The sequence below is a fragment of the Microplitis demolitor genome, chromosome 1 (genome assembly GCF_026212275.2).
Source record: "Microplitis demolitor isolate Queensland-Clemson2020A chromosome 1, iyMicDemo2.1a, whole genome shotgun sequence".
In the NCBI taxonomy this organism is placed as follows: Eukaryota; Metazoa; Arthropoda; class Insecta; order Hymenoptera; family Braconidae; genus Microplitis; species Microplitis demolitor.
The window spans coordinates 21,653,153-21,712,548 of NC_068545.1; the positions used below are offsets into that span (position 1 = coordinate 21,653,153).

Genomic DNA, 59,396 nt, shown 5'->3' on the forward strand with positions numbered 1-59,396 from the left:
TTTTTTTATAATTGATTTGGTGAAAAAAAATCCGAAAATTACTAATTGTCTGTTAACTTTAGGATTATGATCGTAAGATATTAAATTTTTTTTTTAGTTTTTAATAAAAAAAAAAAGTAATTTAATTTATTTTTATACTAGATGTTGAAATTATCAAGTATTCAAGGACTTTGTAATTTTTTTATAGATTTCTAGTGAGATGTCGAAATAAAAAAAAATTTATTCAGTTTAAATTTGAATATTTTCGCGCTTTTGCTATATTTATTAACAGTTGGAGCTACGACTGAATAATTTTGATTGCACCCTTAAATTAAATTTATTTGACGTTGTAAATAATTTTTAAATGACAAAAAATATTTTATTTAATTTTTATAATTTTATTTAATGTTTTCTTAATTAATTACTTTTTGTTGCCTCATTAAACTCATTCAAATTTTGTACTTTTAACAGTTTTATCGAAGATTACATAATATTAATAATTGAATTTAAATAATCGACTATGTGTGATTGATGTAAAAATTATAGAAACTAATTAATTAATTAATTAATTGATAATAGCTTCCTTTGAAATAAATTCAAGTCATTAGGATTAATAACTGGTCAGAAAAATAAAAAAAAAAGAATTGATCAAAATTTAATACTTGAAGAGTCATTAACCAAAATAATTATTGTTTAATGAATTATTTAAAAGTTAATTACATTCAATTACACACGTCATTCTCAAATACTAGTATGTAGAGAATAAAAGTTTAATTATCACGATTTAAAATCATGTAATAATTAGTGTTTCACAGCTATTTAAACATTTTTAATGCCGAGATATGTAAATTTACTTAAATTAACTTTACTTAGATTCAATTATAATCTCATTTTATTATTCTTATATCGCGATTACAAATCATACGCATTTTAAGTATCATTTTTTTGTTTATGATTGTTGTTAAAACAAAAAAAAATTCTTCCAACTCATTATTCTAGTACACTCTCTCCTCACTAATTACATTTAAGTTAATTAATTAAAAAAAAAAATAAAGAGCGAAAATTAATTAATTGATTGATTCAAGAAAGAAAAAAATTAAATTAATTTTTGTGACTAGCACAAACTGGCTTTTCACTATTTATCTGGTAATAATTATTCTCTTTTTTTATTTTATTTTATTTTTTATTCACAGTCAAATCTAAACTATCACAGTTTACGATGATGAAAAAATATTCATTTTAAATAAATAATAAAAAAATAATAGAAATAAATTTTCATCAAAAAAAAAAAAAATTACTACAATAATTTTTTTGTTTCATCAATACCCAAATTATAATATAAATAATAATCTTTGTTTTTTAAAAAAAAAATAATAATGATAATTGGTCATCAAACTGCGAGAGTGTAGATGTACATACCGTGATTATTATTCTAGGCCAGCATTCATAAAAAAAAAAAAAAAAAATTAATAATAATTATAAATTATTTGTTTACAATACAATAAATTCATACATGATCATATTTTCAAATGCGTGAAATTATAATTAAATGACAATTTAATTATATTTATTCGTCATATATTTATTAGTTTTTAAGGGAATAAATTTATTAATTACTAATTATTATTTTCACGCATTGAAAGATAAGTGTGAATGTAGAAGACATCAGACAAATTTAAAATTATAAATAAATGGAGTAAATACTAAAAAAAATAATATTCATAAAAAATGCACTTATTAATTTTTAAATTTTCTAAATGTGCATTTTTTTTTTAATTTTATTTTATCAATTTACTCTATTTATTAATAATTTTAAGTTTGTCTGACGTCTGCTACATTCATACTCATATTTAAAAAAGAAAAAAAATTCATTCCAGCACTCAATATTTTAAAAGTATTCATTTACACTACTGGCACCGCTAGAGATTTTAATTTATTATTTTTGATATCAATTTGCGTTTCATCAATGTGCCATTTGGACGTTTATATATTTTTAAATTCATAAACATCTAAACGCATTTAAATATTTATAACTCAAGTCAATTCAATTAAAATATTAAATCTTATGATATATATTTTTTTTAATTTATCAATTTTAATTTTTTTTTTTCTTTTTTTTTTTTTTTTTATTTGTATGACCTAACTCTCTCAAACATTCGATTACAATTACACTATCTCTAATACTATTTTGTATATTTTTTTTTTACATTTTTCGTCAACATTTTTAATTTATTATTATATATTTATTGTCTCATACTTTATATGAAACATAAGATTTTCGTAAATGTTAAATTACTTTTTTCCCGATTCAATTTACCAATTTAACGATTTTTTGTTTTTTATCACATTTTTTTTTTATTTTTATTTTTTTTTTTTTATTAATCTTTTCTATAAAAATGTTTTGTCAATTTTTTTTTTCTTTTTTTCATTTATCAAAACACTTTTATAGAAAATTAATGTTATCGCAGTTCTTTATTTATAATATAAAGACCCAACTTGATAATAAGTCATATTTTTTTTTTTTTTTTTTTTTTTTTTTTTTTTTTTCATTATTAATTAATATTATGCTCGCATGAACGTAAATTGAATTATAAAGGCCATTAAATTTTTAAAGAAATTAACTCACAACTTTCAGCAACAATTATTTTGACGTAACATCAATAAATGTATTGTGGTATCAACATGCGGTAAATGCCGAATTAGAAGCTGTTTGTACTTTTTATAAATTATTTTTGTATTTTTATCCAGTTACTTTGAGTATTTAACGTCTCTTCATGTCATGGCGCCTATTAATTCTATAACCCGATCTATAAAATAAAATAAATTAGTTTTTATTTCATTAATAAATAATAATTTAAATATTACTTTTATATTATTGTATATTTGTATGCAATATAAGTATATTTCTTATTTTCTGCAAAGTAAATAAATTAAAAAATGATAACATACCTGACTCTACTTGGTGAAGGTATTGGAGCATTTTCAGCGATTGCCGGGAGATTTGAAATAAATTTATCTGTTGGACGCAAAAGTCTTACTGTTCTTGATGATAAACGCCAAACAAATCTTTGTCTGTATGGTATTTGTTCTTGTGCATTATATTTGCTTAATATCGCTCCAACTCTTTCATGTGTAGAAAAAAAACTTTCATCTGAAATCTGTAATTAAAAAATAAAATAATAATTATAACTGATATTAATTTTTGTAAATATAATATCTAGATGATAGATTTGTAAATATGTAGATTTCATAATATCTATATATATAAAGAGATATGTTTGTAAAAAGTGTATACTCATAATTGGAGGCATTGGGAAGACGCAAATAAGTTTCTTTGAACCAACAAAAACGAATGCTACAGCAATATTTCATTTAGTGAGTAGTAAAATAAGTAATTTCTTCGGTCTGGGCATATATATAGGCACGAAAATTAAAGCTTATTTAAGGAGCTTTCAGATGCATTTTTAAGAAATTCAAAAAGTTGTTAGATTCCAAAATTATTGAAGAAAGAATCAGTAAAAATATGAATTATCGACATTTTAAAAATTTGAAAACGATAAATGCAATAGATTTCTATGAAATATACTAAAAAAAAATAAATAAATTACCCGGCATATTTTTTGAAGTTCAGAGGCAAATTCAACAAGTCTTAAAATTTGATGCGCAGGTGTCTGAGTCATGTCAACAGACGATGAACTTGAACCAGCTACTGAAGACATTGATGTTTCGGTATTAGATTTCAAACGATTAACTGCAGAATCCAGATATGTGCAGAGAAGCACTAAAGCTACTTCAGAAGGTCTTAAGTTTGCACATTCTACATTGCAAGCTACCATTTCAAGCCTCAATACAAGTTCAGACTCCTAAAAAAAAAAAAATTTTTAATTATTAAATTAAATATTTTATTAAACTGAAAAAATTTTTTAACATAAGATAAATTAATTACCGTAACAATGCTGGCATAGAGTTCACCGAGCCCTAATTGTGACGCCGCTGCATGGAACATGACGTGAAAAAGACGTAAGAAAGTAAGAGCTGTGATAGGCGTAGTTCCAGGTGCCCATTCCAATTTATTGCTGATGACATCCGACATACGTTTAAGATCGCCGCGGGTAAATTTATATTGCGAAATCGAAACAAGATGATCCATATCGATTGTCTGTGACATTTGGACGGCAGCTATGTAAAATGATGATACCCTGATGCAGGGCATGTGCTTTGGTTGAGCTTTCATTTTAGTAAGAAAACGATCCATCAAATTCATCGCTATGAAGAATACATCTGATGGTAAATCGTACCAGACTTTAAGGCATCTTAAAACGTGTGCCGAGCCATTTCTTTCAGTTATTATAACCTCGTCATTCTAAAAAAAAAAATTTATTTGTTTATTAATATGTATAGATTATTTATTAATATGTATAAAATTATATTTATTTATGATTTACTTAAATACTAATCAATGTTATTATTTTTATCTTTATCTTCATTTATTCTGATCATCAAATAATATTAATTATATTTGTATCATATCGTAAATTGCAGAAATTCATATTAAATAATAAATAAATCCGAAGTGGAGTTTATTTTAGTATTAAAAATCTGAATCGGAGTGACTGCGGGATAAAATAAAATTCAGATCAATCCGAAATCACTCTACTGAAATATAAAACTCCCCATTTACTCTGTAGACGGAGTAATTTGTTCTAAAACTCCAGAACTCCAGACGGAGTAAATTTGAATTTAAATAAAATCCGTAATCACTCCGAATTTACTCCTGATTTATTACACTGTACTTTTTAAATAAATAACTTTTAAAAATACTTACTTTGGTGATGGCTGGAAGTTGTAAATTAGGCTGATACTTAACTTCAAGTACCAGAGCTTCTTGGAGTTGTTCAAGAAGTGAGTGGATGGTAACCGGTGCCGACGAGCCTGTAGTGTCCATTCCTGCGACGTGTGACCAGCAAAATTCAGCAATAAAGTCAGTATTTGTTACCAACTTGTTAATTATAAGCTTCTTTGCTGGATAACTAGTCACACCACGAAGAATGACCCAGTTGGCTAGCACGGTATCTAAAATAAACAACAAAATATTATTTATATTGATAAATAAATAAATAAATAAATAAGTTTTAATTATCAAAACCAAAAGATTAAAAGCTCAAGTATCATTTATTTTATCACTCGAAATTTATTATTATTTTTTTTAACAAATATTCATTGCTGCCATTTGACAGCAATCGAAAGCTATTTAAGTAATTAAGATAATAATATTTTATTTACAGAATAATTAGTTATTGGATTTATAAAATCATTGTATTCAGGTACTAGACTACTAATAATACATTATATTGTATTATACATATTTTATAGTATGACTAAAATACCCAAGGCTGAGGTTATACAGAAAGTGACGTAAACACGATAACATTTAAACAAGAAAGTACTCGAATCTTAAACCGCTGGAAACTTGTTCAGACTTGTCAAAATCCTACGTGATTACTCAATTATTTCTCGATGCTCAAACCAATTTAATCGATTAAATAGCGACTATATTGTTAATTTATCATTTATTTTAATCGACATAAATAATAAAATTAATTTATTTAAATAATTATTTATTTTTGTTTCAAATATCTTGCGAAATAAAAGTAAAATTTGTGATAGTAAAGTTAGCGGACATGTGACTATTTTAAAAACTTTTAAATAATTAATTAAAATGTTAATAAAATAAAAATAAAAAAATGCACGTGTAGACAATTCACAATTCAGTAGATGCATTAGTTTAAATATTTAATTTTTTTACATGTAATTTAGAAATTTTCATATGTCTGCTACATTTATACTCATGTAAAATTTGAATTTAAAATTAAAAATATGATTAGATACTTACGTAAAGTATATTTTTAATAAATTAATAAATATCAAATGATTCTCCAGTGAGGTAGGTGTCAAGATTGTAAAGTGATGCAATATTACTAATAGATTTAATAAAATTCTATTTCATCAGCTTAATAAATCACGTTATTCAAAAAAACTGCACGAGTATATGAATAAATAAATTTATAAAAATAATATATTTATTTAAAATATCTAGAGTTCAGTCTTAAAATCTTGAGCTTCGCGTTGCGGTTGACTTAGAAGATTCGAGAAACTTTAAATATAAGTTTACTTTTATAATACTTTTAATAAATAAATAAATATAAAATTTACTAATAAATATATATTTTAATAAATTAAACTAATTATTTAAGTGATTTACAGTAAAATAATGGATTAGTTTTGTACGTTTTCGTCAGAAAATTTTTGAAATTAATTTTAAAAATTTGAATAAATGTTTGATAATTCACTGTAATAAATTCACTGAGTTATTGATTTTACAAATAAATTATTTTACTGAAAAAACTGACAAACTTTTAACTTAAAAAATGCTCTGAATTTAAAAATGTTAAATTTTTAACGTTAGAATAAAATAACGTCCAATTCAGACGCGCACACTCAGTTACTCAGTCTCTATTAAAAAAGTTTACAAGTGCGTTAAATTCTTAAGCCGTATACCAGGTGACGAATTTATTTGAAAAGACTTCAAGATTATTTTCATGGGTCTTCAAATAAAACTATTGGTTTGTAAAAAGAATCAGCTTTTTCATCGGCTGTAATCCCACAAAGCGCAAGTCACTTCAACCAATGACAGCTCCAAGTTAGTTTTAAAAACGCGCGCTAATGATCTCTGGTTGGCCACCAGCAACAAAGACTTCTGCGCAGTGAGATTTAAATTTAAACATGTCCGCGCATAACAGCTGACGCAATAATACTTTTTTTTTTTATTTCATCAACAAGAAAAATAAATAAAACAAACAATTCATTATTTAAATTAAACGTCAAAATTATAAAGTTACATCAGCGTTAGCTCATAAAAATTTTATTTTCATAACATTTGAAATAAAAGTCGTAAAGAAAAAACTTGACTAAAAAAAAAAGCTATTGATTTTTTTTTAGTTTCATCTCAATGACAAACGTCAAAATATTAAACATTGACATCAGTACCCACTTTAATTATTCGTATATTTATTTGAAATCAATATGAATGACGTCATGGCATTTATGCAATAACGTCATCAATCATTAAATAAAATAATAAATATTTTAAAAAACAAATGGTATAATATGAAAAAAGAAATTAATTTTATTTGGGAGTGTAATCATTAAAAGTATGTCAATTACACAATCCAAGCCAATCCTAAATTTAAAATAAAATCCTATTTATATTAAAAACCCTAGTTAGTATATTATTTTATTTTATAAATATATATCAGTGACCTTGATATAAAGCTGGAGTATCTCCAGTTTGTAATCATATCACTTTCAAACTCATTCTTACGTTTATAAATAAATCCTACATCATTTATATTTTTTATTTACTTATTTTTGATGCTCAGCACGGATTTGAATCATTTTAAATATTCAAAACATTCAAAATAAACCACCAAAACAAATAGCATTTTAAATAAATCCATCCAGTGCTTTATTTTTTCCCTTTTATTTAAACTCACTCAAGATACCAGAGAGTTCTTTGTTCTCACGATCCAATGTATATATAATTATAATAATAATACAATAGATCTTCCCAAGGAAATTTAAAATTAAATTTTATTTTCTACTTTTTCTCATAAAAAATAAACAATTATTATTATTTATAACTTAAAAGAATTTTACTACTTAAAATTCCCAATAAAAAAATTATATTTGTCTTTCAAGAGCAATTAAATATATGTATATTTATATGTTTATATAAATGCAATATAAAATTAAAATAAATATAACCTAGAGAATATCCGAGTTTGTCTATTGAATTATTTGGATTAGTAGTAAACTTGGATGAGTAATTGTCAACTTATATGATATATATATATATATGGATATATAAATAAATATATAAATAAAAGAATAAAATTACATACCCGTCCACTAATCACTGAATTTATCCAGTTTTGACCTTGGGTCTAATAATATGATAAATAAAATAAAGGGGTAAAGTATAATAGTGTAACGACTGAGTGAGTCGTAGGTGAGTTATTTACTCACTACTTGGACTCAGTTTGACTCAGTGCTACTCTACTGTGCGCTGTTCCCTCAGTTTGACAGTTAGGCGGTCAACAAGTAATGGCGTCAGTTCATCCAGCTGATCACGTACACACATTTTCACACACAGTCCCTACTTTCATTTGACATGTAGAGTGTTATTTTATACACACACGCGCACGCGCATGTACATTTACTAAATCAACCATTAAATTTACGTATTTTTAAAAGTAGCTCATGGTTCAATTTCAAAATTAAATCATTATTTATTACTTGTCATTTATATATAAATTTTTGTTTTTTTTTTTTTTTTTTTAATTCATTTTATTTTTTTAAAATTATTGTATAAATAAATACATGTATGTGTCATGTGTACATGTAAGTGGAGCTGTCAAAATAATCATTAAGATAATAATTATCATTAGGTAGTAATTTATTATATTTAATTTATTAATAAAAATATTTTATTGCATTAACAAAATTTATACATCTTATATTTGTTTAATACAAAATTTAATATATGTTAATATAAATATAAATATATGTTGACATATTAGAGTGGTCATTAAAAAAAAGATGATTACAAGATGAAAAATTTTTAAAATCTTCAATCGGTTCAAAATACAGAAAAAAAAATTCCTATAAAATTCTAACTTTTTATTCTGTTGACTGTATAGCCGATAAATTTTGAGTGATGCAAGCTTATCTAGTTAATTAATGTATCAGAGCCTGATTTTTAATTTTAATTATTAATTGCCTGCTAACTTCAGGATCATTATTTCAAATAACATCAAAGTAATTATCGTCAAATGAGTAAATAATTCATTTATAAATTTTTAAACTAAAAGTTGGTAAAAAGAAAAAAAAATAAGACAGTAAAGTAGTTCTATAGCAATCACTTTCATATCTATTTAGGATTACTTTAAATTAAAATTCAGACAGAGCAATACTAGTCTAATTAGAGCACTTAAAATTTTCTTAAGTGAATACACATTAAAAAAAAAATTTATTTTCAAACTCTGCGGCGTGTGTTCTCATTGAAATTAAAAACCTAAATTTTACTGTAAAATTTTTTTCTTTGTATTTGAAACCGATTGAGAAATAGATCTTGGAAATTAAAAGATCGCCCTTTTAAAAACCACTCTAATTTTTATTAATTAACTCGATTAACAATAATTTTGGAAATAAATCATTAATATAAACATTTAATTAATTTATGGGTAGAATAAAATTTTCCAATCATAATTCTGATAACTAGAGTGAATAAATTAAAAAAGAATTTTCATAAATCATTATTTTTCTCGTCATCTAATTGTCTAACAGCAGATTCTAGTGAAAATAAATGGTCATCAATAACACCAGGTGCTATCATTCTCATAGCAGAAGCAAGTTTATAAAGATACTCGGTATTGGCACCACTAGGACCGTGAGAACTTTTAATATGACTAGCAATTGTTTCAATATTTTCAGCACCAGCGAAGTTTGGATTGTCTTCATTGCCAATATAAATAGTCAAGTAAAACGGTTTTTCCACTTGATTTTCTTTTGAAGAAATAAATTCAGATTTTACTAAATTGCCATCGATATTCAAATCATTGGTATCTTCTGACGAGTCAATTAAATTAAATTGTTCGTTTTTCACTGGATTACATGGGTAAAAAAGTACTGTCTTTCTTTCATAGCCGCCTTTTTCACGAAAATCCAAATGATTTACAACACTGTCAATGTTTTCATTTGCTATGTGATAAGCAACACCCCAAACTTGGTCATCTGGATTGTTTGATTCCAGTAGAGTAACAACACGTCCTGGCTAAAATTTAAATATTTTATTACTGATTAAAAGAAACGATTCAAAACGATTAGAAATGATTCGAAATAATTCAAAATGATTTAATTTTACTCTTATATACATTTATTATTGAGTGAATCATTTTTTAAAATCCGGTTGTAGAAGACATCAGACAAATTAAAAATTTCAAATAAATAGAGTGAATAATTTAAAAAATATTTATAAAAAATGCACTTAATTACAAAATTTTTTTAATTCGCATTTTTTTAAAAATTGAATTTTATTAATTACTTACTCTATTTATTAATAATTTTAAATTTGTCTGATGTCTACTGCATTCACACTCAGTAAATCAGTGCGCGCATCTTTAATTTTAAAATTTCATTATTTTAATTCATTTATTTAAAATTTATAAAATGTCTCGTCTGCTACATTCACACTTATTTATTACGTATAATTAAGTAATTATATATTTATTAATAAGGTAACGTAAATTAATATTACTTTTGATGGTACTCCTCGATGGTCTGTACTTTTTTGATAAAATCTTCTGATATAACCTTTGATATAACCAACTAGTTTCCTTTCATACGGAAAATCAACTTTCCATATCAGTGATCCATAACCAAAAACCCACATAATTTTTATTTGTTTTTCTTTTTATTAATTAACAAATAAAAAAAATTTAATTAACTGAAAAAAACTGACATATTTCGAACTAAAAAAATATTTTATGACAAATTTTATTCTTTTACGCAATGATTTATCTATAGACGTTCATATCCACAACAAAATAATAATAATTAAAAAAGTTGTTATTATTGATAAGTGTATATATATATGTATTCATATATAACTCAAATAAAATAACTTTGTCTTACGTTAATTGTTAATAATGACTAAGACTACTATGATTGAAAACTCTGCACATATATTTATATACATGTATAAATCACGTATGTCAACTTATAAATTTATTTCTGTATATAATTGGATTATTTTGAATGATCTCCAGATAATTAATTCATGTATTCAATGAGAAGAATTTTTAAAAAATAATTTGGTACGTGAATTATATTATGTTTTGTATAAATTTGCGAAATAATTTGACATTGACAGCTGGGCAACGTGTTCCAAACGATAATCTTTTACCAGCGGAGTTGATAAGAAAGAAAATTATTAGTACATATGTTGATAATAGAATTTAAAAATTTATGATACGCGGGAAAATTGTTTAATTATTTGGTCTACTGTTGTAATAAGAAACGCAAATATGTTATGATTGTCAATGTTATGAAGGTAGCAGACATATGTCAGTTTTTATAATTTAAAAAAAAAATCAAGAAAATCTGACAGATGTCTGCTAGACAGATTTCGATGACGCAGATGTATTATAATATTAATGATCATGACATTTTCAGCAAAGCAAGACAGGATATTACTATATAAAAATAAATTTAAAAATCAATAACTGTTGCATTAATAAATACGAGCAACATACATATGGCTGGAACAAAATTTTCTTTATTCTTTTAATAACATAGATAGATAATTAAATTAATTTTGGATTTTCTTTTACTTTCTATTGACTGAACTTTAATTCATTAAAAAAAAAACATATCAATGTTATTAGTATTTATTATATTTTAAATTTAAATTTAATTTTAAGTGGCCTGATGTCTGCGCCAGATGGTTCCATATGTACTAAACTGAAATTAACGGTTTAAAAAACTTGTCGACAATAAACACACGTGGTTCAGGTTCAACAAAAATTATATAAATGTATAATTATTTTTCAAATATTTGTTAATGAAGTTCATGAATTAATTTATATAATTTTACTGTATGAACTACAATTTTTTAAATCAATATGTTGTCTGTAGATATATCTCATGATATTTTAGCTATTCGCTGTATTGATAGTTATATATTTGTAGGTTAGTACTCAATATTTTTAAACTGAACATAAACACAAACATAAACATGAATAATTATTAATTAAATATTTTATTATTTTTTCTAGGTATCGGTACTAAATTACATGTCTTCAATAGTATTGATTTTAAATGTAAATTAATAATTGATACTGATCATCAAGATATTATCCATGATATTGTAAAAAATAGTTCTGATAAATTAATTATTTTTGGAGGAAAATATTTAAGTATTTTTTCATACAAAATAAGTCATGAGGAATTAATGTAAGTTTACTTTTGCTAATTATTTAAATAAATTATATTTTGTTTAAATAATTAAAATATATTTATTTCAGAGTAAATAAATTGTCTAGTCATATTTTTAATGACTGGATAATCAGCTCGAGTTTTTATTCAGTAAACAATACAGAAGATATTTATATTTTATTTGCTCATAATAATTTATATTTATACAATACATTATCCAAAGAATATACTAATGTATTGTGTGAAGAAAAATGTATACTGTATCCTTTAAATATCTTAAAACAATTAAATTAATGACATAAAGATTTTGATAAAATTTATTTAACAAATTTCGTTTAACTCGTAATTGATATCAACTTTAAATTATCATTTTAAATTTATCTTGACAAAATTGTAACTGCGTTGCCCTTTTTTCAATTAATACTTTCCGGGCAACTTTTTTTTTAAATTAAATATCAAAATTTTAATATGGTCATTATAATCAAAGTCATTGAATATTTTTAAAAAGTGGGAAACATTGTCTAAGAATGACCTTAAACTAAATATCAAAATTACTTATCAATGTCTAGAAGTAGACTATTGAAGTTTAGCTTATTATGATTCTATTATCTATTATGATTTTTAGATACAAAAATAACTTATTTTTCTTTCTGATTTTTTATAAAATTATTATAAAAATTTATATCAATGTTGGTCTTAACAAAATTATAAATAGATATAGCGGTTTTATTTCTGCAGAAAAAGATCAAGTTGTTATCTTCAGCGGTACAGTATTTAAAGAAATTTTAATATGGAAAGTTAATATTAAAATTGATACAACAAAAGATAGAAATGTGTTATTTCGTTTAAAAGGTCATAAGGTAATTAATAATCAATCATTAATTTATTTATTAATTAATAGTATTAACTAAATGTTATGCTATGAGCATTTAATTTTTTTAGGGAGTAATATTTTCTATTTTTTATGATGAAAAACAAAAATTAATTACCACTACTTCTGATGATAGAACAATAAGACTATGGGAAATGTATAATAAATTAAATGAGACGGAAAATTATTGGGATAATTTAATAATTAGTCTCAAAGCAACGATGTTTGGTCATACTGCACGAGTATGGAAATCTTTGATTGTCAATGATAAAATAATTAGTATAGGAGAGGTAATTATTTAAGGTTTAATAATTATTATTATTATTTATTTATATTTCAGCCTGGTGGCTTTGAAATAGGACTGGTTATTTTACATGGTCTTACATGGTTTTACGTATACTAAATTAAATTAATTTATATTAAATTGAACATATGTAATGACGTCATGATTAATTATAAGTCCTTTTTTTTCGCGCTAAAATTTATTCATTTTTTATAATTAATTTATAAAAAAATGAAAATTTTGACTTAAAAAAAACTGATTGTAACATATTTTTAAAAAGTTGTTCTTTCATCTATAAATAAATTTTTGATGATAAATTCATGCAACTTCCTATTAAATTAATTAAAAAAAGTCTTAAATTAAATTTCTTATTGAATCATTTACTTGACTAATTAAAAGAAAACTCTTGAGTATGATAAGAACTTTTTATGGCTAAAGAAACAGAAATTGAAATTAAAATTTTTTAATCATAATAATAATAATGTAATTATTATTATTATTAATATTGCAATATTTTGTTTAAGGATTCATATATTTTTATTTGGACACTAGAAGGAAAAGTATGTAATAAAATAATAGCACATGAAGGCTCAGCAGTTTGGACTCTTGAGATATCAAGAGACAAATCCACAATATTTACTGGTGGAGCAAACGGCGGCGTTAATTGTTGGCCATTGATAAATTATGAGACCACAGCTTTGCTTCCTAAGCTATCATTTATAGATAAACAAATACCAAAATACCTATCGTACTTGAATAATGGCGATCTTGTTATTTTTTTAGACAGCGGACAATTATTGACCTACGATAAACAGCTTTGCCCAAAAGACTCCATCATTTTACCGAAATACAAAAGCTACTGCTTAATGCAGGTGTCGTCCAATCGTAAACTAATTGCTTTTGCTTCCAAAGACGGATACGTCGATGTATTTCACAAAGTTAATGATAAATTAGAACTTTTTAAAGACTCGGAAAAAATGATAGAGTCAAAAATTTATTCAATTCAATGGCTGGATGATAATTCAATGCTGATATGTAGCGACAAGGGTCATCTAAAAGTAATTGAAATCGATGTTAATAATAAATTTAATGTTCAATGTGAATTTACTTTGCCATCAAGCCGGGAGCGCTGGACTACAGCTGCGATAAAGTTTAATAATTTAATTATCTGCGGCGATCGCGCTGGAAATGTTTATGGATTTGATATAAAATCCGATAATAGAACTCCGCAATATAATTTTAATAAAATCCATGGACGTCTGGGTGTACAGTCATTTGGATCAATAAATAATAAATTACTAAGTACTGGTCGTGACGGTACTTTAAGATTTTATAAATTAATAATAAATAATAATGATGAAAATAATACATTATTAAAAGTACTCGATGGTAAAAAAATGCCAATGGAATGGGTCAGTAGAACTCTTAAGACGAATAATGATTTATATGTTATTGGATTCAAGGAAATTGAATTTATTATTTATAGTATGCGATTTAATAGACTCGTTTTGAGGATTACATGCGGCGGTGGACACAGATCATGGGACTGTATTTATATAAATGACGTTATTAAATTTTCTTGCATTAAAAATAAACAAGTTTATGTGACAGACAATATATTATGTCAATTTAGTGATACATTGATCACCGGTTTTCATACTAAAGAAATCCATTCTGTTGAAATATTGCCGACGGTGTCAAATAAAAATCATATGATTTTTATATCTGCTAGTGAAGATTGTACATTACGTTTAAGTAACTTGCAATTATCGTTAACGAATGAAATTAAATTAAATTACTTGGATACTTATCATGGTCATATTTCAAATGTTAAAGCTATTGCGGTTATTAATTTGATTGATACAAATGAAGAAACTAAAAATTTGGTGTTTACTGTTGGTGGGAGAGCGCAACTTAAAGTTTGGGAAATAACTGTAGATATTGATAAAAATATTCTGACGAATGATGACGTCAGTGTCGTTGAATTGGCGACTTTTATGATACGTGATATCGACAAATGTAAACGAAAAACTTGGCAACAAAAGCAACAGACTTATTTTATTGATCCAGAAACGCGTTTTATGGATGTAAGAGCATACTTAAGCTCTGAAAATAAAATAATTATTTTTATTGCTTGTTCTGATGGATACTTAAGAATTTTATCTTATGATATTTCTTTACATGAAATTAAATTGATTAATGAAATTTCTTATTACAATCGTTGTATTATTAAAATTCACAGTTTTTTACATGAAAAAGAATTAATTCTTATCAGTATGGCTACTGATGGATTTATTAATCTGTGGTCCGTAAATTCGATAATTTATTCTGATGATGGTGATAGTAAAACTGTCAAAGAACCATTTAAATTGTGGATTGCACATCAGTCTGGTATTAATAGTTATGATTTTTGTAAGAAAGACAAAAATTGTTTATTATTAACAGGAGGTGACGATAATAAAATTTGTTTAACGATATTCAATATTGTTGAATTTAAAAATAAAGAACTGGATGCTAAAATAATAGCTGATTGGAATTCAACATTGATCCATTGTGCTCAGATAACAGGTAAGTTTATTTAGGAAACTTTTATTTATTTACGTCAATCGGCAGTATACATAAACATTATTCATACAATTTTTAATTAATTTGATTTAAAGAAAAAAAAAGAGACAAAAAAAGATCACTGATTAAATAAATACTAAATTAATGCGCCGTGTACTAATTAACTAAAACCTAGTAATTTTTTTTGTATTTACTGAGAACGATGTGAGACATTCGCCGAAATAAATTTAGATTCGAGGAGTGTCGATTTACAAGCCTAGCAATTCTATTTCTGGCTCAGTGGTAGACGTAGTTTTTATTAGATTTTTCAGTTGATGGAAGTCTTCTAGTTCTCAACTGTACTCTTGAGCAAACAAAACCAAAATCAGCCCGAATTTCAGGCGAGTCTATCAATCTGTTCATAACTTTGAAGAACGACGAATCGGCAACTTGTTTGCGGCTGATTAGACTACTAATTTTGTATCGGTGATAGATATCACTGACACTGAGTATGTCTATAGATCGCTTAAAATAGCATATTTACAGAATTTCCGTTTGTACTTTTACAATACGATCAATATGTTGTTCTGTGAACGGGGACCAGACAACAAACACATACTTCAGTATTAGCATAACGAATGCACATGTATTTTTAACGAAATTAAGAAATGACTCATTACTAGACAGAAAATGTGTTAAAATTTTTTTGACGTCTGTTGTTTCGTCAAAAATAAAAATTTTCATTACAACTATTTTTTTATGAGTCAAAAGTTTTTGATCAAAAACAATTAAAAAATATAATATTTTTTTTTATTTGCGGGCAAGAGTTTTGAATAGGTAATTTTTTTTTCTATAATTTAAAAAAAAAAATAGTTAAAATGCTTGTAGCTACTTTCATTGATTTTCAAAATAAGTATACCTAAGAATCGAAAATACGATCTCAGGAAATCGTGTTTAAAGTTTAGACTGACACGCAAGTATAATTACGCCGTCATAAAATATTTAAATATACAAAACATATATTTAGTTTTTCTTATTCAAAATAAAATTTCCTATACAGTTATAAAAATTAAAATTTATTTTCCCTGACCTTGAAAAGTTAGCATCCTTTTTAATATTTACTAATTATGGTAATTTAATTTTGGGCAAATTTATAGCTATTAAAGAACAAAAATTGTTATGGTAAAGTTCGTAATTATTAAAAAAATTTTATTAAAAGTTAAAAATAATTTAATCTTGAATCTGATCTGAAAAAATTCAATAAATTAAATCTAGTATGGAAAATTTTATGTAATTAAATAATTACAGATTTCATTAGATCCAAGTAATTTGAGAAATAAGTACATATTTATTAAAAATTCTAAAAACCTAAATAGATATTTGTGAAGATTTGTGGATTTAGAAAGTTGTTATTTCTAAAAATTTTCTTATTTATCTGTTAATTTATTCAATAACATTAAGATAGACCTTTAAATTTCTTTTTTTATCTACAAAAGAAAATAAATGAAATTTAAATAATTGATACATAAATAAATTTTTGACATCAAGTCAACAATTTTTTATGAATTATACTAACTTCATTCTTTTTATAAATACGTAAAAAAGTAAAAAAAATTGTAAATAATTCTTATAAGAATTAAAATTTTTAATTTTCAAAAATAAACACTAATCACTTAATTTTTTTTTTTTTTAGGCGTCAAATTTTATGGAGAAAATAATTTTGCAAGTGTCGCAATAGATCAGCGAATAGTAATGTATCATTACTCACTAACAAATTCAATTTTATCAGTAACTCCATTAATTAAATTAATAAAATTAACTTCCGTTGCTGATGTTCATGGCATAACATTCGTATCAAATGTTAATGACAATAAACCATTAGCTTGTGTTTACGGACAAGGAATAGAAGTAATAAAATTTGAAAAACAAAATTTAAATTAAAATAATGAAATATTTTTTAAATTTAATTGTAAATAATGTATAAATTTTTGTATTTTTAATTTAGTATAAAACAATTTTTTTTTTTATAATAAATAATATAATTTGTTGTATAAAAACAAAATAGCTAAATACTTATATAAATTATTGAGAAAGTATAAAAGATGCTACGTAGTATGTACTGTAAAGAGGTACAGAGTGCGTGATTATCGTTGTTGCTGCCTTGGCTGGTAGCGTTGTTGTTATTGTTGATCCTGCTACCGATTTCCTAGCTCTTGCTCCTAGACAGTATTACCAGGGGTATAGAATCGGATGCAGGTAGTAGAGTTACAGTGGTGGCAGCGACCACAAATACGTTGACAATATACTCGGTACAGATCGGTTGTACACTCGAGAGAATGGTAAAGTAAAGGTACAAGTACATACTTCCATTGCATGTACATGTACATGATAATATAAAAAGAGGAAACGATATTTTTACAACAACTAACCGGTTTTTCTTCTTGTTCTTCTTTTCCATATCGTCTGCTCTCGGTTGGCAATGGAGATTTTCTTTCTACATAAATATTTTGTAATTTTAATTATGACAGATTTTTAAGGCAGTTTACTTTGAACGCTCGAAAAAAGTACTATTTATACGAATTTTTTATGACATTATAAATAAAGATATACATGTAGGGTTTGTTAGGCTTAATAAATACACTATTGCAATATATTAAAAAAAATTTTGTTATATATTTTATATACTTTTAACATACAAAAACATCATTCGAATACAACGCTTTGATTAGTAGGCGGGTCTGCGCTTGCTGTTAAAATTTCAAAAATGGACAAGCATGAAACAGAAAATTTTTGAATTTTTAGATTCAATATATCACTCGGCTGAACTAGAATTTTTAATGTACATGTAAAAATAACAATATGGCGGTGAAAATTACTACGTAATTTTTATTTGATTTGACGGAATTGAGTTGTCGACATATTCTAAGTTAGGGCTGACAAGACCAAGCAGTTCAATCGTCTTAGGCGAGTCTATTAGACTGTTGATAACTTTATAGAAGAATGTTAAATCCGCAATTTCCTTTCGACTATACAGGCTGTTTATTTTAAATTGGGGACTAATTTCATCAGCACTAACTCGGCTGCCCAATTTCAAAATACAGTAACTGTCAAAAATAAAATTTTTGAAATATGTATAGAATCATGCCCACAAACTCGACTGGAACTAAAAATACTAAAAAATCGATTTTTAAAAATTTGTCTCTTACTGTGTTTTGAAATTGAGCAGCCGAAGTAGTGATCTATTAATTCTTATAATGTGTGATAAGAATTAAATGAACATGTTGTGTCCTTTTGATCATGCTGATGTGAATATTTGAGTAGTATTTGCATGACATAATTCAAATTAATATTTTTTTTTTTTTTTGCAATAAAAATAAAGTAAAATGAACAACGCAAATTTTTGTCTCTTATAATGAAATATTTAATGAATCAATATACAAAAAAATTTAATTTATTAAATGAATTTGATGAATTTAAAAAAGTCTAGCTCTTCCTCTTTGTGCAGCTTGTGGTCCAGTTTTGAAACGTCTAGAAGATTCATCAGTAAAACGACTAGGTGGTTCGAATCTCGATGGTTCGTCTTCATTAGGTATAAATGGCGGTTCACTGAATAAAAAAAAATATTATTAAATATTAATATTTATAAACGATTAATCATAAATATGAATATTTAGTATGCATACCATCCGGTAACATTTTCAGCAGCGTCACAGGCGTTTATTAATTCATTGAAAGCGTTGCCTTCACCACAATTTTGAAGACGCGGTTTACCATTTACACAAATAAAGTATTTTTGACAGTCTTCGGGACTTCTGAAGAATTTAATTGCTTCACTTATCGCAAAGAATTGATTACTTTCATCGGCTAATTGTTGCGGGCACGTGAATTTCAAAAAAGCTGTGACATTAAATTATTTAGTTATAAGACAGTTTATAAAATTTGTTTAGTTATATCTGTACTTAAATTTAAAATTTCAAAAAATAAAATAAAACCTTCAGCATCACAATCAGGAACTTGATCCGGCCAATCACATCTGTAACTTTCTGAATTGAAAGCCAAACCTTCTGGGCAATTGAACGTGTAACCAACACCACCAGCGCAATTCATAAATTGTCCACAATCGGCGGGGCTGTTGCCGATTTTGAAGTAACCATATTGATGGGGACAGTCATCAGTAGGCTGAGCTGGCTCTATATAATTTAGTTATTTAATATTCAAATGTCATCTCATATTACAATATATTATTATATAATTAATAATAATAAATAGTTATTTTCATTATACTCACGTAAGTTAGGCCGTCCTTCACAGCTAATGTCAATGGGATAACCGCATGGATAATTAAATCGTGCATCGGGATTAAAATAGAGACCTTCGGGACATAACTTTTCTTCACCAACGCCATCAATACACTCTATATAAGCATCACACTGATTGGGTACTGGAAATCTTCCAGTTCTTTCGGGACACAAACCTGATGATTGTCGAGCAAATGCTGGTGATTGTTGCAATGGTTGAGAGGAAAATGACGGTCGATTAAAATCAATTGAATTTTGTCGTGAATCTTGAAATCTTGCTCTTTGAAATTGACTGAAACCTAATTTAGAAATTTACATATTATGAAATATATATATAACAATGAAATATTTATCTTCGTTATTTTTTTTAATTTTTAATATGATTCTGAGCGTAGTAGACAATTAACAAATTTTGGGTTTTTATTCAACAAATTAATTACAAAAAAAAATTAAAAATATGCATGTAGAGAATTTAAAAAAAATAGCTTTTTAATTTTCATGAAAAGGAAAAAATTTTCGGCTGAAAATAAATATTCTTGAGTCAAGAAAATTTTTTTGAAAACCTCAATTTTCTCGGATAAAGTACACAAAAAAAGGATTTTTTGGCGCAAAAAATTTTCACTCACCCAAAAAAATTTTTCTCATCAATTGAGAACAAAAATTTCCTTAACCCTTCAGCACTCCCGTGTTTTTTAGTGTCTCGTTTGCACTACAGCGACATCCTATAATTTGAATAGTATCTTGTGAGCAAAATACTCATAACGGGAGTGCTGACGGGTTAAGGGAAGAAAAAAATTTTTTTGAGCCAAGAAATCCTTTTTTTTTTAATAGAAATGTCTTTTGACCAAGAAAAATTTTTTTGGCTCAAGATAACTTTTTTTCTCTAAATATAGATGCAATTTTTCAAATATTTTTTTTTACAATTAATGATTTTGAAAAAAATTACCAGACATCGGATGACTTCAGAGCCATTTTTAAAGTTAATAACTAAGTAAAGATATATTAACTATTTCGAGTTTTTACATTAAATCTTTAACGTCGCAATAGCAAGGGAAAGTTGTATCGTCTTCCCTGTGGCCTGTGGCTCACGGGCAATTGCTGCCGCCGGCAAGAATATCATTGAATATAAATTAGTATCGGAAGATTTTATTCAAGAATATACGACGTTACATAACTTTATATCCAAACACTTAAAATATACGTAATTTTAATATTTTACATCACATTTAATTTTGTATATATATTATATATATTTAAATTAAATTAAGTAGTTATGCGAAAGCTTCATTTCATTTCATTTCAATAATTACTATTAATATACTTATTACATTAATCGATAATTGCATAATAAAATTACAGAATTTAACGTCTGACGGATTAACTTAAAATCACTTTATTAATATTTATTTAATAACTAATTAATTGCTTGTTAAAGCATATAAGTACTTACATGAATTGAGACAAGTGGCAAAAATAGTCAATACAACTATTTCTTTTGCTTTTAAATATCCAAACATTTTTTGTTTATTATATTTATCAAGTTTAGTATTTGTATTTAATAATTTAAATATTAGATAAATAATAATAATTAATTATTAATAATAAAAAATCGCTTTCTGATGGCAACGAGACACTTGTGAGGATAAAACGTAAACTACAGTTTCCAGATGAATTTGGGTGCTTTTATCATTTCGGGAGCATACTGGAGAGGGAAGATGATGGAAAGTGAGAGCATCTCTTGTATTATACATATACTGAATGGGCAGGTTAATATTGCAGGTAATGTAATATTGTATAATTCACTAGAGAAGGGGAAGAAGAAGAAGAGGAAGAAGAAAAAAGATTTAAAAGAAGAGGAAGATGTATGAGTGATAAATTTATTTATTTAGATAGAATGAGGTAACCGATTGGAGACATTTAGAGAGTCAAATTTCTATTTTATTTATTAAGTTTTCGTGTAATTAATTTTACATTTTACTGTATCTATTATTAATTGTTTATATTTGTAAAAGTAATATCAAACATACGTATTTATCTGACGTTAAAGTGTAAAAATAAATTTTTAATGTCATTACAAACAGGAAGATTTTAATGTTAGAATATTTATGGTTGCATTTGAATATAAAAATATATAATTTTACTTTTATGGAATTTTTTTATTTAAAATATGAAATTTAATACTTCGAATCGAAGATGTGTACTTAGAAGAAATGTCAGAGTGAAGGTTTGTATGAGAGTTAATAAATGTCAAGGCTGAATGTGTGTGTGTGTTTTTTTTTTAAACATAAATCTGAGTTAGACGCTTGAATGAGCTGAAAAATTTTCTTATTTATATGATTTTTTTATTTATTTAATTGTCACTGCATGATCGATCACTTAAAAAATAAACGAACTGATTTATACGAATGGTTAGTCAAAAATTTATTTTTGTTTGCGATTTGAGTTTTTTTTAATAAAAAATTCGTATAAATTTAAATAAAATTAAAAAAATGGAAAAATAAAAAAATCAGATGGCAAATAATATTAATTATTTTGATATGAGTAATTATGTTATTTAATTAGGTGTACTAATGATAACTTATATATCATAATAATAATATAAAAGTGTCGAAAAATTATATGATTACATAAATAAGCATATAGATTAAGGTGGCGCAAATAAACCGACTATTTTTTTTTTAGAGTCTCTTATGAAAATTTGTTGGTTTACGATGTTTTAAGAAGCCTCTCCAAAAACCAGCTCGATGAAAAATTTCCAAGAGGTCGCTCACGAATTTTGAAAATATCAAAAATGATCGAAATTACAATAAATTACGATAAAATACAATATAATACAAGATTGTACAAAATTATCATTCAATATCATTAAATTAGCTAGTAATACTTAAAAAATGTTCAAAACACGAAACGCGAAACTTTAAATGTTAATTTATATGTACAATTGTCTGGTAGGTTGTTCCATGCATTTATTGCACATACAATAAAAGATTTATCAATGATTATAAATTATCATATTTAGCACTACGACAATTTGGTAATGCTAATAAATTTTGTCGTATATCGCCTCATCGCAATTTTTGCTGTAAAATATAAATTTCATGCCGAAAAACATTGATTCGATCCATTCACATATGGAATTTATTTGCATGAAACAAATATTATTTAGGTTAAATAAATATTTCTTTCAGTGTACTGGCGACAAAAGTTTTGTAAGTAACTTGTCCCTCTTAATTATTATATTTTATACATAAGTATCCTTCCTAATGACAATTATCGATAAAGGCAGCACTAGAACCACTCATTATTTCAGTATAATTTTGAGGGCCTTGAGTTGAACAGAATTTACTCGAGAAATCTGTTTTTCTTTTCCTGTATAATTAAAAAAAAATCATAATAATTTACAGTAATTCGATTAGGAAAAAAAAAAAAAAAATAAATAACTGGTATACCCTCGATCTGATGGAACTCTTATGACATCAACGACAATATTATCAACATACAGCCTATCATTGCAAAAAAAACAATATAGTAAAAATGTATTGCTATTATATGTCCAAGAAAGATCAACTTTCCGTATTTTTCCCATAACATTTGCATCAGCCTCTGGATGTATTGCTAAAATTTTTGTTGTTCCTCCATGGGTTAATATTATCCGACTTTCACTGTAATTAAAGTATTTTTTTCAACCAATTAATCATTGAATTCTTATATATATAAATACAGTAATTAGTAAAATACAGTAGTTTAATAAATGTATATATACTAATTTATTACTTTGGAGTGAGATTAATATTATAGAAAATTCCGTTATCTGTATGCAGTGTGATATTCATTAAACCTTGAACCCTACTTTTTGCTTCATCTGGATTTGCTAATTTAATTGTTATTTTGTAATGCCTTCCTATAAAAAACAAAAATTACATTAATATTTTTAAATATTATAAAATTTTTTCATTCACTTGAAACAATAACTCACGGCAATAGGGATTTTTGTCACCAGTAGAAATGAAAAATTTGGATCCAATTAATGAGCCGATTGCAGGTTTGCCTATTGACAATTTCTGTACTAACGCAGGACTCTTATCTGCATGATATCCCATGATGCCATAACCGAGACTATTATTTTTGCTTGCAGAAGGAAAACATCCACCGGCAAGATATTTTTCGTAGCTACGACATTCGTGGGCAATAAACTGACACTCCGAGTTAATACTCTCAATGAAAATTTTGATTGCTCGAACATGATCACAAATCGTTTTAAAAAATGAACTCGAACATCCTGGTTGTTCATCACCGTTGTTGGGATAGAAATCTAAGTGTCCACAAGGATGATATATTCCTTGAAAGAAAAATTATTTTCAATTCTCTTATTATCTATACTTGTTTTGTTATCATATATGAAAATTCTCTAGCAGATCCGAATTACCCTGATTCAGAAATCTCATTTGGAATGATTCAATCCATGCTGAAGTGTATATCTATATATAGTCAATTTTGCTAACTTTGAATTGTTTTGGATCGTGTTTGAATTATTTCAAATTAGGTTCCTCAATCAGGGTAAGGTAAATTACCGTATTTTACCCCAAAATACCGTAATGCAATGCAAATATGCTGTAAAATACCGTACTTGACGATGAAATACCGCATTTTTACAGCAATTCTTCTGAATACCGTAAATTGTGGTATTTTACGGTAGAATACTGCAATTTGGTCATCAATTTGCCGTAAAATGCGGTATTTTACTTAAGTTGCCGCAAATTACCACATTTTTCCGGTAATTTACGACACACTACGGTAATTAATAGTGATTTAAATCTGCTAGGGTTATAATTGAAATCTTTACCTAGTCGAGAAATGCTTTCGCTATCAGTATGAATGACATCAACGAGCCTAGCATCAGTAGGATCTAAACGTACATGGCTTGGCATGTACTCAAAATCGGGCTTTGCAGGATCTAGTCCTGATATACGTCCAATTTGACCTTGCAAGTCTTCTCCAGCGTATCCTGCAGTATGGGCACCAAGACTGTGGCCTATGAGATGGACATCACTCATTTTCAATCTTTTATTCTCCTACAAAACTTAAACTTAAATTAAATTGTTATCGACAAAATAATTCCATATTTCAACAAAGGCTTACATTGAGATATCTAATAAGATGTGCAATTTCTAAACCAACCAGTCTAGTATTTGCCGCAGCGTAAGTATATGATAGAGCTAATGAGCTACCTGTTGCCCAATCAACGATGAATATGTTGTAATTATCATGCTTAAATAATTCATCTCTCATTTCCTATTATGTATGATAATAATAAATAAATAAAAAAATAAATAAATTATAGCGTTACAAATTAACAATAAATATTTTTTACATTAACCCAGGGAATTCGGGGTGAGCTATTAAATCCATGTATAATGAATTTAGTTTTACGTTTTGGATCAAAATTATATAGTTTTGTCGACTTATCTTCACCTGCAGTAAGAACCTCACCCTAAAAACATGTTAGATCATAAAAATTATTTTATTTGTAAGTGAATTTATTTAATCGTCTTTTTAAATCACCTTGATAGGATTATTGTTGGTATAAAGTATGAAACTTGTGTTAATAAATTCTCGTGACATCGGAAAAACATTTATTGGTCGATGCATTAAATGATACCAGCTGTCTTGTATATTTAGACAACCTAATTGACTATAACACCTCATTTCATTTTCAGCTGCAGCAAAACAAATAAAAGTATTATTATTTCAAAAAAATTACGAAACAACAAAATCAATAAGTATGAGTTAAGCATAAATAATTATTACCCTCATTTTCAGCATCTGTCTGATCACTATAAGGCGTAGTAGTTCTAATATCATCAGTAGTAGTCGTAGTGATGTTTAAATTATTTGTTTCGTTGACTCTATCATTAGTAATGATTTCTGTGTCATTTTTCTTAGCTGATTGTATTCGTAGCTTAGTGCTTTGAGTCTGATTACTACTTCTAAATGTATCATTGCTGTTATTATTCATTGGCGCAATAATAACTAATGTTTCTGATTCATTTTTATGGATTCTAGCTGATTTATCTGTGTTGTCGTTAAAAGTTAATAATATCCCGATTTCGTTACTTTGAGTCCGATTACTATCAAATGTGACTTTGCTGTCATTATTAACGAGTGGAATAATCACTAAAGCTTCCGATTTATTGTCTTTGATCAAATTTTCAGAGTTCAAAGTATTGCAGGAAATGAAAGTATTACTGTCAATATTTCCTGATAATATAGATGTTTCAAAAGTATCTAATTCAATGCCATCATTCTTGGTTGATTTTTCTATGTTAGTATTCAATGCTGCTGATGACTTTCGCAGTTCGTTATTTTCAATAGCAGAATTACCTGTTTTATTATTTGATGTTAACATTTTTTCTATTTTATTACTATGAGTTTGATTAACTGACTTATTAATTACTATTGCGTCTGATTTATTGTCTTTGATAGAAATTTCAAAACTACTAGCTGACCTTGGCAACTTGTTTAGATTGTTGTTTTGGGCCTGCTTAATGCTTGATGATGTAGTCGTTTCAGGAATATCTAATTCATTGGCATAATTTTTGGTTAATTTTTTAATGTTATTATTCAATGCTGCTGGTGACTTTCGCAGTTCGTTACTTTCAATAGCAGAATTACCTGTTTTATTGTTTGATGCTGATATTATTTTTATTTTATCACTCTGGGTATGATTGACTGTTTTATTAATTACTAAAACTGCCGATTTATGGACTTTGGTAGAGTTTTCAGAGTTATTATCTGACATCGGCAACTTGCTTAGATTGTTATCTTGAATCTGCTTACTATTAAAACCATCACTTTTAATATTCTTTGTTGCCGTTGTCGTTTCAAAAATATCTAATTCATTGCCTTCTCTCTTGCTCGAGTTTTCAAAGTTGCTATTTACTGCTGGTGACTTCCTCAGCTCATCATTTTGATCTAAACTGTTTAATTCTTTCTCTATACTAGTGGTTGTATTCCCTATGTTACTGTCCCGTACCAGTGTTCTTTCTTGTTCATAAATTTGGGATGAGTTCTTATTTAGATTATTATTCGTTGACCTCATGATTACGGAAGCATTATTACTAATCTGGGTACTTTCAGCCGCACTACTCAGTGTTTGTTGCAACTTCTGTTGAATTCTATCAATATGAACACTATCATTATTTTTCTCAATACTATTCCCAACATCAGTTAATGAAGTAGTTCTTTGTGAAGTTTTATTATCATTGTTATTGTTTTCTACTGTTGTGTTTTCCAGGGGACCATTTATTATTTTCAGCATATTTTGACATCTTGTATCATTATCGATTGCCATATTATTATAAGGCTTCAATGGCGATACAAATTTGTTCATATTTGTGCCATTATTAATACTTTTACTTTCAATCTTTTGATTCAGTTTTTTTTTCAAATTATTGATTTGATCTTGGGTTTCGATATTTATCGTAGAACTTTCCTGGCTTATGGCCGGCTTTATTGTTGGGCTAATATTTTTATTCTTAATAACAGTATTATCTTTGCTATCTAATATTTTTAAAAGAGTTCGATTATAATTTTCATTTCTATTACTACTAATATTACTTGAGACTTTATTTGAATTATTTTTTTCTTTTACATGATTTATTATATCCGCATCCGTCGTCAGTTCTATCAGAGCATTTCCTCTGAAACGAATGTATATAAATAATTAACAATTTATATTTATATGAATATCAAACTCATATTTTATCTACATCTATTTTCTTGGGCACTTTTTTTTTAATTACTATTTTTTTATATGTAGTGCATAATTAAACACTTTTTTTTATATTTAATATCTATAGGAGCATTGTTCAAAAAGAATGAAATTTATTTCCTGATTAGGTAATTAATTTTAAAATTCATTTTATTGATTTCACTCAATTTTACACAATTTTAATTGCTAAGTAAACTATTAAGAAAAAAATTCTATTTACTTTATAATTTAAAATAACATAATAATGAAGATTAATGGAACAGTAGAAATATTAATTATTTTTTCACGATAATTATTTTCGTAATAAAACATACTTACCTCTGTTGGTGTAAATAAAACCATGCAACTGCAAAAACTGATGAAATAAAAACTATTGGTGTTAAAACTATTGATAAATATTTAAAAACCAAAGCCCAGTTCATTGTATGAATTAATATATATATTTGTTTTAGTTAACAAACCTTTTTTTTTTAATTATTACATTATAATATTCACGGTTTTTTTATGTATTTTTTATGACACACATGTCTACTCTACTGAAGATAATAATACCGAATTCTTAAAAATTGATGTCACTTTTGGATTGGTAGAAATTCATCGTATGTTACATTAATTCTTGCGCGCGTCGTTGGCTCATTAAAGTTAATTACCTTCTGTACTAATTAATGTTAGACGTAATTTTTTGATATCGAAGAAGTTATTTTTATAATCAATTTTATAGACCGAGTAGAGCTCTAGTTGATCGAAAGTTATTATTGATTACGTATTTAACACAATGAATAAGTGCCTAAAGGGTAATTAATAAAATTACTGTCTTTGGTGATATTTTTGCGTAGGGTAGAAGGATCATTTGTGGCCACTGCTTTATTTTTGGACATTTTATATTTTATTTCAATTAATGAAAAAGTATAAAAACAAATTTTCATTATAATACAGTAATTGAATTGTTTTTTAATGAATTAAAAAAATGAATTATGGCATTACGTACATTACAATTTATTTTATTAAAATTTTTTGTGGCCAAAACCAGCCAAAAACGGCACCTCTACCCTAAATCGACGTTCTAATTAGCAAAGTGTCTATAACTGATTATTTTTCGTAGGTGATTCTGTGCAATTTTCACATACTAATAGTCAGAGAAAATATCATTTGAGTGATCTTGACAAAAATACAATACATATACTCGATATGGAATTGATTTTTAGATGAAAAAAAATTTTGAACTTTGTTTTTTTCGCATAAATGGCGGATTTTCTAAAATGGAGTTAGACAATTTGCTAATTGGAACGTCGGTATGATAAACTTGTGTAATTAAGTAACATAAATATATATAACACTTTTGAATAGAGTTACTGTTAAAATTATATATACTCGAGAATAAACGGAAGCCAAAGACGTTAAAGGTTCAAACTATACCTGGCATCTAAGTGTGTCAAAATAATGTACCTTTCAAAATTTTTATGGTTACTTCTAACAGTGTCCTGTTTTCCTGATTCAAAAAGTCAACTTAGAGTCACACTTAATTTAAAATAACAAAGGATTTCTACAATCAAAGTGTCAATCTATTATTTAATTTGTCGACACTATTTTGAATTATAACTTCTTCAATTTTTATGTTTTCTTGTTAAAATATTTTAGTACTTTAACGACAATTCCGTTTGGGGATGCCACTGGCTGCAAAGGGACTGACGTATATACAGTTATGGTATTTTATTGTAAAAAATACCGCTTTGTATATTCTAGTCGTCAATACTATGACGAACTAACTGTAAGCTTAAATTACTTTATCGGTGAAAATATTGAAGTTCTGACTCATAGAATCAGCTTTTTGATGTTCAAATCAAGAAATGAAAATTTTTGAGACAATATTTTTTGAATAAAAAACAAAAATACCGTTCGGTAATTAAATTTATTTATTGAGATTATAGTCTGTATTTTTTAAGGATGTATAATAGAGTCAGAACTAAATTTAAAAAAGTCATTAATTGAAATCCGAATTTTTTAAAATTAAAAGTAAAAAAATAACGCGGATCAATTGCTTGCGTTTGAATATAGTCAAAATACTCGCCTGAAACATACTGTATGACGCAACGTCATATTTTCGCAACGAGTTTTTACTGACAATAACAAGAATGCTACAGGTAACTTGCACCGTTCCTTAATTATATTTTATACATGACTATTCTTCTTAATGACAATTGTCGACAAAGGTAGCACTGCTACCACTAAATATTTTAGTCCAATTATGAGGGCCTTGAACTGAACAGAATTTACTGGAAAAGTCTGTTTCTCTTTTCCTGTGTAATCGCAAAAAAAAAAAATAATAATAATAATTTACAGTAATTGGATTAGTAAATAAAAATAAAGTACAATGACTTTATCGAAAATAAATAACTGTATACCGTCGATCTGATAGAAGTTTGATGTCATCAACAACAATATTATCAACATACAGATTATCGTTGCAAAAAAAACAATATAATAATGGTGTATCGCTCTTATACGTCCAAAAAAGATCAACTTTTCGTATTTTTTCCAGGAGATTCGTATCGCCTTCTGGATGTACTGCTACGATTTTTGTTGTTTCTCCGTGCTCTAACATTATTCTATTACCACTTTAAAACAATTATGTTTAGTGAATATTGATTGTTATCTTATTTTTAAAAAATTAACAATATAATTAATTACTTTGGAGTAAGATCCATATTATGAGTAATTCCATTATCTGTATAGAATATGAGATTCATTAATCCTTGAACCCTATCAGTAGCTTCATCTGGTTTTGCTAGTGTAATTGTTATTTTGTAATGCCTTCCTACAAAAAACGAAAAATTATACTATTATTTTTAAATGTAATAAAATTTTTTCATTCACTGTAAAAATAACTCACGGCAATAAGGATCTTTGTCACCGGTAGAAATGAAAAATTTGGATCCAATTAATGAGCCGATTGCAGGTTTGCCCATTGACAATCTCTGTACTAACGCAGGACTCTTATCTGCATGATATCCCATGATGCCATAACCGAGACTGTTATTGTTGCTTGCAGAAGGAAAACATTCACCGGCAAGATATTTTTTGTAGCTATGACATTCGTAGGCAGTAAACTGACACTTTGAGTTAATACTTTCAGTAAAAAGTTCGATCGCTCGAATGTGATCACAGGCCGAAAAAAGTAAACTTGAACATCCTGGCTGTTCATCACCGTTATTAGGATAGAAATCTAAGTGTCCACAAGGATGATTTATTCCTAAAATATTGTTTATAATAAGATCAATTTTACAAACTAAAATATTATAAATTATTGAAATATTTACCTGCTCCAAAAGTACTACCGCTATCAGTATGAATAACATCAACGAGCATTGCATCAGTAGGATCTAAACGTACATGACTCGGCATATACTCAAAATCGGGCTTTGCAGGATCTAGCCCTGATATACGTCCAACTTGACCCTGCAATTCTGCCCCAGCGTATCCTGCAATATGAGCACCAAGACTGTGGCCTATAAGATGGACATCATCTACTTTCAATCCATTATTTGCCTGCAAGAATTCAAATTAAACTGTTATTCCGTTAAAATGATTCCATATTACAACAAAGGCTTACATTAAGATATCTAATAAGATGCGCAATTTCCAAACCAACTAGTCGAGTATTTGCGACTGCTTGAAAGTATTGTAGTAGTAATAAACTTCCTCCAGCCCAATCAACGATAATTATGTTGTAATCGTCATACTGAAGTAATTCGTTTTTCAGGTCCTATCACGTACAATATATAACAGACGACATACTTTCATTTAATAATCAATAACATTACTAGTTGGCATTTTAATTATAATTCACCTTGATCCAGTCATTCTGAGACGTATCAATAAACCCATGTATAATGAATTTCGTTTTACGTTTTGGATCAAAACTTAAACTTTTCGACCAACTATTTTTGCTTGCAATAAGAACTTGACCCTGAAAATAAAAATTCATTTATGGGTGAATTTTCGAATACAGTAATTAATAAATTACCTCGGAAGGATTATCATTTGTATAAAGTATGAAACTTGTGTTAATAACTTCTCGTGGCATTGGAAACACATTTATTGGTCGATGCATTAAATGATACCAACTTTTCGGTATATCAAGACAACCCAAATCACCGTAACACCTCATTTCATTTTCAACTGCAGCAAAACAAATATAATTACTATTAAAGAAAAAAATTATGTAACCCCAAAATCAATAAATATGAGTTAACTATAAATAATTATACCCGCATTTTGATCATCTATCTGATCAGTATCAGGAGTAGTAGTTCCAATATCATCAGTTGTGGTCGTAGTGATTTTCAAATTATTTGTTTCATTGACTCCATTATTAGTTATAATTTTTATGTCATTATTAATCCTTTTATCTTCAATTCTTTCATTTAGTTTTATACTACTTTGATCTTGATTGCTTTCGTTTATACTATTATCTAATATTTTTATATTACCATTAAGTATCGCAGATTTTTCATTATCAGAATACGAAAACTGATAATTATCAGAAGTTTTACCCGGCGACATAATGATTTTTAAAGTACTATTGTTATATGTATTATCAACTATACTGTCATTCGAATTTATCAATGCTGTTGAACTTTTCTGCTTAATAGTACCAATATGAGCACTGTTAGATTTTATTTCAGTATTATTTGTTCCATTAGCTGGTTCGTTTTTTTCCAACACTCTACTTTGATCTTGAGTCTCAATATTCATTGAAAAACTTTCATAAATTATCCGCGGTTTTACTGACGAGCTAATACTTTTAATTATAGTATTTTGAATATTATTTATGATTTCCTGACGATTGGTTGTATATGTATTTGTATTTTCTCTGTAATAAACGAATATGTAAATATATAATTTTATTTTTTATTAAATTTTTGAATGTTTTATTTATAGTATTTTAATAATATATGAAAGATAAACATTGAAAAAAAAATTTAAAGCTAAAAGGGTGTTAATTTAACTTAAACACCCTTTCGGTTTAAGGAAATACTCTGGAGCCAAAAAGACGTCCAAACATATAAGCCTTTTTGAAATTAGTGACGCGACTTATGCTCAACATTTAATTTTCAAAATTCACAGTTTCTCATTACTTAACTTTCATAATAAAAATGTAGCACAATATAATAATTAAAGATAATGAAATTTTCTTCACTTGACGGTTGAATAAAATTAAAATCTTTTTTTTGCTTCAATGAAATTTTAATCAGTTTATATACCAAGTAAATTATTAAAAAAAAAGAATTTAGTATTATAATTAAGATTATAATCAATAAAGTAACAGAATTATATCTAAGTTTTAATATTCTTTTTGTTTACTGTAAACTATTATTATAATCAAGAATATACTTACTCTTGCTGATGCAAATTAATCCATAGTATGCCAAAAAGTGAGAATGTAAAAAGTGATGATAAAAGAACTACTGATGTATTTTTCAAAACGGGATTTGAAATCATTGTTTGTCGTCTGTATCTTTTCATTTAGTAAAAAATTCACTTTAAAAATTTTTAATATATAGTTTTTTTTAAATTATCGCATTACAGAGCATATGGTAAAATATATTTTACACTATGGATATTTATTTCACAAAAAAAATCACACCGTTATTTTAGAACATCCGTATGTTACATCGAATAGTGACAAAAATTTTTTCTATCAACTTGCCTATTAACACAAATTTTCGTTAACACGAATTGATGTGAATATCAATTTATCGATATCTTATAAAAGTCATTAATAAATAATTTATAGTCCTTATGGAACTTTAGTTGGATAAATGAGAGATAAGATAGATAATTAATAAAACTGTAACCTTGCATTAATGAGATTTTGATACAAATTAACTTATATGTTCGAATATATATAGTCATATGTTCGACGAGGTAGTCATTAAAAAACTGTTCGAATATTTATAAAAGATAGATTAAAAATTCCCCGGAATTTTTTCCCAAGAAATTTCCCATTATCAAATTAACCCATACAATAACATTTACATTAAAAAATAACTCGAATGAAATTTTACAGTGGAAATCTATCAGGTGAGAAACTATAATCCGGAGAGGAAATGTTAGTCAGCGTGATTAGGAAATTAATAAAAATTAAAATTTATATTAATTAATATTCTTAAATTAATCAATCACTTTGGACGGTATCTATTCTGGAGAAGTCGATTCTACTGAATAGTTATCTTTACCTTATCCCAATGTATCTCTTGGTAAAAATTGAGGTAAGGTAGCCAAACATCCCATTATTTTGACCTTATGCTGAAATACTGTAGGTGAACACAGACTAGTAACTTTTTTTTTCCATTAAACACCATGACCCTGCGTAATTTATCACTTAATATTTAACCGTATATTATTGTTTAATTACAAACCGTGTTTTTGTTATCTCGTAATCCTAACTGATATTTGTATAGAAAATTGATAAATAAAGGAAGGCAGTTTATATTTATAAATTTTCGTTTGGATTTATTATTTTATTTATTTGCTATTATTAAAATTACCCCGCGCTTTTCCCAAACGATCCTTGGACTCTAGCGAGCTAAACCAGCAGGAAAACTCCAACAAAACTACACGTTACAAACTGGATAAATAATTAGAGAACTGAATTCTTTTGTTATAGACACTAATAATTTTCTACTATATCTATTATAAGCTTATGATAATAGATTGTTTGTACTGGTAAATGAAATGCGACATGCGTCCCATCTTAAAGCTTAACAGTAAAAATGAAAAGTTTTAATGTCATTGCAAATTGTAGGTTTCCAATGATTACTTATGTTTTCAGTTAACAATGAAAGTATGTAATTTTTTTTTTTTTATGAGATATTTAGTTTTAAAAGTATAAAATTTATTGTATTCTAAATAAACGACATTTATATTTACTTCCTTATAAGCTATCACATTTTTCTAAGATTGATAATTTTTAAATAATAATAAATATATACTGTAAAAAATTAGCGGAGTGAATACGCGGTGGATTATTGTTTATTTATTTAATTCCCTCGGAGTTGCGGATTGAAGAAAAAATATTTGGAGAAAAAAGCCTGATTTATTTGATCTAGAGATGGCCAAAACCAAACTTATAATTATTGAAAACAGATTTGAGAATAGTCTGAATAAGGAATGGTACGGACGAAACTCGATTAAATTTTATACATTACTTAAATCGAAGTACAACTAAATATTAAATAGAAATAACTTTAAATTTTTATTTGATTTAAAACAGATTACATTTTTTGACCCGGGCACTACAAAATCACTCAGCTAATAAAGCAAACTCTCTATTTATTGCGTAGGTGGAGTGATTTTTTCTAAAACTCCGAAACTCCAAGTGACGGAGTGAATTAGGATTGAAATAAAATCTGTAATCACTCCGAATTTACTCCCAATTTTTTACAGTGTACATGCGGGCAAGAAATAAATCATAGCAAATAGTATTGTAATTTAAAATAAGATTGTTTATTTTCTTTTAATCGGATGTACTAATAATAATATATCACAATGATAAAAATAAAAATAATATAAAAAGTATAAAAAAATAATATAATTAGACATAAGCGTATACATATTGTAAAATGCGCGAAAATATACAATGCGGTAATAAACATCGATATTGTAAAAAAAAAGCCTATTGATGTAAAGTAGATGTAACCCGCTCATATCATGCTTTTTTTTGTCTCATATTTCTTATTTACATAATATTGTACATATTGTCGGCTAATATAAATTACGCGGACGTAAAACGTTGAGTAATAAGTTTTACTGACGACAACAAGAGTGTTGAAGGTAACTTGCACCTTTTATATATTATATCTTATATGTATATCTTCCTTAACGACAATTATCAACAAAGGCAGCACTAGAACCACTCGTTATTTCAGCATAATTTTTACGGCCTTGAATTGAACAGAGTTTACTCGAGAAATCCGTTTCTCTTTTCCTGTATAATTAAAAAAAAAAAAAATTATTAATAATAATTCACAATAATTGAATTCTCAAATAAAGATAAAGTGAAATTAGTTCGTAGAAAATAAATAATTTGTTTACCCTCGTCCTGGAAGTTCCATTATATCAACAACAATATTTTCAACATACAGCCTATCATTACACCAAAAAAAACAAAGTGATCGTGGTTGTAGTACGTCCATATCATATGTCCAAGCGAGTTCAACTTTTCGTATCTTTCCCATGTCATTAGCTGCACCTCCTGGGTGCGCCACGACTATTTTCCTCGTTGTCCCATGTTCTAATCTCATATAACCGCTGAAAAAAAGATGCACACATTTTTTTTTTAATACATAACAGATTAAATTTTTCATTAAAATAACTTGTCAAGTAATTAATTACTTTGGGGTAAGATCCATGTTACGTATGATCCCATTTTCAGCATGTAGTGTAACTTTCATAAAACCTTGGACCCAACTTTCAGCAGTTGGTGGTCTTGCTAAATTCATTGTTATTCTGTAATGTCTGCCTACGTATTCAAGAGATAGAATTAAATTAAAAAAAAAAAAAAGTTGACATAAAGTTAATGAAATTGTAAATAATATACTTACGACAGTAAGGATCTTCTTTGCCGGTAGAAACAAAAAATTTCGAACCAAGTAATGATGTACCAGCAGACTGACCCATCGCTAACCTTTTCACCAAAGCGGGACTCTGATCAGCATGATAACCCATTATGCCACAACTCAGACTATTATTACTTTTACAAGAGAAACATTCACCGCGGAGAAAATTCGCGTAGTTATTGCATTCGTGCGCTACATACTGACACTTTGAGTTTATACTTTCGATAAAAAGTTTTATTGCTCGGATGTGATTGCAGGCAACAAGGACACGAGACGCTTCCTCAAGACCTTCTCTGATTAGTGTAAGCGGTAGTGAAGGAGTTGTTTCACTTAAATCAGTACATCCGGGCTGTTCTTTTCCATTGTTTGGGTAGAAATCCAAGTGTCCACACGGTTGACTCATTCCATATCCTTAAAAATTTTTTACACTCCATTAACAATCTACAACACATCTTAATGATAAATATTTGAAAAATATTGTGAAATTTACCTAGAAAAAAAATACTTTTCCCATCAGTATGGATAACATCGACAAGCTGAGCGTCCGTCCAATCTAAGCGAATATGACTCGGCATACCCTGAAAATTTGGCTCCGCAGGATCTAATCCTGTTATACGCCCGACTTCACCTTCCAATTTTTCTCCAGCATATCCTGCAGTATGGGCACCAAGACTGTGGCCTATTAGATGAACGTCACCCATCTCCAAGCCATAGTTTATCTGAAGAAAGTTCAAGTTTATCATGCAAATATAATTTTCATTGATATGTAGCTTAAAATTACAATACAACATATCAATTACTGTAAATTAAACGCTTACATGGAGATGTTTTACAAGATGCGCAATCTCCAAGCCAACAAGTCTAGTGTTTGCAGTAGCCTGCGTATATAGAGGTAAGCTACCTCCAGCCCAATCAACGATTATAATGTTGTAATCACCATGCTGGAGTAATTCATTTCTCATTTCCTATTATGTATGGTAATAATATGTATCATAATAAAAAACTCGCTCAATAAATAATAGTATTACACTTCATACATATTTTAATTTTAATATTTTTTTACCTTGACCCAGTTACTCAGTGGTGTGTCAATAAATCCATGTATAATAAATTTTGTTTTACGTTTTGGATCGAAATTTGATCTTTTTATCGACTTATCTTTCCCCACGATAAGAACTTGGCCCTAAAATAAATTTTACATAATAAACATTTTTTTTTTATTTTTAAAATAAAATTATTAGTTAATATGTCAATAGCAGCATTATGACAAGTCGCTCCAAACTATTTCTATCCAGAACAACTCTCCTCAAGCTTTACTCCGAAAGTTCTATTCAGTATTAAATGACAAGGCTACCCGAAATAACACTATTTATTATCGATTTAACTAGAAAATCATCGGTACCTGAGAAAACATGTTAGTCAGCATGGAAATTCACGTGTTTTTTCAGTTACCAATGAATTTTTAGCCGAATCAATAATGAATAGTCATTTTGGATAGTTTTGACATTGAATAGAAAAGTTTCGGAGAAGATTGCGCTTGAGGAGAGTTATTCTGGCTGAATGTTCAATGCGTCAAATTTTAATTATCATTTGAATAAATTTCAAATTTTCTAAGACTTTATCTAATTGTTAATTAATTAATTACCTCTGTAGGATTATCATTTGTATAAAGTATAAATCTTGTATTGATAACTTCTCGTGGTAGTGGAAATACATTTAGCGGTCGATGTATCAAATGGTACCAGCTTCTTGTTATATTTAGACAGCCTAACTCATCATAACACCTCGTTTCATTTTCAACTAAACATAAATACAATTATTAAATATTATTATAAATAAATATGTGATCGGAGAAGAGCAAAACGGGAGCGCAAAAAAAATAACAAACTTTTGTGCAATTGAGTTTGGTGAATCTTTTTTTTTTTATTTTCACTGGAAATAAAAAACGAAATTTCCAGTTGCCACAAAAAAAATTTTTTTTTTCTCATGCGCGCATAAAAGATCGACCCAAAATAAAAATTACAAAATTTTATTTTCTTTTATTTAAAAAAAAATTACTAAAAAATAATTGGTTACATCTAATTGAAGTAAAAAAAGAGATTTCCCGCATGAAAAAATATATATCTGGCTTATATCTTTAGTATTATCGTATGTATGCTATTTTACCGGCATATATTCCCGGATATATCTTTTTCCGTGTGGGCTACAATACTGTTAGTAAATAAAGATGCAAAAAAATAAAAAAATTATTGAAGATAAATAAATTTTACAAAATTTTAATACAGTGAAGAAAACTCCGTATTTATTTTTTGTTCCTAATAATGCATTGAATCTACTGAATAATTCCCAAAAAAAAAATTTTGGGCACTCAAAAAAATCGTACAAAAATAATCACAAAAGTCGTAAATGATGGGTAGAAACAATTTGGGGAAAAAAAATATTTACGAAATTTTTCAGGTGGTCCGTTTTGCCCATTTAGTCCCGTTTTGCCCAGCGTTTCCCTATATGTAAATAGTTATTAAACATACATGGTAACCAGGGTATATTGACTTCAATTTTATCACTTCGTGTCCATTGCCATGGATCTAAAATTCCAGCAGCTGCAGCGGCTGTTGAATAAGCTATTGGTGTTAATGTAATGAAAAGGATTAAAAGTGGGCCTTTTGATGTTGTTGTTGTTGCTGTTGTTATAATGAGTTCTTTCTTCGGACCCGCGATCCTCCTCATTCTTAAATTTACAAATTTAATCATTAATTACTTTCAAAATAAAGTAAATAGTAAAAAAAATGATTCAATAACAAGACTCGAGGTCTTTGAAAATAAATTGAGTAAATTAAAAGTAAGTAACTAAATACTAATGACTAACAAATTTCAAAATACATAATTTGTTAATGTAACGACAAGGTTCAAAATGAAATTAGAGTCCTTGAAAAATAAAATAACATACGTGTTGTAATGAACATTCTTTAAATTAATTTTAATTCTTGAGTATGCGGGAGCAATGCAAAGTATCAACACCCGAGCAGATTTCACTTTTTCTCTACTTATGTTATGTACTGGACTCATATGTACGCTATCTACTTAAACATGCAGTCACATTATTATGTATCGTACGAAAACAAAAAATTCTTTAACTCAAATATACAAAACAAAAAAAAATTATTTTTGCTCAGCTTTTGTATTTTTTTTTTTTTTTTTTATTTAATTTTTTTTTTTTAACTTTTATCTTATATAATTTATTGCTTCCGGAAGTAAATGTAATGAGCAATGATTAATGATAATATAATATAACATATATATTAAGATTAACATCCTGCTTGGATTTTTTTTCTACTTAAATAAAATTTAAAAATAATAAAATATGATTCAAAAGCAAGTAAATTTTTTATTTTTTTAAATTTCTATTAATTTCTTAATATAATAAAAATTTAATTATCCTAGTAATTTTAATTTCGATATTTTTTTGTCTCATAAATCTTAATAGCTAACATATATTTTATTAATAGACCCCCATATTACACGAATATAAATTAAATTAATATGTATATATATATATATATATATATAATTGGCAATAATAATTTATCATGAACTCATAATTAATTATTAGTTATTTTTTATGTATTTATTTGTCATAATTTTGAAATGATGCTGCAAACTAAATGATCTTGTCTTGAAGAAAGTATATTCACATGTTTGCAAACGATAACTAACGTAGAAGCTATCAGGGGGGAAAGTATAGTTTGATATATTTGAGAGAGCATAAAAATTCTTGTTCCTCATCGGCTATTTTAAATTAATTGATGTAAATAAATTAAAAAAAATTATATTTTCTTGCCAATTTATCTTACATTTGGCAATAAATTTTTTTTTTACATAACACTTTATAACATTTGATGTTTTTATAGCAATAACTATTTATTACTCTAATACCATTTGACATTCATTGCGTCGGACTATTGCGAAAATGTGTAAATAATAAAAGTTAATACGCGCTTTAACAAACTATTACACGTAATAAAATTTTGAAATTTCTCATGTACGAATAATTTTATTAAATTCGTAAATAATTTTTTTTATGGATTATTTATCACTTTTTTTATTATTATTATTTCGAAAATAATAAAATAGTTAATATGAGGATATTACATGAAGGCTAATGGTCTTAAAGCTTATAATCGCGTTTTTTTTTAATATTCCACGGTGTTTTACGTATGTAGGAAGCCGTCGTGCATCGTCGATCAATTTGATTGTACGCTTTTGCTTGCACGTGCAAGAGCATGCTAAAGTGTCGGATATCAAGAGATTAAACGCGATGCGGAAACTATGATTATAACGGCTGCATGGCTACTCACGAATTGTGCTATTTTTATTTTCTTTTTATAATAAAATTATAACTTGGATTTTAATTTAATTAATTTTCGGTTCACTACTAAATTTATGTAATTAAAAAAAATTATCTTTATTAAATATTGTATGACAATTTAATAGTAGGTTACATAAAAAAAAAACACTAGATTGAATCTCATGTGTAGACTGATATAGAAAGTGTAACGCCTCAGGAATATTTAAAAAAAAATATATATATACATATATTTTGCACAAAATAGTATTTGTACTTAAAAAAAAAATATTTGACATATTTCGAAAAGAAAGATTTTAAAATAAATATATATATATATATATATATATGATTTTATATTGTAATTTAAACAAATAAAAAAAATGAAGAAGTTATGCCACTTTCAAAGCAGGTCAGAAAACCACGCGACCGAGTTTCTGATGTGATGGTTATTCTACTTTCTCAAACATATAGATTTCTTCTAAAAATTTATTTTAGTCCCTTAGTAATTAAATTTAAAAATGGGGACTAAAAAAGCTGGATCTAAAATTTTTTTTATTAATTACTTGCAGAGTAAAAATGAATCGGCAAACATTTTATTACTTTTTATCTTAGAATTTCTACGGTAGAAAAAAGATAGTTCATTCACCAGACCAATACATCTTATAATATTTTAAATTTCAGTGTTTCCTTAACGAGATAAAAATATTATCGAGATTGATGAGATATAAATATTAAAAAAAATAAATCTTCATTACCGGAGATCAAACTGGTGAAAATAATAATTATTTTATTACAAAAGAAGGCGCAGATATTTGTGCGTTCGCATGATATGAGAGAGTTTGTATGAAAGTAAATGCGAGAGTGAAAATTATCTATATGTAGAATTGCGGTGGGTCAAGTTGACGTCCATCATACGGTGAAAAAATGCCTCGGGCACATGAATTACCACTTACTAAAATCCCGTTTATATAAATTCTTTTTATTTATTATTTTTTTTTTGTTTTATTTACTATCGATTCATAAAAACATTTTCAAACATACGTCCAACTTGGTCATTAATTCAGTGCTCGGTGCCTTAATGATTAAAATCTCGCGGCAAAAAATTTGTTAACAACAAAATACATTGATAGAGCAAGAAAGTTGTCTATATACGAATTAACAACCCAGAATTTTAATGTTTCTTATAATAAAATATATTTACAGAGTATTTTATTGATATATATTTTGTCTAGACAACAGAACTCAGCAACTCTGCACTAATTTTGAATTTACATCCACATGTACATATGTAGACATGCAGTAAAAGGTAAACATATTTAATTTAAACGTACAAAATATACAATCTATAGTATATACATCGATACGATCGGTTCATGTTGTGTATTGGTAAACGCGATGACGCCTACGTGGAGAAAGCGCAGTCGCGTGCTTCATTATAATCATCTCGCGTTTGTATATATATTTATGTATATATGTGTGTGTGTGTGTATTTTAAAATATAAATAAATAAGAACAAGTAGCCGTTATCTCAGTAGTAATGACACGAATAGCGGTAAATCTATAACATAAACCATTTACAGTGATATTCATCTTAATTATAAAAATATCTTTTATTATAACACATTCTTAATGTGCCTTCTTGTATACAAATATGCCTTCTTAATTATGTCATTTATAGTTTTACACAACACGCATTAGCTAAATTTTTTTTTTTGTTATTTTTTTTTTCCGTAAAAAAAATGATATTTTATAAAATATGTAGTGTGACTTACATTGTTATCAGTTTTTAATTAGCATGTCACATATCATTATTTTTATTTATTGAGCACGACAATCAATCCATATTTTTAGTTAAAATAGCTCACATGTAATTTTTGATGGTATATATGTATGTATTTGTCACGATATTTATGTAATTGCACTTGTAAACATTTAATTTTATTTTATAAATTATTTATCCTATCGTGTTTATATTAAAAAACACTGAAATAAATAAATAAAATGTATATGTATGTAATATATTAAATTTAAAAAAACACGTCTGTATAGAGTACCGGTTCTCGACTGAATGCACAGAAGATTTGCTAAAGCCTCGTGTGTATACGAGGAATGAGGGATTTTCCCCCGCTGCCACTGTTGTTATCCTGCTACTACGGTTACCTGCACTACTGTTACCTGTAGCTTGAGTCGTCAGGTGAGTGCGCCTGTACTGGGAATGTTCAATATATATACATATATATGTGCCACGTTTACATCGTATAGAATTATAGGTAAATTTACTATGAACAAATCGTTAATAATATTTGTCTAGGTAGTGTCTACGATATTTTTCTATTATTTAAACTGATAAGTATCAGTACCTATTACTCCATATCTAACACTTTTTTAATTACGTAAAAATAAACAATTAATATAAATTTTATAAATTAAAATTCCAGTGCGTTGTATATTTGAATTTTTAATAAAGTTTATGTTAGAAGTCATTAATTATACATTTCTAAATAAATAAATTAATTATTTAATAATTATCTTATAAACATATATATTTAATCGTAATAGTATTATATACATTTTATACGCACGCGCACTCACACATCCTGATAATTTATTTCATTAAAAATAATTTTACACTGTAAAAAATCGGGAGTGAATGCGGATTTTATTTACATCCGAATTCATTCCGTCACTCAGAGTTCCGGAGTAAAAAAAAACGCTTCACATACGGAGTAAATAGGAAGTTTTTTTTCCGACAAAGTGATTTTAGAGTAATCTGGATTTTATTTAAATCTGCAATCACTTTGATTAGCTTTAATATTAAAATAAACTTCCCTTTGAAGTGAATTTTACCCCGAGGTAATTAAATAAAAAGTCATCTGCTCCGAAAATTTTGTACAGTGTAATATATATTAATTATATAATTATTGAAAAAATATATTTTTATTATTGATTAATTAATTTACGGTTTGATGTGTTATCGCATTTGATTCAGATGTGTCATGATATCGACAATTTTCAACGGTTAATATTTTAGGTTCATTGGCTATTATTGTTTTACTTTCATCGGGACAAACAGTTATTCTGTAAAAAAAAAAAAAAAAAAATTTATATTTATTATTATTATAAAAACAATTAATAAATTAATTATTAATTTAAAACTTACCCTTTCCCGGCTTCTAAACTATCAATTTGTAGAGAGTCAATGTAAGCTTTTGGCTTGTGAAGTAAACGCCAAGTTAAGGGATTAAAAACAGAAGTTTGATATTCCCATGTTATTTCAACTGCTTGTGGAGTTCCGACAATTTCACCAGGTAGTACAACAGTGTGACTACTTCCGGGCTCGTAGTACTTTGATGCCTCGCTAAGTTCAATTCTTTCAGATATTTTTAAATCACTGGCGTGTTCATTATCGTGGTCATAATTGTTATTGCTGTCATTATTAGCCGCTCCAATTACTCTTATAACAAATGTACCAACTTCACCGCCATGATCTACACTCTCTGCAGTCTGGGATATGTTTATCGTAACTCTGTAATGTCCCCCTAAAAAATATCCATTCATATTTATATAATAATATATTTATTCATTAAAAAAAAAAATTACTATTATTTGACAGCCATTTTAATTTTAAACCAATCAAAAAATGAGAATCTTTTTAAATTATTTATCTTACGAAAAAAAAACTAAAGTTGTCATAAAAAATCTGAATTTTTATTATAATTAAAATAATATAAATTTATTAATTGCGAATATTATCTTTCAAAAAGTAAAAATTTTTAAACAGAACAAAACTTATAAGAAAATAAAAAGATTTTCTTTCAGAAAGAAAAAAAATTTTTTGAATATTATTTTTAAAAAATCCACGATGAATTCGTACTCATATTTTCTAGCATTGACAGATGAATTTATGAAAGTAAGAAAAATATATAATTCCAGTTTTTATAATTTTTGAAATTTAAAAAAATTTTGACTGACTTAAGAAATTATTTTATTAATTTAAAAATTATTCAAGACTTTCATATTTTCAAATTTATAAAAGTCAGTAATAGATAAAAACAAACAAAAAAAGAAAAACTAACTGCAAAAAGGTTTTTCAGCAGCAGTCATCAAATATACAGATGCATGATAATTTCCCGGCTGCGCATCAAATCCAAATCTAGGACAGTACTGATTGATACAGTCAAAACACTTTCCCTCTTGAAAGTTTTTCCATGACGAACAAGGAACCGCGATAAACGGACAATTTGTGTTAATACTCTCTATAAAATAGTCGTAGCTACGAATATGATTGCAACCAAGAAATCTTTTTATTCCACGAAAAAAACTTCCGCGTTCAAGTGTTATTGAATTAAGCACGCCATTATTGCATCCCGGTTGATTACGTCCACCGTTGGGATAAAAATCAATGTGACCAACTGGCTGAGTAATTCCCAGTCCTCCAGTGACAAATGGACTCGAGTCTGTGTGGATAGCTGTCACGAATTCAGCATCTGTTGGATCTAATCGCACCATTGGCGAGGTATTGCTGAAGTGAGGCTCTGCTGGATCTAAGCCTACGTTTTAGCAAACATACAATTATTACAAATATTTAAATGACATAAAAAAGGAAAAAAAAATTATTATTTGAATTATAATTATAGTAATGATTGTGGTATACCGGTAATTCGTCCAAGTTTGTAACCGTACTGTGTACGTAAATAATAACCGATGTAACCACATGTATGAGCTCCAAGACTGTGACCAATTGCATGAATGCGATGTTCAGGTACACCAGCTTCTTGTATCAATTGCATTGCCAACCTTGCTGTCATTGCACCAACAAGTCTTGTATTCGCAACTGCCTGTGGATATGGAGGGCCTGCTCCCACAATCCAATTAACCACAACTACATTGCAGTCTTCACGTATTAATAATTCACGTTTGGTTCTCTACGCAAGCGTAATGAGTATTAAATTATCGTTTCATAATGAGAATACGTACAAGTATGAATAAATAAGTTTTTAAATAAACTTACCAAAATCCATGTCTTATCCCCATTATCGAGGTACCCATGGACGATAAAATAAAGGGTCGTGTGATTTTTTAATGGCGATTGCCGAATAATATCTAAACGATCTATTATTAGTTCATAGGGATCATCAGATTGCTCACGAGTATAGAGCATATAGTGGGGATCGACGCTTTCTGGACGACCTGGAAATGTTGATACTGGCCGGTTTTCACCTGACCAGGGTGCTCCGATATAAAAACAACCGTATGGTTGATAACATCGCCACATATACCAATCTAAAATAACAAAAATTTTGTCAAGTTAAAAAAGGGTGAATAAATACTCGTTAATTTTGGTAAAAGCAAAAAGCAATATTTTGTTTTGTAGAAATTTGAAAGCGAAAATATTTTTGTTTCATCATTATGAAATATATTGTTTTCATTACATAATTTATCGTAAAAGTAAAATTTGTATACTGAATATTTTTATTTATTCGTGTTTATTACAATAGGAAGTAAATATTCTATCTTAAAATGAATCAGTGAAAAGTTCTGCAAATTAGTGAATATAATTTTGTTATATATACTAATGAAATTTTATTTTTGATAATACTCTGATTTATTTCTTTGTAATCAGAATTATTGTTATAAAATAAAATTCATACTCATATATAATTAATATTTATTAATATGCAGTAGTATTTTGGAAAAAATTATAATATGTGTTTTTATTTCTGGCGAATAAATTTGTCTCTCAATGTGCAAAACAGTTCCAAGTATATCACTGATTGGAGGGCTTTTCACTGATTTATTTTAAGAGAGTTGAGTGATTAATGTTTTGTAATTTTTTAAAATCAAAATTCAATTTTGTCCATCTATATGGATGTAGGAAGGGGGGGGGGAATATGCTCACAGAAATTATTTAAAGAACTTCGCATACTGGAGCCCAAATATTCTAAAAATGCTTATTTTGCTTTCATTATTATTTTTAACTTCCCGCTGAGAAAATTAAAAATTTTCAAAAATTCGGGAAGTTATTGGTTTCGGTCCGATTTTCGAAAACCGAATTTCTATCAGATCTTGACGGTTTGAGGTTCTAGGACACTATTCTGACTAATTTCTAGATGATGTCCGTATGTATGTGTTACCATTCTTTCATATTTTAATTTTCAATTCAAATCAATTTTATATATATTTTTTTTTCCCAATTTTTAAATTAAACTGATGAATTATGAAAATAATTTTAAATTTTGTTGATATTTAAATTTTCCTTAAACAAAAAATTTTTGCCGCCTTTATTTGTCACGTTCAAACGTCACCGTGAGAATAATAAATTTCTACTACGAAAAAATCATAATCTATTACTTTCTCAAATTTTAATTGAAAAATAAATGATATCATTTGTTTACCAAATTGCATAGAACAATTTTTTCAACAATTTCATTTTGTTCCGCCTTTCATTATAATTTAATAACCAACCATTAATAAATAAATAAATAAATACAAAACAATATAAATTTCCAAATTGTTATTTAAATAATCTCTCTCATCGTCAGGGTCACCTGGTTATCACATCACCGCAATGACCTACGTATTCTTATTCTTCGATAAAGAATATATATACTAATACAATATATAATATGTTGTGTACGAAGTCGAATGTGCTGGTCAAAACATTGTTCGCGTGTGAATGTGCAACCATTATGTCAACGATAATTATGTCCACAAGATTTTATAAGATAATCCTCATATTTATTTACTTATTATTAATAACTGTCCTTATAGATTCATTATTTTAATTTACTGATAAAAAAAAAATATGAATAAAAGTCAGATGTAAATAAATCGTTCATAATTTTTTCTTCATGCCATCTTGACAAATATGCATACACATAAAAAAACGCACACACACTTACCATCTTCCAAATTAAATTTATTTTCTTCTTCCTCAGGCGACAAAGTTGTAGTTGAATAATTATTTTTCAAATCACTGTTGTCATTACCAACGACATTTATTTTACTGATATTTTGTGTATTTGTTTCATTTGGCAAAGACGCCATCATATTTGCTGTATACGTCAGCAATACGAGTGTTTCGTTGAGAAACATTTTACAAACAATTATTTTTGTATTCAAAAAATTACAAAAAAAAAATATTCTGTTAAATTCTTTTATTTCATAACTGTTTTAAATCCTTGTCACTTATTTAAATTTTAATTTTTACTCAATTTTTCAACGACAAAATATATTTATTAAGTTTAAAAGATTGAAAGTAAAAAATAAATAATAATAATAAATATAGTCAGATAATTAAAAAAAAATTGAATTGTAATAAAGTTAGAAATTTATATTCTTAGATATTTTTATTTATTTTAATTATACTTCACTACTATTAACTCGGGGATTCTCTGTGTCACTGATTATTCATCATTCCAGCGTTTAAGATACATACACATTAGGAGAAAAAAAGATTATTGACGCAACACCATCGCTGAGTTGATGCGATAATAGTCTATAAAAGCTGTGGTATAACTCGGTAATTTAACTAAAAATATTTATTACTTATAATATCTATCTATAAATATATATAGATATTTAAATTATGCATCAAGAGAAATTTAAACTCATAAATAATAAGATAATTTTTTATACCAATATTTGTATAGCAAAAATTTTAAATAAATCCCCGCTCAATATTTTTGCTAAAGTAATAAATTATATATATGTACATATATATTACTGAGAAATAAATTCTCCGCTAACTTTGTATATATATGTAGCAATACTTATACAATATTTATTTATATTTATAGACAAAGTTCAAAAACATTTATTATTATTATTATTATTATTATTATTATTATTATTATTATTATTATTATTAATATATATTTATTGGAATGTTCACACTTTCATTACATCAATAAATAAATTATTTGAGTGTATTACAAAAATGATTTTTTAAATAGTGCGCGCGCGCGTTTGCCGATTAAAATTATTATGTCTTTCTTGGGCGTGTATCACGCATAATGAGTATTATAAGATGAAGGAGAAGAAGATAACTGTCTGCGAAAGATAAAAATAATAATAACTATACTATATATATTCTAGTGATTTTTTTTAACACAAGTATTAACTTATCCGTTATTTATGATAATGTGTTCGATTGTCGGCAAAATAAAATCAAAAACTTGAATATATTTAAATAAAATTTATGTAAGTATTTGTATATACTATTTAATTAAATAATCTATAAAAATATCTTATCAACAAAAATTATAAAAATTTATTTTTACATATTTTTTAGATCTAAATTTTACTTCTTATATATTAATATTAAAAAATAAAACGATATAATTTATAACAAATTTTATTTCTTACAAAAAATAAGACATCATATTTCCACACATAGTCATCCCCTATGAGCGTCGGTTAGGATACACAAAATCTCCTTACATCTTCTACATCCTTGATACTTGTTATGTCATTGTATTTTGTTTCGTAATACCATACGGCAATAGATGTAATATTTTTTGTAAAAACACATACCATGTGTAGTGTATTTCTCATGTATAAATACAAATTTCAGTACTTTCACTACCTTATACATAAATGTACACTACATGTCACACATATAGAACGGGATATTTTCCTGTAGTTATCAACCTTGAAACATATACCATACAAACACTCGCGTATACTGCGTTATTACTCAGGGGTTGAGTGTGAATTCTCGCTATATCTTTACTACCTCATTCGCCTTTGTGTCCAGCTACGACTGGGCCTTCTGCAAGACCCTGCAAACACTACATCCTTCTCCTGTGCATCCATGATTCCCTGTTACAGCGCCCTATCAAATCCCCATTCATTTATATGTAATTCAACGCCGTTTGTTTTACTATTTTTGACCATTAAAATTAACTTTCAGCTTGTTTTTAAACCCTAAAAAAAAAATACATCAAGTAAATCAACAGTTGAAAAATTTAAAACAAAATTTTAAAATTTTTTATCCATAACTTACATGACAGATGATTCATAATTTTTTAAATGAATAAATAAATAAATAAAACGATTTTATTTATTTTATTTAAATATGTTTGAAAAATATTTATATTAATGCACTATCATATGGTGTAAGCTGTTAAATCTCCAAGGATACACATGGGGGAGGTCCCTAAAATACTGTAGTCTATGTTTTCCTGTTAGCAATGCCCTTTTGATCAAGTCCCTGCAGCGTATGTGCACCATCAAATAAGTGTGCGTCACGCATTGAGTTATGTGTACTCTAGGCACTTAATTTAACGCTTTACAAGATGCGTGCTTTTATATAAATAATTTTTTTGTGCGGATAAAAAACGATGCATAACACTATCTAGATAAGAAATTTTAATATATATATATATATATATATATATATATATATATATATATATATATATATATATATATATATATATATATATATATATATATATATTTATTTTTATATAAATATTTTGCTAAAGTGATGGCGATTTATACATATATAAGTGCATGAGAAAGTTTTACGTTGCAGTGTTATATTTCCTGAAATATATATTTTGTAACTTTTTATATAAATTAATATTTTTTTTTAATGGCATAAATAGCAAAAGTTTGTTTTTAAAGGAGTAAATAATAATGTAATGGACAATATGATATGTAATAATGCTAAAAAGTTATGCAAAAAAATTTCTTTTTTTTTTCGTCCGATGTATGGCAAATATTTTTTGTCTTAATAATCCAGAAATAAATCTTCATGTATTCCTGTTAGACTTTCTCTCTCAACAAAATTTATACTTTTACTTTAGTTGTATACCATTCACCTATACGTATATCCCAGCATACAACTTTCTGTACGAGGTGTAACATTATTGCCCTTTTAATCTGTTTTTATACTACACCGTATGAGTACTATTAAATTCTACTAAACGATTATACTGATGATTACTATACTCTTCATTTCACTAGACTTCACTCGACTTCACTTAAGTGTTAAGAATGTATAGAAGAAAGTTTTTTTTTTCAATGTATTATACAATTGAAATAAAATTTCATTCAATTAATAAAAATACTTTTTTTTTTTTTATATAATTCTTATAATTTTTAGGAATTTTTTTCTTTTCGTTCTATCCTTAATCATTTTTTGATTACGATCAATGGAATTCTACTAAAAAAAATTTTTTTTTAATAATTTACTTAAATTGCTGTTTGAATAACAAAAATAATTTTGTAAAATTTAAATCTTTTCCTGTTATAAAATTTAAAATCTAAAAAATCACCGAGATTTAAAATTAACGCGCTGAGCCAAAAAACTGATTCTCTGTTAACTTTTTTGAGTTTCTTCTGTTTTTCGCAATTGAAGAGAATCAAAGGAGAAGTTTATGAGATACGTCTTCATTTAACTTCATGTAATTTTGATTGTCTTTGGGTTTTCTGCTGATGATATTTCCCGTTTTACAAGTCAAGAATACCAAAAGAGAATCAAGTAAAGGATTTCTTTGACTCTCTTTTAACCCTCCTTTATTCTCTTTTATTAAAAATTAATTTTTCAAAAAATTAAATATTAAATTTTTAATAAATGTAAATATTACAAATTGAAGCTAAGTAAAGTAGTCGGCAAACATAATCATTAAGACTTTTTTTTTTGGATGTGTCGTCAGCCCATGCTCTTGAAAACGATTGCCAGATTTTTAATATATTGATTTTTGATTAATGAAAATTTTTAAATTGATTTTTAGAGAACGAAGGAAAATCAAAAGCGAATTATCGTTCATAATTTTCGATTCAGAGAATTAAAAACTTCGGATAGAGAAATCAGAACAGCTTATAGAGAACTGAAAAAAAGAAAAAAAAAACGTAAAGAAAATGTAAGAACATCTAAATAAATCAAAGGAAAATGTAAGAGAATCAAAAATATAATTTTAAGAACTTGAGAGAACCTAAAGAAAACTAAAACTTCAACTTGGGTGCACGTGTCCTTAAAATAGTGATATATTATAACAAGAAAATATAAATATCGAAGAAGCTAAACCTTCGACTCAGGGCGGCTATTTAATTTTTTTTTTATTTTTCAACCCTGAGTCGAGCTCAAAATTAGGATTTTGAAAATTTTATAATTTTTGCTTTTATTAGTTTCAGCCACATAAATAACTGGAAAAAAAATCTTTTGAAAAATATGAAAAATACATTTTTGTATGTAAAAAAAATCGAACTACACATTTGCAATTATTTAAAACTTATTTTTAATTTTTTAATTAATAAATAAATGATACAGAAATAGAAGTAACTGAACAAAATTTTAAATGGCACTCCAAAAAATTTGAATAAAAATCAATGTGAAGTTCTGCTCAACACAAATGTTGTCTAATACCTATGACCGGTCCAGTCTGATTTACTAGAAAGGCGCGATTGAGAATTATTAGGATTCTATGTGCGACGAGATATAAAGAACTCAGTTTGCACAGAAACAAAATGCAAGGAGTGAATGATGATGGTGGAGTTAACTGTTTGTCAAATAAAAATACAAAGACATTTGTTGACGAAAATTTAAATCGCCACCGGTATTTTTTAATACCCTCTACACTCTTATACTCTTATACTATTTGCTTAAATAAATTTGTGTTATTTCTTACATACCCTGTTCTCCAAATAAACTTGTCCTCAAAAATTCCCTTGAAATCCCAGATGGCACTGCCGTAGCTTTCAAAACTCACACAAACGAAGGCGGCATATAGCAGACGGAAACGGCAATAAAGACGCGTGTTAAGCGTACAAGTGAAAAATAAATTTTTTTAACGTCTTTTATCTTTTCTTGTACAGCGTCTTGGTCTGATAATTCTGTATAGAAACCTGAATCGTGTGTACAAGAAAAATGAGGACAATGAAGTAACTCCTCGGCATCACAGGAAAATATAAAATCGTAGGAACAATTTTTAGGGTTTTATTCACGTGTTTTTCGTTCACTGGGATATGGGTTGAGGTTGCACTGGGGTGAGAAAAGGAGAAACGAATGAAAGTATAATACCATTATTTAATTCATTCTCTCTTTATCACACTCGCCTATTCCGTCTCTCTTAAGAACCCGGGATCTGTGTAAATATATTCGTTTGAAGTGGGTAGTCATTTGCTGGCTCAATCAATGGATGAGAACAAAAGGATTTTGGGGTGTTGTAACAGGGTAGCAGGCTTGGTTAGATATGCTACGAGATCATTCATTCTATTACAACCTACTGATACAAAAAAATATTTTTTAAAGTCAACTACAATAGTAAAATACTCGTAGCAATTCTATTCAATTGCAATACGGTTACTGTGGGTAGGTATTTTTTGTATATAAAAAAAAAAAAAAAAAAAAAAAAATTAATTACAATTAAATGTTTCTTTTATTTAGCCGTTGTACGGTCGAGTGACTCTGCATAAAAGGAACGCAGTGACATTGATCAGGATAGCATCGCAATGGAGAAAGATATTTTAAGTGCAGCCCTCTATACTCGTAAAATAGCCCTTTTTACCTCTCGCGAGCCGCGAGAACTCTGTGCCGCGATGACTTCCTATCACGACGACGCGTCACGAAAATCCCTGTCACGTAAGCTTTTAAGAGCTATCAACAGCTTTTGAAAGTACCTTACATATAATAATTACATATATTACATACAGTACAAGTAGAACTGTACGTATGATACCCATTACATAGTACACAGAAGTTGACATCCACTTGGTGCATTTAGAACAGGTAAATTTTCCTTGTAAATTTTAATACCGAGAAAGTAATTAATTGCAAATTGTAAGGGGTATATACGCGTATATAGATAGTGAAAAATTAACGCGAATGAAATTTTTAGGCAACGAGTGTGGCGATGAAACATTCATAGAAACTCTATCCGGTAGGTAGATACCGAGAAGAGGTCAATCGGCATTTCATTTTTGTTTAAACCGCTCCGGTTGCTCACGTACTAAATGCCTTGAGGGCTTTACAGTTTTTAACTTGTGGTAAATTTTATAATTGCCTTATAGTATTTTAAAATACGAGAAACAAAATAATCAAATCTGCACAAGCTTTTGCTACAAATTTAAATATTATTTTCTTAATAGTTTTAATTTTTAATCACCGATAGGATTTAAGGCTTTGATTTAAAAATCTATTTAAGCCTTGAAGTACGCGAAGTAATTTTATTAATTACATTTAATTATTTTTGTTATTGAAAATTATTAAAAAATATTTAATGAGTAAAAGTAAAATTTTAACGAGTTGAAAAATTGAAAAAAAAAATTTTTTTAATTGAAATTATGATTAAATTGATAGGATAATTGGACGATTAGAGTAATTATTGATAGACTAATGAGTTTAATGTAGTAGAATTATTGGGTAATTGATAAAATTGATTGTGAGAGTGCTCCTACCTGGTGATGCGCCCAACGACGACAATAAATTGCGCACTAGGTTTATCAGGGAATCCCTGTCTGGGCACTATGCGTATTTCCAATCAATCGGCCCCTTCCGGAGTTAACAGAGAAGTATGAGTTTAACGGGAAAACCGAACTTTCCTATCATACTGCTTTTACTCTCGCTTTTATAGCCCGCGTACTGTATATATTCAGTATAGGGGATGATGGTGAAGCAGAAAAATGTGTGGGTGGAAGAGCGGCTGAGCACAAACTCCCGACCCTTTCAAGAGCCATAGGCTTTCAATTGATCGCTTTTAACGTTCCAAGTTTCTCATACAACTATACTATTACTACTGTGCATTCAAGGACTGAGCTATATAATTACATTCATCATAACTAATAATTACTGTAAAATAATTAGAGATTTAAATCAATGGAATAAATTTTTTTTTTTTTATATGAATGGAAAATAGTACAAGGTTATTTACCATATATGCGTCAACAACTTATATATATTATGACAGAAAAGATTTACATGCTCAAGTAAATATGAGTCATTAAATATATACATATATATGAAGCTGTATATTTTAAACTCTCAATTCAAAAGCCTGTTGCGTGCTCAGTACCTTTGTTTTGTAAATAATAAAAATATATATTTTCAAAAAATTTTTTTTATAAATTTATGAAAATTTATTTATAGTTTTCAAAATGATATTGCGCTTGCGCAAAAACATTATCGGTAGTCTATTGGTTTGATCCCTTGCTCATAGGCTCACAGAAAAGGCCAACAAGTCGCGAGCACACAAAATATATACAGATCCCACGTGTTTGATTCACGAAACCGTTATAAAAACATATATATATATTTATACAAATAAATATGTGTAAAAATTTTTTAAACATGTCTTATAAAATTTTCAATAAATATAACAATAAAATTCAATTTTATGACTTTTGTATTTTTTTAAAATATTTTATTGCCTAAAATATTCAGTTTTCATTTGAGTAATTAAAATTGGAATATGATATACACATATATATATTAATATAAATATGAGTACATTAAATAAACATATATACAAATAAAATGAATTAAATTCGTAATAGAGAGTGTGTATGAGCGCAAATTTGATGTAAATAGGAAATATATTGAGTAAGTAATGTATATTTTATTTGTAAAATTGAATAAGATGGTAATTAAATAATATAATTAAATAAATATAATATATTGTGTAAAATATTTGAAATGGTCAAAGGTTGAATAAAATATATTCACATATTTGACATAGGAAACCATCCCATACGAGAAGGTTTTAACGCTCTGCGTGTTACCTATATACAATAGACGTATAGGATGTTTTTAAGCCCGCGCAGGATATCATTATAAGAAAATCTATGTTATACTAAAATATGTTGTAAAAATAAATGTTATTAGGCTTAAAAAGTTTTAAATAAATCCACCGGAAAATTCTATTAATTTCATTGAAGTTAAAAATTTTTTTTTTTATTATAAAATTTTTTTTTAATATTTATACATGTATATACATTTTTATAGCACGCAATTTATAGTAAATTTTATGTATCGTGTTGGAAAGTTAATAAACCTAATGGTTCTCTCGTCGAAATTCCACCCACGCTTTTTTACCAGGGTGTTATCAGCACGAAGAACCTTCGGTTGAAAAAGCTATTCGGCATAATACAAAGACTATGGTGTGTATGGTATTGGTGAGATGGTAAAGTAGTAAAACCAAGCGCTTTCATGCTGTATATTATTTATTTTTTTTTTTAATTAATCAATCTCTTAATAAGAATCATTAAAAATTTTTTTTGCTTAAAATAAAGATTATAATTACATTAGAAAAAGTTCAAAGAACAAATGCCCTTTGCCTTGGACATATCTTTTATTTAAAAAAAAATTTGTCATCTTGTGTAAGAGATAAGTATTTTTATTTACAAAATTGGAAAAATTTATCAGAATTATTTAGCTTGTAATTTTTTTAAAAATTAAATTCAAACTCCACTCGAGGAGAATAGGGAATGGTCTGTGATGGGGACTGCTGGTAAAGGGCCACGTCCACACGGCGAATTGTCGCAACCTCTTGCGTTCTGCTGCGTGCCTGAGTATTGTCATACGCAGTGTAATTAATATTCATATACAATAGTTTAAGTTTCATATATTTTAAACATATTCTTCCAATAGCTTCAATTGATATGAATATTTTTTTAAAATTCGAATTAGTAAACTCCAGTTCAGATTTAAAATAAATTTATTGTTCAACCAAGCCGACTTATATTACTGAAAAAAAAAAAAATGTATAAATGTAATGAGTAATGTTGATATTTATCAACTTTTCCCCACAGGCGCAAAAAATTTTAGTGTAATAAAGGTTGAATATGGATATAGATTATTGAAGTAAGAATATGGCATATTATGATGTGAATAGTACTTACGCGATTATCTGACAGTGTATGGAAATATCAGGAAGCCATCATAGAAGAGCAAGTGTCAAGACAATTGCGTTATTGGATAACATACAAGAGTGGTAGGGTAGTATAAAATTAGCGTGACAAATATTTGCGATATCAATTCAAACCTCACTATTTCTCTTTGAATTCTGCGCTACATTTATTTGAATAAACTATACATACAAATATGTATACAACTAGTAATAGTATATGAGTATATATATCCATGTATGTGGAATACTATATATCTCTTCATATATTTATTATTTATACATTCCTATTATATCTATCGCGGAAATATATCGTATATATTCCTATTAAGTGATTAAATTCTGAAAATAATATATACATATATATATGTTTATATATGTATAAAAAAAATTTCATTAATAATTTTAATGCAACAAATATTAAGATTGAATTTAGTAAATTATAAACTATTTAAATTATTTTAGTCCCTTAAAATTTTTAAATGAAAAAAAGTTGAGGATGTGAGTGGGATGTTTTTAGCGGTTTGAGAAAACTGTACGCACAGACCAACAATACACGTGGTAAACAACTGGAGCAGGATATTATGTATCAAATGGGGAGGCTCTTGTGTACGGGACACGATATAGGCTGAGTCAGAGTTATCAGAATGGGGAAGGGCGGAAAAATTTAGGGTGGAACGACGGCACGCGATCTGGTTACAGCAGATCCACCCTCAACATCCGCTTGAGAACACATAAATGCATGTCTGAGCAATCAAACACTTGACTGGAATTCAATGTAAAAATAACATCAAACATCCCGTGTAAAAAAAATATTTTTACTTTAATATTTAAAAATACATAAGACATTTATATTATTTTTTAAATATCGTTAGAATTTTTAGTTTTCAAATTTATGAATGAAAATTTATTTAATGAACTGATAAAATAATTACATATTTTTATTTTAAATAAAAAATCAGTTTCGGAGGCGGCGCAGCTTTGATTCGCACCCCAAAATAGGACCACCCTAAAGTATAAACAACCCGATGTCCAATATATGTTTAACACATTTAAATTTTCTAGATAAAAGAATTTATGCCGCAACACACGGAAAAATTATTCACATGAATTTTTGACTTTTCTAAAGATTAATGGATTTCTTTGATAGATAATATAATATGTATTTAATAGTATTGTAGATAGGTTTTAGAAAAGTATTTGACTCTATACCAACGATAGTAAATGCGCCGAAAATCGCAAATTGCTGTTCCGCGCCGCCTCTCGCCGGGAGGGTTCCGCCCCGCGAGTTTGACGGCCTGCCCTCCGCGGGTGCCGCCCCCGCTCTTAGACCAGGAATACAGGAACACCGAGAAATTGTACACCATGTGTTAATAAAGTTATATAGAAATCCTTTTAATTCGTTTTATCTGTTATCTATCATTTCATACTCACAGAATAGGAAAGGGAATACACACATATATTTTATATTCAACTCAAATCATATAGAAATTCTCGCGATTGTTGCACGCTATGTAATATGATATGAGGTCGATCTAGATAATTATGTAACTCGATATTAACATGGTCAATGTTACTATAAACTGAGGGAATTATTGAGTAATTCATTCATTCAAGTCTAACAATTTTATTAAAAAGATGTATATATATATATTTTTATAGCCCTTGCATTCTCGAGTCAAAAAATAAATTCTAGTTTAGTCTTCAAAAGTCTCAATTCCTTTGATGTTTTATTTGCCGGCCAAAAAGTAACTCGAATTTACTACTCAAAATCCTTATTGAGAACTATGAGGTCTAAATGCAAATAATTTATCGATTTTAAATTATAACGGACCTCAAAATCCTCAACGAATAAAAAGTTATACTTTGGACTTTGAAAAATTTGATATAGAAAAGGGAGGAGAGAGAATACGTCGAATTAGACTTTTGAATTCAAATGTGGATAAAATTATTATTTTATGTTTTGAGTATTTTGAGGCTCTAGTCCAGAATATCTTATTCCAGTTTAGTCCTGAAAGTGGTAAATTGGTCGTAATTACTACTATGAGGACTGAACTAGGATAACTTTCTATACTGTTGTCAATCTTCGAATTCTAAATTGATCATCAAAAACTTCATTGAGAACTTTGAGACTTAAATCTGAATTTGTTTTTTGACTCGGACACACGCAGTCTGAAATCGTGTTTCTTCCCGAGTTACTTTAGATTTTTCATGATTACCTGCATTGGAACTTAAAGTTTTAGTGTCAACAGCCAGTCAGAAACAAATAAATTTAAAATCAATGGTGTGATCATTTACGAAAATAAAATTTAAAAACTAGGATGTAGAAGAATTTTTGAGCGGTAAGACTTGAATCGCGCGTCGAATCTTAAACACGAGGACTAGGGGTTGGACTACGAATTCGCTGGGTAGATCGCGGCATAGTTGTACTATCCGCATTTATGATTGCGCGAAAAGGGTGCGACCTCATGTAATCTCGGCCGGCCCTCGTACTGCAGGAGACCGCGCCCACGCATTTTCAACAGGATTACAGAAAATAACAAGAGTTTATATAACACGCGGCCTTGTCCTTCTGAATTATAGTGTGCTCACAAAATAAAAATAAAAAGAACCTTCTCAACATACATAATATATACGCACAGAGATACCATTCAAATACTTTTTTTTCTCTTTTTATTTAAACCCGCCAAGTAAGCGCAGTATGTTCTCACATTCATTTATGTAATATGTAGCACATATGTTCTATTCCATTTACCTTATGTTGATTTTGGGCCATTTA

General features: G+C 27.3%; 7 protein-coding genes across 9 annotated transcripts; 1 reads left to right on the forward strand and 6 right to left on the reverse strand.

Moving 5' to 3' along the window:
• Positions 1-2,518: 2,518 nt before the first annotated feature.
• On the reverse strand, positions 2,519-8,163 carry LOC103576442 (cyclin G). 3 transcript variants are annotated; one of them, XM_008556655.3, is made up of 6 exons: positions 7,941-8,163; positions 4,805-5,052; positions 3,926-4,342; positions 3,588-3,842; positions 2,929-3,137; positions 2,519-2,786 (listed from the first exon to the last, which is right to left on the reverse strand). In XM_008556655.3, the coding sequence occupies exons 2-6, from the start codon at positions 4,922-4,924 to the stop codon at positions 2,741-2,743; spliced, it is 1,047 nt and encodes a 348-aa protein (XP_008554877.1). In that variant the 5' UTR covers positions 4,925-5,052; positions 7,941-8,163; the 3' UTR covers positions 2,519-2,740. The 3 variants fall into 3 exon arrangements, with proteins under 3 accessions (XP_008554877.1, XP_014296224.1, XP_014296225.1); XM_014440738.2 differs by lacking the exon at positions 7,941-8,163 and adding an exon at positions 5,873-6,673; XM_014440739.2 differs by lacking the exon at positions 7,941-8,163 and adding an exon at positions 5,263-5,402.
• Positions 8,164-8,587: 424 nt separating this feature from the next.
• Positions 8,588-10,983, reverse strand: LOC103576440 (putative glutathione-specific gamma-glutamylcyclotransferase 2). Its single transcript, XM_008556653.3, has 2 exons — positions 10,355-10,983; positions 8,588-9,871 (listed from the first exon to the last, which is right to left on the reverse strand). Exons 1-2 carry the CDS (start codon positions 10,487-10,489, stop codon positions 9,344-9,346), a joined length of 663 nt encoding a protein of 220 aa, XP_008554875.1. The 5' UTR covers positions 10,490-10,983; the 3' UTR covers positions 8,588-9,343.
• Positions 10,984-11,560: 577 nt separating this feature from the next.
• LOC103576464 (WD repeat-containing protein 6) lies at positions 11,561-17,763 on the forward strand. The gene is made up of 7 exons (XM_053740164.1): positions 11,561-11,787; positions 11,874-12,051; positions 12,123-12,293; positions 12,749-12,893; positions 12,976-13,194; positions 13,712-15,755; positions 17,425-17,763. Exons 1-7 carry the CDS (start codon positions 11,721-11,723, stop codon positions 17,670-17,672), a joined length of 3,072 nt encoding a protein of 1,023 aa, XP_053596139.1. The 5' UTR covers positions 11,561-11,720; the 3' UTR covers positions 17,673-17,763.
• A 1,346-nt stretch (positions 17,764-19,109) lies between these two features.
• Positions 19,110-21,771, reverse strand: LOC103576439 (protein obstructor-E). The gene is made up of 5 exons (XM_008556652.3): positions 21,480-21,771; positions 20,020-20,328; positions 19,724-19,921; positions 19,415-19,628; positions 19,110-19,337 (listed from the first exon to the last, which is right to left on the reverse strand). Exons 1-5 carry the CDS (start codon positions 21,544-21,546, stop codon positions 19,205-19,207), a joined length of 921 nt encoding a protein of 306 aa, XP_008554874.1. The 5' UTR covers positions 21,547-21,771; the 3' UTR covers positions 19,110-19,204.
• Positions 21,772-22,941: 1,170 nt separating this feature from the next.
• LOC103576438 (uncharacterized) lies at positions 22,942-33,516 on the reverse strand. Its single transcript, XM_008556651.2, is given in 19 exon segments — positions 22,942-23,398; positions 23,479-23,691; positions 23,804-23,930; positions 24,006-24,368; positions 24,873-25,101; positions 25,169-25,321; positions 25,401-25,520; positions 25,592-25,746; positions 25,838-27,729; positions 28,119-28,249; positions 30,007-30,097; positions 30,203-30,415; positions 30,489-30,615; positions 30,691-31,050; positions 31,118-31,346; positions 31,411-31,563; positions 31,648-31,979; positions 32,069-32,673; positions 33,199-33,516. Coding segments are annotated over 19 exon segments (5,730 nt in total). The 5' UTR covers positions 33,327-33,516; the 3' UTR covers positions 22,942-23,289.
• Positions 33,517-35,287: 1,771 nt separating this feature from the next.
• On the reverse strand, positions 35,288-42,875 carry LOC106693116 (pancreatic triacylglycerol lipase). The gene is made up of 10 exons (XM_014440701.2): positions 42,539-42,875; positions 38,950-39,149; positions 38,067-38,221; positions 37,485-37,604; positions 37,240-37,386; positions 36,912-37,140; positions 36,407-36,832; positions 36,198-36,324; positions 35,898-36,113; positions 35,288-35,790 (listed from the first exon to the last, which is right to left on the reverse strand). The coding sequence occupies exons 2-10, from the start codon at positions 39,146-39,148 to the stop codon at positions 35,682-35,684; spliced, it is 1,728 nt and encodes a 575-aa protein (XP_014296187.1). The 5' UTR covers position 39,149; positions 42,539-42,875; the 3' UTR covers positions 35,288-35,681.
• A 422-nt stretch (positions 42,876-43,297) lies between these two features.
• LOC103576437 (pancreatic triacylglycerol lipase) lies at positions 43,298-48,279 on the reverse strand. Its single transcript, XM_008556650.2, has 6 exons — positions 47,669-48,279; positions 45,778-46,049; positions 45,421-45,691; positions 44,843-45,316; positions 43,927-44,305; positions 43,298-43,844 (listed from the first exon to the last, which is right to left on the reverse strand). Exons 1-6 carry the CDS (start codon positions 47,859-47,861, stop codon positions 43,718-43,720), a joined length of 1,716 nt encoding a protein of 571 aa, XP_008554872.1. The 5' UTR covers positions 47,862-48,279; the 3' UTR covers positions 43,298-43,717.
• Between the last annotated feature and the right edge of the window lie 11,117 nt (positions 48,280-59,396).

What these genes read in the sequence shown, in the direction of transcription:
- LOC103576442 (XM_008556655.3), bottom strand. Translation starts at nt 4,924, where the DNA reads ATGGACACTACAGGCTCGTCGGCACCGGTTACCATCCACTCACTTCTT. An exon ending in AACTTCCAGCCATCACCAAA is followed by an intron (nt 4,343 to 4,804) that starts GTAAGTATTTTT and finishes TTTTTTTTTTAG; the next exon opens with AATGACGAGGTTATAATAAC. An exon ending in TCTATGCCAGCATTGTTACG is followed by an intron (nt 3,843 to 3,925) that starts GTAATTAATTTA and finishes TTTTTTTTTTAG; the next exon opens with GAGTCTGAACTTGTATTGAG.
- LOC103576440 (XM_008556653.3), bottom strand. Translation starts at nt 10,489, where the DNA reads ATGTGGGTTTTTGGTTATGGATCACTGATATGGAAAGTTGATTTTCCG. An exon ending in ATCGAGGAGTACCATCAAAA is followed by an intron (nt 9,872 to 10,354) that starts GTAATATTAATT and finishes TTTAAATTTTAG; the next exon opens with CCAGGACGTGTTGTTACTCT.
- LOC103576464 (XM_053740164.1), top strand. Translation starts at nt 11,721, where the DNA reads ATGTTGTCTGTAGATATATCTCATGATATTTTAGCTATTCGCTGTATT. An exon ending in TGATAGTTATATATTTGTAG is followed by an intron (nt 11,788 to 11,873) that starts GTTAGTACTCAA and finishes TATTTTTTCTAG; the next exon opens with GTATCGGTACTAAATTACAT. An exon ending in TTCGTTTAAAAGGTCATAAG is followed by an intron (nt 12,894 to 12,975) that starts GTAATTAATAAT and finishes TAATTTTTTTAG; the next exon opens with GGAGTAATATTTTCTATTTT.
- LOC103576439 (XM_008556652.3), bottom strand. Translation starts at nt 21,546, where the DNA reads ATGTTTGGATATTTAAAAGCAAAAGAAATAGTTGTATTGACTATTTTT. An exon ending in TGAAGGACGGCCTAACTTAC is followed by an intron (nt 19,922 to 20,019) that starts GTGAGTATAATG and finishes TAAATTATATAG; the next exon opens with AGCCAGCTCAGCCTACTGAT. An exon ending in GCTGAAAATGTTACCGGATG is followed by an intron (nt 19,338 to 19,414) that starts GTATGCATACTA and finishes TTTTTTATTCAG; the next exon opens with TGAACCGCCATTTATACCTA.
- LOC106693116 (XM_014440701.2), bottom strand. Translation starts at nt 39,148, where the DNA reads ATGAGGAGGATCGCGGGTCCGAAGAAAGAACTCATTATAACAACAGCA. An exon ending in CAAATGATAATCCTACAGAG is followed by an intron (nt 37,605 to 38,066) that starts GTAATTAATTAA and finishes AATTTATTTTAG; the next exon opens with GGCCAAGTTCTTATCGTGGG. An exon ending in ATCTTGTAAAACATCTCCAT is followed by an intron (nt 37,141 to 37,239) that starts GTAAGCGTTTAA and finishes AACTTTCTTCAG; the next exon opens with ATAAACTATGGCTTGGAGAT.
- LOC103576437 (XM_008556650.2), bottom strand. Translation starts at nt 47,861, where the DNA reads ATGTTTCTCAACGAAACACTCGTATTGCTGACGTATACAGCAAATATG. An exon ending in GGGATAAGACATGGATTTTG is followed by an intron (nt 45,692 to 45,777) that starts GTAAGTTTATTT and finishes ACGCTTGCGTAG; the next exon opens with AGAACCAAACGTGAATTATT. An exon ending in AGTTTAGAAGCCGGGAAAGG is followed by an intron (nt 43,845 to 43,926) that starts GTAAGTTTTAAA and finishes TTTTTTTTACAG; the next exon opens with AATAACTGTTTGTCCCGATG.